The sequence below is a fragment of the Cetorhinus maximus genome, chromosome 13 (assembly GCF_964194155.1).
Source record: "Cetorhinus maximus chromosome 13, sCetMax3.hap1.1, whole genome shotgun sequence".
Lineage (NCBI taxonomy): Eukaryota > Metazoa > Chordata > Chondrichthyes > Lamniformes > Cetorhinidae > Cetorhinus > Cetorhinus maximus.
In genome coordinates, this window is record NC_135891.1 from 107,795,960 (window position 1) to 107,868,048 (window position 72,089).

The window sequence follows — 72,089 nt, forward strand, 5'->3', positions numbered from 1 at the left end:
TTCCTCCTCATCTCTGTCTTGAATGGGTGATCCCTTGCTTTGAGATTATGCCCTGGGGTCCTAGATTGTCCCAGAAGGGGAAACAGCCTCTCAGCATCTACCCTGTCAAGCCCCCTAAGAATGTTTCAACAAGGCCGCCTCTCATTCTTCTAAACTCCAGTGAGTACAGGCCCAACCTACTCAACCTCTCCTCATAAGAAAATCCCTCCATCCCCAGGATTAACCTAGTGAACCTTCTCTGGACTGCCTCCAATGCCAGTATATCTTTCCTTAGATAAGGGGAACCAGTTCGCCATATTCTAGGTGTGGTCTAGAAGGGAGGGGGCCCATTGAGAGCCAACTGCTGCCAATCTTCCACCCTGTCTCCCCCCATGACCCCCACCCCATGATACCACAGCCCCCACGATCACCCACCTGTGACCTGGGTCCCTCAAACATCCTGGGCGTTAGGTGGGTGCATTGCCGGCAGCAGCCACCGCCTCACCAGTGGCACTGCCAAGCAATGAAGAGCTGCCAGCTTTTGATTGACAGGCAGCTCTCAGTGAGCAGTACTTCCAGCCCAGTATCCTTAATCCTGGGGAAGGCCTCAGCTGCTCAGTTAGTGCCTGATTGGCACTTAATGTGGCGGGACTTCCCTAAAAGAGGCGATGTGGGGCTTTCGCCAGCTCTCCAGCCGGCGGGATAGGCCCCCGTCACCTACATTATATTCTACCCTCTGTGTCCAGCACTGCTACACCTTTCTGATGACATTCCTCAGGCTGGGACTCCCTACAAACATGGAGCAATTTTGAAGAATGCTGGTATAACAGCAGAACATTGAAGTTGTCGTGATATGATGTACATGTACCTGTAAGAGAGTGTATCTTAAACTGTTGTCAATCATTACCCATTTCTAAACAGGATGTGATGTGTAGTGCCATGACTCTGAGTTCTGTATACAGCAGCAGTTTGTAAAATTCAGACGCGTACACTCAGCCTCCCAGTTAACATTGTATGTTTATAGTCTTATCTTCAAATAAAGAACCTACATTAGCATTTTACCAATCCTTATCGCATGATTGGTACACTTGCATCAAATAGAAGAATGTAACATGGTGGCAGTGTGATGTTTGAAGATTTGACTGAGAAGTATACAAGCTTCAACCTTCTCACACGCAGCAGAAGAACTGGAGTAGAAGTGAAACAACTATCAAGAACTCACTGCATCTAAGTGATTCTGCAACTCTGTATGAATCCTACACACTGTATCTTCATTCTGGGATATTGCACCAAGCAGCAGGCACCAGGTGCCTGTAAGCTTGTTCAAATTTAGGAAAACTTAATTAGGATAGGTCTAACTGCTACAAAGTTTATGCAGGAACAGAGATTAATTAGCTGACTCTGGAGGATCTTGCTTTAAGCAGAACTCAGCAGAGAGAGGAATCCATTACTGCTGCTTGCTGTCCCTTTAAGAGATCAGGGAAAGTTAAACACTCTAGACTGGGCTAGGGAAGAACAGTCCATCCAGTAACAGCTCCTAACAGCTAGAAAGAGGCTGCAAAAAAGCTTTCTTCACCATTAAATTTCCCCTTTGAAGCAGGCAGTTCTGTTTCATGCCAAAAATCACTGTTTTGTGAGTGGAGCTTAAAGAAGCCCAGAAAACCAGAAACACAACTCAACAGTGCCACCATTCCACTTAAGCAACAATCTATGACCAGTTAAAGCAGTGGCAACTTCAGGGAGCAAAAGGTACATGTACATCATATCGCGACAACTTCAATGTTCTGCTGTTAAACCAGCATTCTTCAAAATTGCTCCCGGGGATGGAGGGATTTCCTGATAAGCTATCAAAAAAGCATGAACAGCTTTCCTGTTTCAGAACGTTCTCGTAACCCTGCAAAAAGAATGACCACAAAATTTCCAACACTCAATTGGAAGGCATTGGACTTTCTATCTGAGTTTACTTTGTTCTGACAATGCACAGAGCTATATGTTCTGGACATTATTATTTTTAAAACCAGATAAACAAGTTGCTTTTGGCAATGAAGGCCTAGACAGACTGAACATATCATATCTGTCAGGCAATGACCTTAAAAATCCAGATAAAATATGGCCACCACTTGACCTCACATGTGAAGCTCAACTTCCAAATTCCCCATCTGGAATTCATGTCTTTTAGGCTACAACCGACAGAGACTATTGATCAATTCATAAGTAAATGTAGGGACAAGGGGCACGATCGTAACTTTACAGCGTCAGAGTTAGCTGACAGATTAATCAAGCTCCTGCTAGCATCTACCCCTATAGAAGCATTCTGAAAAAACCTCTTGGACCAATCCAAAGGTTACAGTGTGGAAGCACTGCTGCAAAGCGGACACAAGAATGAAGCATTACTACTGGTTAGACAGAGTTTGCAGGCTATGCATAATTCATCCACTATTGGCACAATAGCCAACACAGGCATGACAAAGTAAGCAATGCAGGCAATTCATCAAGAAATTGCCCAGCTTTTAAAGCTATGTGCAAGGCATGTGGCCCTAGCGGATATTAGAAGTACCAATGCAGAAAGCAAAGGCTGGAGCAAGTGGTTCGATGTCACGAGGAGTCACATCTAGAGGTCAGCATTCAGGCACAGCATTCCAATCAAGCAAGATACCAGATATCGTCAAAATCAGATCCACAAAATGTCCAGCCAAACTACACAGTCAGATGATGAGGATGACCACAGCATCAATACACGAAGTGAGCAGACATTCAGAACGCTGAACATCGAAGAATGTATTGGCGCATTGGTACCAACAGAGGCCTTTGCCACCATCCAGGTTTATGCCCAGAGGGACAGCATAGCTTAAATGCAAAACTGGATATTGGTGCAGGTGCAAACATCCTTCCACTTCACACACTGAAACGTATGTAGCTACAAGTAAGGTTCAATTAACCATTGCCAAACTTACTGCGCACAATGGCTCAGAGATTCCATCCCTGAGATCAATTACACTCAAGTGTCACTACAAAAATTCACCCTGATCACACCAGATATTTTATATTGTGGACACCACAGGGTCCAGTGGTCACAGGCCTTACAGCATGCAGGTCCTGTCCTTGGTCAACACCCATGATATCATCAACACAGTGACGAGGACCACAAGAAGCACCTTTGGAAACCCCATGCTTACACTGGGAGAAGACCACCTAACTCTGCAACGCAGATCATCAGCTAATAGGCTAGTGCCACAGTCAGAACCAAATATGCATACCCATTCCAAACTTGCAAACTTCATCTTACTGCAGAACCAATGCAGAATGGCTATTCGGCAAACAAGTGCAGGCAAAGCTCCCCAGTCATCATTCCCAGGAGAACAGGATGCATTAATCAACAAAGAGGGAAAGATGGAAAATGCGCATTACCAGCATGCGGGTGATGAATTACCCAACCTGAACATCAGACAAAATGTTTGAGTAAAACACCCAACTGATGGCACAAGGAATTCAGCAGAAATGGTCAGCATATGCCCAGAACCAAGATCGTATCAAGTACGAGCACCAAATGGCATGACAGTGCGATGAAACAGATGCCAAATCAGAACAATACCACAACCAGATAACTGAGACATCCTATTGCGAATAGAACACAATCTAAGATGCAATACAAACAAAGCGCCCCTAACAAGCATTGTGAAAACATGCAGCAGCCTCAACAAGATCACTATAATGAAGTCAAGAAAGATAAGCAAACCTTCGATGCATTTCAGAGACTTGTAAATTTATTGCTTACTATCAGGGCATATTCATGCACAATATTACTTTATTTTGCTGTTATGTAAGTAGTTTGATTCTTTCAGGGTAAACCTCTGGTTTAGGAAAAAGGGGGATGTAATGATATGATGTACATGTACCTTTAAGAAGGCATATCTTGAACTGCTGTCAATCATTACCCACTTCTACTCAGTTCTGTTCTGATGATGCCACTTTCAAAAACAGTTCCTCTGACATGTCTTCCTCCTTCCTTAACCGAGGTTTTCCACCCACGGTCATTGACAGGGTCCTCAACCGTGTCTGGCCCATCTCCCGCGCATCCGCCCTCACACCTCCTCCCTCCCAGAAACATGATAGGGTCCCCCTTGTCCTCACTTATCACCCCACCAGCCTCCGCATTCAAAGGATCATCCTCCGCCATTTCTGCGAACTCCAGCATGATGCTACCACCAAACACATCTTCCCTTCACCCCCCTGGCGGCATTCCGCAGGGATCGTTCCCTCCGGGACACCCTGGTCCACTCCTCCATCACCCCCTACACCTCAACCCCCTCCCACGGCACCTTCCCATGCAACCACAGAAGGTGCAACATCTGCCCCTTTACTTCCCCTCTCCTCACCATCCAAGGGCCCAAACACTCCTTTCAAGTGAAGCAGCATTTCACTTGCACTTCCCTCAATTTAGTCTACTGCATTCGTTGCTCCCAATGCGGTTTCCTCTACATTGGAGAGACCAAACACAGACTGGGTGACTGCTTTGCAGAACACCTTTGGTCTGTCCGCAAGCATGACCCAGACCTCCCTGTCGCTTGCCATTTCAACACTCCACCCTGCTCTCATGCCCACATGTCCATCCTTGGCCTGCTGCATTGTTCTAGTGAAGCTCAACGCAAACTGGAGGAACAGCACCTCACCTTTCGACTAGGCACTTTACAGCCTTCCGGACTGAATATTGAGTTCAACAATTTTAGATCATGCGCTCTCTCCTCCATCCCCATCCCCTTTCCGATCCCCCCCTTTTTTTTCCAATAATTATCTAGATTTTTCTTTTCCCACCTATTTCCATTATTTTTAAATATATTTCCATCCATTGTTTTATCTCTACCTTTTAGCCTATTTTGATTCCTTCACCCCACCCCACCCCCACTAGGGCTATCTGTACCTTGCTTGTCCTGCTTTCTACCCTTAATTAGCACATTCCTTAGATAATATCACCACCTTCAACACCTCTTTGTCCTTTTGTCTGTGACATCTTTTGGCTATCTCCACCTATCACTGGCCCTCTATCCAGCTCTACCCTCCCTCCCAATTAAACCAGCTTATGTTTCACCTCCTTTCTATTTTTACTTAGTTCTGTTGAAGAGTCATACGGACTCGAAACGTTAACTGTGTTCCTCTCCGCAGATGCTGCCAGACCTGCTGAGTTTTTCCAGGTATTTTTATTTTTATTTCTAATCAGAATATGATGTGTAGTCTCATGACTCTGAACTCATTATACAGCGGCAACTTGTAGAAGTTAGACATGTATACTCAGCCTTACAGTTACAGTTAATATTGTATGTCCATAGTCTTATCTTAAAATAAAGAACCCACGTTATTGTTTTACCAACTGTTGTCATATAATTGGTATGTCTACATTGCATAGAGGAACATAACAAAAGTAATGTATCTATTGCAGCATACTTTGGTAAATTCAGTTTATGGCTCTGTACCAATAATAATAATAATAATGTCACAATATATATAGTACAGGGCTTCCTTGTACCAGTATCATTTTATAAATTTGACTTGGTGTTACCTCTGTGGCCTCTGTTTCAGGCTGGACCTAATTGTACACAACCTCACCATCCTATTTGACCCAAGCCGACCTTTCTATGCCATATTGTCTCCAGCCAGTATCACCCATTCCAGCCATTACCTCAGTCCATCTACCACTGAAACCCACATCCAGATTCGACTATTTCAATAATCACCTGCTCACAATCTCCCATCCACCACTCTGTGTAAACTGTAGTATAAAGGGTTAATGCTAAATATATAAATGGATAGTCCATATCATCAGTGATGTAAGATCACATGACAGCAGATTATGCTGAGAGATATTTCTGTGTAGAGCCTCATACTAAGCCTTGTACTGTACATAGCTAGTAGAATGTTTAATAAAAAGTAAAGTTTATCAACAGCCTTGCCTCCAGCAATCTCTATAAATCCAGACCATGGATAACCACATCTAAGACCCACAATGATGATAACAGATAGGGACAGTGGAAAACACGAAAGAAGAAGCACCCAGTAAAGAACCCAATAACTGGAAGAAGCAGCAAGAGAAATGACTGCAAGACATGGACAGCATGGGAAAATCACCAACAAGCCTCAAGTAAAGGCTAGAGTGAAGAAAAACCATGAAGAAAATCCTACCTTTGCCAGAGTACTTTGACTATGTGAAAGACCCGGATCAAGCCGAGAAATGCAAGAACTGGCATCATAGGTTTACCAGGTACGGAGCACCTTCAGGACTAGCAGAGAAGACTAGCAAGGAACAGGTCAGTACTCTTCTCTATGGCATTGGTAGTGCAAATGATGTAATAGTCAGATAGGGCATAAACAAAGAAACGGCAACATACGAAGAGATTATCAAACCAATTGATACTTGTTTTAGTCTTAGAAGGAACACCATTATAGAAAGGGTGAAGTTCAGTAGATGTAACCAAAGACTGGGCGAGCACATTGATTCCTTCATTAACAATTTATATTGACTAGCTGAGAATTGCGAATATGGAGCGCTAAAAGACAAATTAATTTAGGATAGCATTGTTGTAAGAGTCATAGAGGAGACTTTATCATATTTTCTCCAGTCAAGTTCCACCCCGACTTTTACAGAAAGTGAAACTAGAAGTTGAGTCAATGCTGCATCAGGGAGTCATTTCACCTGTAACCAAACCTACAAGCAGATGTTCAGGTATAGTTCCAGTACCGAAACCAAATGGCTCAATATGAATCTGTGTTGACCTCACACACTTAAACAAAGCAGTAGAAAGTGAGATCTACCCAATGGGGTCTGTGGATGAGAGTCTGGCAAAGCTAAAAAAACCCACAATTTTGACAAAATTGGATGCAAACTGGTTTCTGACAACTACCTTTGGATTGGGAAATCCAAACTACTGACAACGTTCATCACACCATTGGGAGATATTGCTTCAATTGACTACCTTTTGGAATTACCATGAGAGATTTTTCAGAGAATGATGACAGGCTTTTTACAGGGATTAGAAGGGGTCATCTGCCATATGAATGACATTCCGATCCTTGGGTCTGCCACACTGGAGCATGATGCAAGAGTGAGAGCAGAGTCGCAATGCTTGGAAGAAGCAGGACTAACTCTCAACAATAAATGTGAGATCTCACGACCAACTATTACATTTCTGAGACACACCGTTCACTCACCAGGCATCAGGGCTGATCCCCAAAAAAACCAAGGCGATCAAAGATTTTCCACCGCCCGCAAGCTTCAGTGCTTTATGGGAATGGTCAATCAAATAGGAAAGTTCCTATCTAATCTGGCACAGGTAAATGAATCACTACAACAATCGCTTAGGCTAGACCAAGCATGGTGTTGGGGAGAACATCAACAAATCTCAAATTGCAAAAGATAAAAGAGACTCTCATTTCAGCAGACATTTGGCACACGATGTCTGGAACTGCCCACGATAGCTCCTGTGGATTCATCAGTGACTGGATTAGGAGCAGTACTCTTTCAAATCCAGAAAGATGGAACGCACAGACCAGTATATTATGCAATCTACCCCATTAGGTAGAGTGACTGATGGGACAAAGATATGTTATAAGCAAAAAAGAGACCACATGGGCCTGTGAGAAGTTTGCTGACTATGTTTTAGGCCTAAGGTTTACCATTGAGATAGACTACAGCCATTGGTTACCTTACCAAATGCCAAAAAACTAGCAAAGATGCCACCAAGTGTCCAAAGATTTCAGTTGAGAATCATGAGATTTGATGCCACAACTGAATATGTCCAAGGGAAACAATGAACAACAGCAGACGCATTGTCACACATTCCTGGTGAAAAACTGGAGCAGGAGGACATCAATTTTGTTGAGGATATACGGTCATATACCTGATTGACTGCAAAATTTTTGCCAGCAACAACACAGAGGCTAAATGAGATTTGAAAGGCACAAAAAGCAGATGGAGAATATGCTAAAATTAAGGAATATTGCATAAATGGATGGACTGAATATGTTCCAAATAATCTCATGGAGGAGAATTTTCTCCCCGTTGGGGGCAGCTGAGCGGGAACAGACATGGGCGGGATGGGATTCGGCTGCACGCCTGCCGAACGATGCATGGTGACGTTGGGACGCACGTCCGAGGTCATCACGCGTCACTTTACGCGTTGGCGAGCGGGGCCTGCTCCTGCACGCTGACCCGAAGATTCTGGCCATGGTGAAACAATACTTCAAACAACAAAGACAACTCAGTGTCGTGGGTGACTTGCTGATTTATGATGAGAGTTTAGTCATGCCAATAGTCCTCAGGCTCAATATCCTTCAGAGAATACACCAGGGACACCTTAGCAATACAACGTGCTGTGCTAGAGTATGAAATTCCATTTGGTGGCCAGGGATCTGAAAATCATCAAGAGGAGATGATTTTGAGGTGCATCACCTGGGCAATCCATCGCCAGGAGCAAAGAGAACCACTAATTCTATCCTCATTTCCATCCAGATCGCAGGGATGCCTCGGAATGGACCTTTTTGAGCTCAAGGGGAAGACATTCCTCATAGTTGTTGACTATTATTGCAGATGGATCGAGGCTAAATGTCATCTTGGTACCACCTCAGAAGCAGTCGTTCAATTGCTAAAATAAATTTTTGTCACACAGGCATTGCAACCTGTACCCTATTTTATACCAAGTCCTGCTCATGCCTACATTTGCTACTTTAAATTTAAAATTCAAACCCCTTCGTGGTCTTGCATCTTTTTATCTCCATGACATCCCCAGCTGTATAATTCCCCTCCCTGAACTCTGTTTTACCGTGACTCTGGATTCTTGTGCATTCTCCCTTCCCATTAGCCAAACACGGGTGGCCATGGCATGTTTTCAGTTGCCTGCTGTTTGCAAGACCTCCTCAATGAGCCACTATCACACCCCAGCAGAAGGACACATATTACAACACCTACTAATTCTCTTAAAACCAATCAGCCTCTCCAACTTCTCCTATTTTAAGATGTCAACTCAAGGCCCCTCCTAATTAATTTAGCTCCGTATCCATTTTTTTTGATTATTCTTCTGTCAAGTGCTTTGGAATGGTTTTCTTTGTTAATGCTGCTGTAACTACAAGCTATTGCTGTTGTCACTGTCGAATTCCCAGTTGCACAATGTAGGCCATGTATTGATCATGCACATTGACAGATAGGAATGAGTTAACTTCTCCCCTCATTGATCTATATCTTAACTAAATAAAGATCCCAGTGTGAATGTTCTCTTGGGGTGGTGTTATGCCAAAGACCTCATTTATGAAATAGTCTGTACGGTAAAGCTGTGATGATCCTATTGTGCTGCAGCAGATGGAGCCTATTCTATGAAACTGCACTTATGTTGCAGTGAGAGCAATTTCACTAATATAATTTCTCTTTCATCTTTCTTAAAAAAACTCAATCCACATTTAAAAAGGGCACCATAGTGAACAATTACCTTATTGTGTATGACACTTTTATAATTAAGTTGACTTATAAATGAAATCTTACACAGCTTTCAAGGACAACAGCATAGCATCAGTATTGCAAAAAAAATGTCCTGCCAGTAAACTTGTGTTGGTGCTTTTAGAGGTTTATCAGTACCTGAAGACCCCTTTGTTCCTCTACCCCATTTAGACTCTCATTTCCCAAGGAGACTGTGACCTCCTTATTTTTCCTACCAAAATGCTTCACCTCAAACTTAATTGAGTTTAAAATTCAATTTGCCACTTACTCACCCATTCTGTAAGTTTGTTCATATCTTCTGGTATTTATTTTATCAGTCCATTGGTGTGTTTGTTTAAGATTTTCATGGTGAAAAGCAGAAGCCATGCTTCGCTTGTATTCAGATGGCAGTCTGTGTTTTACTCTCTATATAAATTCTTTGTGCTGTGTAATCAACAGTTAAAACTAACATTTTCAATTACAATGTAGACCAGTCATTTGGCCTGTGAAACCTGCTACAATGAAAGCTAAGCCTACATCCAGAACTGAAGAACTAGCTAAGCCAAAGGCAATTAATAAAGACTTTGACTCAACCCGATCAATTTACACTGAGGTAAATATGTGCAATTTTGCTTTAATTATTATTGTAAATTGCTACGATTGGTTTACACTGTTCATTTCCTTCAAACTAACAATATAAATGGGAAATGTCATACATTAAACTTATTTGTTTGCTTAAATCTTTCCACTCAGAATGCAGAAGAAAAACTATTGATCAACTATTGGCCATTGTTGCATATATCACCTCTGCTAAATTTGAAAAAGGATACTCTACTTTTATTTCACAGCTCAAGGTTCTAAATGATTAAAAATCTACAAGGAAGCCTACAAATTAGATTTTTTTAGACTCCCTTCTAGTTTACAATTGTTATTCACCACAGAAAATAAGTAAATCTACTTATTCAAAAATGCATGCCTGAATAACATTTTTAAAGAAATGCCTATAAATCCATAATTGAGTAAATAAAATTTCTTCAGAAATTCCCTGCTAAAGCCTTTATACTTGGGTATTTGTCTCTCTTTGTACCTCACCAAAAATCTGCAAGGAAGGCAGTCACACTGAGTTACTACACTTACAGGGAGCACAGATTGGCTAAAGATAATGGCCAAAATTTTTCCCTTGTCGGGCGGACTCAGCAAGAGCGGGTGGGGGCAATTGGGAAGCTGACCGCTGCCCGCGATCAGCTCTGCTCCGTGATTTCACACGGGCAAGCCAATTAAGGCCCACACCGCGTGGATCGCGAGCGGAGCGCAGAGCGCCACCTGTGCGGGCAGGTGGAGGAGGGAGAGCAGGCCTGGTGCACAATTTTATGCATGTGCGCAAAAAAGCGCTTCAATCTCCCTGAGGCACGGAGCTGCCTCAAGGAGGTTGAAGCGCTTTTTAAAAAAATTAAAAGTTTAAAAAAACATGTCCCCTCATGTGACTCTGAGCTGGGACATGTTTTTAATTCAAAAATAAAGTTTTTATTTAATGTTTATTTGCTTAAGGAAACCTCATCCCGCTCGTGGATGAGGTTTCCTAAAGAATGTAAAGGCCGCTTGGCCTTTTTGCCTGCCCGCCAACCGTAAGGTTGGACGGGCAGCGTAAATTTGATTTTAATGAGCTTGTTAATGGCCTTGATAGACCATTCAATTATTGGCGAGTGCGCAGTAGACTCCGGCGCCCGCCCGCTGAATGAAATATCGCGGAAGTGCACGATGACGTCAAGACGCACGTTGACATCATCGCGTGTCATATTACACTTGGGCATTTCGGGCATGCACCCGGATACCGAACATAAAATTCTGCCCCATAAGATAAGGCAATTTTAGCATAAAATCATAGACCAAAACAGCACAAAGGAAGCCATTCGACCCATTATATTTGTGCCAACTCTTTGAAAGAGTTATCACATTGGATCCATTCCCCTGCCTTTTCTATATAGCCCTGTAAATTGTGCCTGTTACGGTGCAACTTTAAGTAGTTATGGCTATCATCTATGTACATGACCAGATGGGAAATTATGTTAGATATCACATGATAAGTAGTCTGCAAGTGTGTAGTCACCCAAGTAAGATGTGTTGAATAGGGCTCTCCAACATCGTACATGTTTGATTTAATTTTCATGAATACAGAACCCACATTTGAGTTTCCCAATCCCTTTCAAGTGGTCGCAGTGTTTGTGTTTAATAGTAAGAAAAGAAAACATAATAGTACCTCTTCAAGTTATTTATCCAATTCTATTTTGAAAGTTATTATTGAATCTGCTTTCACCACCCTTTCAGGCAGTGCTTTTCAGATCATCATAACTAGTCCTGTAAAAGAATATTCTTCTAATCTCACTTCTGGTTCTTTTGCCAATTACTTTAAATTTGTGTCCTCTGGTTACTAACCATTCGACCACTGGAAACTATTGCTTTTTATGTGCTCTGCCAGAACCCTTCATAGTTTTGAACACCTCTATCAAATCTTATTTTAATCCTCACTGCTCTAAGGAGAACAACTTCAGCTTGTCAAGTCTCTCCAAGTAACTGAAGTGCCACATCTCGAGTATCAAAGAAACTAAATATTATGACACAACAGTCGGCTCTTCCCAATTTGCACCTCGGAACATGGATAACCACTGGGTGTATGACATTGTTGAATTCACTGTTGCAAGTCAAATAATCATGGTGAGATCCCATTGGAATATCATACGCAACTTTAGGCACCATACTGAGAAAACAACTTTGTTGACTTGGAGAGGATAAAGGAAAAGAAATAAGAGTGATTCCAAAATTCATGATTTAAATTCGAAGGGGAAACTCACAGAAATAAACGTTTACATTAGGGAAAAAAGATTGATGGGAGATGCAATCCCATCTTTAATAGAAATGTATAAGCAGATGCAAACACTGAATGCAACTTGTATTGTGATCATAACAGAGTACGAGTACTTGCGACAAGTGTCCAGGACAAAATGATATTGGAAGGCATTTATTTCCCATGGACTTGTGTTGAGGTTTACTCCCCTATTAAAGTAGTTAATTAGTTGACACCCTTAAAAAAAAAAGAATGGGATGAATATCTAATTTGAAATGTGGCACAGATTTGCAAGGGTGGATGTGTGGAACGCGAAAGGTTCTGAGTCGCTAGGGCTAAGGAAATGTTCTGATATTCAATCCCAGCAGCCAAATAAGGGAATAAACTGTAATTAGGATGTACAACTGGCTAACCGTCTGGTTCAAAATAGATTGGAATCTGAGGTGTAATGAGGATAAAACTGGCACAGGAATCTGGGGGAAGAAAGACCAGTGGCATTTGAAAATTTCAGACCTCGGCCTAGGCCAAGGGCTGGCAGAAGTTCTATCTGCTCAAATAATTGGGTGGAAGAGGGGCCCTCCAAGGTTTGCTGATTAAGGCCATGACCGCTGACGCTTTTTGGACTCTCAATTTTTGCTTTGCAAAAGATGGAGAGAATTTGAAGACCCTTTCCTCGGAAATAAGTCATTCAGTAAAATTCTTGAGCGTGCAGGCTGAACATGATAGATGGAAAAGAGTAGATTCTAAATGAACTTTTCTCATTTCATGCTTCCTGATGTTCTTATTTGTTAATGTTTACCCACCGAGAGGAAAGAATTACTCTGTTAGTATGTGTAGTGAGTGACATTGGAATAAATGTGTGTTTGAAGCATTCCAGCTGCCAATCCAGCCAATGGGAACGCATTATCAGGGATTCGGATGGACCACCCAACTGCGTCCCCTCTCCCCACAACAACTTTTCATCCCAGGAAAACAGAAGACAAAAAATGACCCCATCACAAGTGTGTACATGAAGGTGTTCCCTGATTGGTATTTTGAGTGTGAACATAAATGCTTTTAGAAAAAATGCTTACAACTTTGTCACGAATCTCTCTTGAATCCATTTGAAGTGTCACTGGAAGTAGCAACCAGAGCCATTTGCCTCCCACATAATGAATCAAGACAAGAAGTTAATTTCGGGAGTTGGTTTTTGCTAACAATATTTATTTCTGTTAAGTGAGTATCTTTTCTCTTTTAGCCGCCCTGATACTTGTAGACATGATGATACCAGTGGACAGTTATTTTGTCCCATTGATGTTATAAGCTCTTCGGTGTGATTTATAACACTGTGTCATGTGTTTACAAGCACTCACAAAGGGCAGAAATTTTTGCTTGGTGGGCGGGTGTGCGCTCGACTCGCTCGAGCATGAAATGATGAGCGTTGATGTCAGCCGAGCGTGGTGACGTCAATGCGCAGTTGCGCGATAGTTCGGCCGGCGGGTGCGCGCCAGAGTCGGCAGTGCGCCCGCCGACAATTAAAAGGCGTGTTAAGGACATTAACTAATCAATTAAGCTACATTTTTTCGCTGACCGTCCAACCTAACAGTTGGCGGGCAGGCGAAAAGGCCAAGCGGCTTTTGTATTTTTTTGGAAACTTCATCCACGGGTGGGATGAGGTTTCCAAAAGCAAATAAAAATAAAATAAAAGTTTTACAATTGAATTAATAACATGTCCCAGCTCATGTGACACAGAGTCACATGAGGGGACATGTTGTATCACATTTTCATTTTATAAATTTGTTTTTATATATCTCTTCATCTCCCTGAGGCAGCTCTGTGCCTCAGGGAGATCATGAAGCGCTCACTCGCATGCAAGTGTATTGCACATAGGACCTGATAGTTGTTTGCATTTTAAAAAATGACATGCATCCTACATTATCATGCAGCATAGTTGGGCATTAAAAGCTTGTACTTCCAGATCTGTGGCATCTTATTGAAAATTTCTATGCAAACGGGATGTTTGTTAGCTGTAATTTGCTATATTGCTCCATATTGCTAAATGACCTTTCTTGTAACATCTGCAGCCTCTGAAAGAGCGATGTTAATCACACTGAGGGAAAACATGATTAACAACAAATTTAAACCATAAGATGTAACACATGATTTGCTTGAATTGTTAACTAATTTCATGGTTACTTTCCAGGGCAAGTCAAAGACTGCGAAGAGGTAAGATGCATATGGATATAGAAATATAAGAATATTTTAAAATGTAGTCTCCAGATACTTCTTCAATGTTCCCAGAATAAGTAAAGTTGCAGGTTCAGTTAAAGTGAAATATATTGGAATAAGATGCTAATTTACAATCCAGTCTTCAATTTGTGAGGCAAATGCACTTCAGTTTGCTGGGTCCTATACTTCGGACACAAGACTTTAATAGGAGCCAAATGGAGCAGGGAAAGATGGGTTCCAAGAAAAACTAAGATCCCCTGAAAGGTAATATGGCCTGGGAAGAGACATACCATCCAACCAAAGAACTGGACGTAATACAGACACTGGTGTGAAACCTTTCCTCATATGGGCAAGACGGAGCTCAAATAATCCAATCTGTTATGAAACTGCAGGAATAATTTCTGCACAGTAGTTTTGTAAAGTTCCAATTATGCAAAAATCATTTCGAGTTTGAAGTCCAAATCCAGTGAAGTGCACTGATGCATTGTATAACAATAGCTTATTTTTGTAATACCATTATTGTTTGCATGCTGAAGGAGCGAATGAGTCAATGTTAAAATGACCAGATGCCATGTGCCAGGATTCTCCCCTTCAGAGCTGGATTGCAGCAAGGCAGGTGATCTACCCACCAGTCCAGTCCAGCTCAGCCCAACTCTAAACTACCTTGTCTGTACGGTGGGCTCCTGGGGGGATTTGGGCCATGAAGAGGGCACCTACCAGAAGGAGGGCAGAACATCCTGATGATGCTATAATGAGGTCACCAACTGACCACCACAAAATTACTACCAATGGGCCTTAAAAGGACAGAAGCGCCCCAAAGATTGGATCAAGGTTCCAACTGAAAGACTGAGCTGAGACCAGCGCTTTCAGCAGATAAGTTTTTGGAGCCAGTGAGGGAGACTAGGCTGCTTTCTCCCTACAAGACGTCCTCAAGTCATTTATCATTGCTTTCCAGAGTTTATCACTACCTACCATGTAAGTGGGGCGGGCAGGAGCAAAGGCCTTGGAACCTTTCCCCCCATCACCACCCCACTCCTCCATTTATATTCAAATGCCAGTGAAGACAGTTCCAGCAGGCATGGCAAAGCTTGATCAGCCTTACCACCCCAGTGTTTCCTCATTCCCTGCCACGATATTTGCCAAATTTGCATGGCTCCAAATATTTTGAAAAGTTAAGACTACAAATAAAAAATGTTCCTATATTGTCTGTATTGTCTACCTTAGTGCAGTTATGGTACAGATATTAACAGAGCACAGCAGAGAAAGAGAAAAATTAGTGTGGATGAGGTCTACCATCAGTTTATCTACCTGCCTGGGACATCCCTGCCCTATTAGGACCACCTTCCTTGCTACCCAAATAGAAATGGTGGCAGGAAGGCGGGTGTGAGCCCCAGATTCTCAGAAGATTTCCATTCTCTCTCTCTCACTAACTACCAGTTCCCAGGGTTGCCACAGAGAAGATGGCAAAGGTTGTGATAATTAACAAAATTTATTGTCTATGTTGAACAGATAATGTTACCAATTGACAATATTTTCTTACATTGTTATTCTTCACTAAAACCTGTATCCTGTTTTAACAATCAATATCCTAGAGGCAAAGGATCAAGGAGAAAAAAAGAACGCATCACTTATGGTATGTTAGCAAAGTGAAACTGGGGAGGATGGTAATGTGGGTGGACGGTTAATGGGGTGTTGCATGATACCCTGCACACTCGAAAGCTAAATGATACAATGAATGTTAAACTTATGTTATTGTTTAAAGTGTATAAAAATAGGTCCCTCATGAGATGATGCTTGTTAGTAATTCAGTGGGGTAAATTCAGCAACCATATACTTTCCTCAGGGGAGTATGAACATACGAACTAGGAGCAGCTAGGAGTAGGCCATTCGGCCCCTTGATCCTGCTCTGCCATTCAATAAGATCATGACTGATCTGATTGTAACGTTGACTGCACAAAGGGAGAGATGGCATTTCAGTGCCAATTCTTCAGCTTCATTCTTGCAGCAATCCCTGCTGTGAGCTATATTGGTGAATTCACCCTTATTTTACTGTGCCTGAGCAGGAGGGAAGTAAACATGTAGAGGTAAATGATTGAGTAAATAAACAGCAAGAACTACAGTGATTATCGTAGTTGGTTTTTCCCCTATTATGTATATTCATCATGTGCGTTAGATACTCTTCTGCCTTTCCATTTCGAGGTAAGGTATTGCACTTTGTTTTCATGAGGCCCCATGTACTTTAGGCAAGCACAAATGCTTTTAAGTGATGCACAAATGCTTTTGACCATTTGGTCTTCAATCTCAGAGGATGCTGCTTCAATTCGACACAGGATCCAATCATTCGACATTAAATACATGAAGAAAACAGCATCAGTGCCAATCTGTAGTGCAACTGTTAAATACAATGACAGCATGCCCCGTCTCATAATGTAACCATCACTGACTAACAGGCTATTTTACCAGAGCTCTCAAACCAAAATATGCCTCTTCAGCAGCATTTCAGGTTTTCTAAACAGGGGCAGATTAATGATAGATTTGAACAAGGTGATGGTTAAGTCACTGTTAAAGTACTCTTTGCACCTTTAAGTACCCCATTCTGGGAAGGATAATAAAATCATAGGGAACATACAGCTTTAATTCAACCAGATGATGCCAGCAATGAGAAACTGAAGTTATGAAGAATGAGCTGAGATTATGGGATTGTTTCCACTGCAGTAATAGACACAACATCAGAGAAAAATTATTAGTTTTTTTTAATTATAAAGGGCATGGGAGTGAGACTAGCTGAGTTGCTTTTGCAGAGTACCATCATGGGCACGATGGGCCAAATGGCCTCTTTCTGTGCCATAGCTGTTCTATAATTCTATAAAGGATTTCAATGAGGTGAATAATAAAAAGTTATTTCATCTGGTTGGGGAACCAGTGGCAAGAGGACATCCGTTTAAAATTGGCACTAAGAGAACAAGTAGAAAGCTGAGGAGAAACTTCAGAGGGTTTCTAGAGTTTTACCACAGGGAATAGTTGAGTCAGAAATGAATTCATTTTTGTAAGGAGAAGTTGATTTAAATATTTGAAGCAGAGGAATTTACAGGACAGACCAGGGCGCTGATTAGCTTTAGATTGCTCATACAATGAACTTAACTGTGCTGCTATGGTTTTATAAAGGCTTTTGTTTGGTGATCTGTAGCTACCTCAGTCAGATTCGAAGGAGGTGCAGACAATTTCAATAACTAGAAATGCACCAGGCTTTGGTTCCTTCCAGCTGCATCTTGAAAAAGAGAAAGACTTAACAGGAACCTGAGCATCAGGCTTCAATAAAAGACCCCCAAAGAACAAAAGGAAGATGCTACCCTCTCCTCTCCAGCTCCCTCAATGCTTTACCCAAGTGGCCTTTCTTCGTATTGAGCACAGGCAATGGGTTGGATTTTGTGATCAGTGGTGAGGAAACAGCAATGGTGCTCACTGCTGGGCCTCAAAGGAAGCTGCCCATAAAGATCTCTGTGGCATGGTCTTTCCCTTTCCTGATGACCCTTTAAACCTGGCATGTCAAGGGGATCTCCAGGCATGTAGCCATAGTGATGTCAGCAAGCAGAGTAAGCAGCCAGTCACATTGAAATATTCACACAGACAGCAAACTAGGAAGTTAAAGCACTGAGTTCCTTTATTTTTAATTTAAATATTTCATATAGTGAAATAAATGCCTATGATTGGATTAAGACAGAAGCAAAAATATCATAAACTTTAAAAATACATTATTTTAAAATATGAAGATTTTTTTATATCATGATGAAGAAACTTGATATACCACAAATATAAAATCAGCCTTTCAGGCCAGTGAGGGTATTAAGCAGTAACTATGAAGTTAATTCTCTGTTAGAAATCCAGGGCAGAATATTGTCATTGATGTGCGGGGGCGGGCCCGACATGCTGATGAGTAAAATGATGTGAGATGACGCCGGGCGTGCGTCCCGATGTCATCGTGCATCATTTCGATATTGCATTCGGCAGGCGTGCGCTGGAGGCGGCTGCGCACCCGCAGAACTGTCAATGGCCTATTAAGGCCTTTAAGAAAGCAATTGACGTCATTAGTGATGCTGGGCGTCCAACCTTAAGGCTGGCGGGCAGGCGAAGAACCCAAGTGGCCTTCGCATTTTCCAGGAAACTTCATCCGTAGGCGGGATGAGGTTTCCTGAAGGTTTCATAAAATTAATAAATACATTTTGTACACTTCACAAACATGCCCCAGCTCGTTTGACACTGTCACATGAGGCACGGAGCTGCCTCAGGGAGATTGTTGTGCTCTAAAGAGCACAGGCCCCGACCCTCCCTCCTCCCTCTGCCTGCACAGGTAGCACTGAGCACTACTGACCATGCGTTATGCTGGGCGGGCCTTAATTGGCCCACCCCCGTAAAATTGGGGTGCGCAGCCAATCGTGGGCAACGATCGCCTCTGCACCCACCCCCGCCCGCTCCTGCCCAGCCCACCTGCCATAGATAAGATTCTACCCCCAGTTACGCCTCATTCAACAAGTTGTAGCTTTTCCAACAGTTTTCACAATAAGACTGACAGTGTAAGAGTGCAATTTCTCATCAATTCATAGTTTTCCTATTGATTGCAGTCTGGGAATGCCTCAACAACACACTCCCTGGAGAAGCATAGAATCATTGACTGCATGTTGCTGTCAGTTGCAATGGAGTAATGATGGCAAATACTGAAGCCTTGCTGTCCTTTGCAAAATCCAGGCCAGTAAGTGTTGGCAGACTGTACACCTGTTAGGACCATTGCAGTTGAACCTGATCTGTTACCACCTGAAATCTACACAAGCATTTTTCAGCAGGGTTCCCTGGCAAAGGACGCCAACAAAGAGATCTGAAATAGGCACATTATTACCTGTGGCATTGGAATGAGCCAGGAAAGAAAAAGCTTGAGAGGTTAAAATTAATCTTGGGCTAGAGTGTAAAATGGGCCATGGGGAAGTGAGAGCAGGTTTTACACTCCGTCCAATTTTATTTTCCATGAAAAAGATGCTACCCACGATCTGTTTGACCCCATGCTTTTTTTTAAATGATGTTGAGTTAGTTAGCAGGGTAGGGGTGATCATTTGCTGTTTTCACTTACACGAGCAATTTTGTATCCTTCAGCTGAAACACCAAGATACATTTATCTCAGTGAGCCCAAAAAGCTGCCTGAAGGTTATCTGAGAAACAGGTAAATACATTTAGTTATTTCGTTGGAAACAATAATTCCTAGCACAGATCAATTCTGCATTTACTGCTGCTGAAAAATCTTTAACAGCGCTCCTGTCCAGTACTACTGGCGTCTTAACATTACCTTAAGAGTGACAACTGATGCAAAGTCCCTATTTGTGCCTTCGACCTATCCTTTTGATCGGGGTCAGGGGTGAGGTCAAGGATCACGGAGGTCGGGGAGGCAACCCAGAAGAACGGAGCTGTGGATTGGGGGAGTCAGGAAGAGGGATTGTAGGGATTTGAGCTTGGTCCCAGGAGATGGGAGATGGTGAGTTGGGGCTGACAATGGGACAGATTGGAAATAAGGGCTGGTATCAGCGGCATTGTTAGGTAGGGGGTGGGGACGGCAACAGCAATGATTGGAGAGGGCTGGCCATGATTGGGTTCTTCAAAATGGGGGCCAGAAGGCATTCAGATAAGTCAATTACCTTCTTGGTCCTAGCAAGTGCTAGCTGCCTCAGAGTAACCAATTTCAGTGAGGAAACCTCTAATTTGCATATGTTGATGGAATGCTGTTAGGACCAGGGTTTAGAATCACCCAAACCTCACAGTGCTGAAGTCAGCGGGTGGAGAAGGAAGGGACTGTGTCACTCATTTAGCACCCCACCTGGCCAATTTGCATTCCTGGTTAAAATTGGGCATTTCAGTTCAAGGGACAGAATGTAGGTCGTCATATATGGAGAAATGCAAAGAAAGATCAGAGGAACAGTGACAAAAACATCACTGATAAAACAGAAGAACAGGAAAGGTTGTGAAGCCTGAAGTGGGAGAAGAATTGGCTATCAGTTGATAAGCTTTCTCTTGCATCCTGTCAAAGAATGCAAAAGAGAAGCTGCACAACAGCCTCCCTGGGTATGAGAAAATATATACTTTTTTGATTGCTCGAGAAACAGCCTGAGTGGTAAAGCTGTCGAAATCCTCAAGGAAATCCTTGTGCAACAGCAGATGGAATCTGTGAAGATGGAACCACACTCAACTGCAGTGATAACTCCCTGCCCCCAACTCGAGAAATTTCATTGGCATAAATTCTCTTCAAAATGTCCTGAAGAAAGATCAATCCAACATGCTTATAAATTAACAGAACACATATGAGCCATACAGACACTCAAAGAAGAAGATGCAGCTTAGGTGTTCAGGCGATCTTATTAATAGGTGCCACGGTCATCTCAACAGTTAGCTGCCAACTACATCAATGGTATTATTGCATATGTCATGTTTATGAATAAGGGCCTGGAGTTGGCTCGGTGTCTAGTATGTGGCTCAGAGTATTACCAACAGCCCTGACTCAATTCCCATTCTTGGTGAGGTAGGCTTGGGATCTGCCTCCTCGCCCTGCCCCTGAGAGTGGAAGGCAATAGCAAACCACGACTGAAAAGAAGTTGCCAAGGAAACAGGAATGAAGCATCAGCAGGCAATGAGCCAAGGACCTGCCTTCAGGCAGAGCACACATGAATGAATGTTTATAAATAAAATTCTCTTATTCTACACAAATAGCAACTTTAATCTAAGATGGCTACTTGTAGAATAACTGAATAAAAATTTGATAAAGTCATAGGAACAGGATTAGGCCATTCAGCCCATCTGAGCTATTCAATACGATCATAGCTCATCATCCACATCATTGCCTTTTTCCCACACTGTCCTCTCATCCCATTATGTCACTGGTATTTAGAAATTTGTCAATCTCTACTTTAAACATACACAATGATTGAGCTCCCACAGCCCTCTGGGGTAGAGAATTCCAAAGATTCACCACCCTCTGAGTAAAAAGATTTCTCCTAATCTCAGGCCTAAGTGGCTTCCCCCTTATTTTGAAATTGTGTCCCCTGATTCGAGATTCCAAAACCAGGGGAAACATTTTACTATATCTACCCTGCATATTCCTTTAAATAGTTTGTAGGTTTCAATGGCCAGAATATTGCTGTCGGGGATGGATAACCAGGGAAAGAGTAGGGCCCATTAGGGACCAAGGGGGCAATCTATGGGTGGAGCCAGAGGACATCGGCAGAGTGTTTAAAGAATACTTTACATCCATCTTTACCCAAGAGAATGAGGATGAAGGTATGGAACTCGTGGAGAGAGACTGCGAGGTTCTTGAGCAAATTGATATAGGGAGTGACAAGGTATTGGCGGTATTGGCAGGCTTAAAAGTGGGCAAATCTTCAGGTCTAGATGATTTGTGTCCCAGACTGCTGAGGGAGGCAAGGGAGGAGATCGCAGGGGCTCTGACCCAAATTTTTAATTCCTCTCTGGCCACGGGAGAGGTGCCAGAGGACTGGAGAACAGCTAATGTGGTTCCGCTATTTAAGAAGGGTTGTAGAGATAAGCCAGGGAACTACAGACCAGTGAGTCTCATGTCATTGGCAGGGAAACTATTGGAGAAAATTCTGAAGGAGAGAATCTATCTCCACTTGGAGAGGCAAGGTTTGATCAGGGATAGTCAGCATGGCTTTGTCAGAGGGAGGTCATGCCTAACAAATTTGATTGAATTTTTTGAGAAAGTGACCAGGTGTGTAGATGAGGGTAGTGCAGTTGATGTAGTTTATATGGATTTCAGCAAAGCCTTTGACAAGGTCCCACATGGGAGACTTATAAAGAAGCAAATGCACATGGGATACAGGGTAATTTGATAAGGTGGATTCAAAATTGGCTTAGTTGTAGGAGACAGAGGGTGATGACAGAAGGCTGCTTTAGTGACTGGAAGCCAGTGTCCAGTGGCGTACCACAGGGATCTGTGCTGGGTTCCCTATTATTCATCATTTATATAAATGACATAGATGACTATGTGGGGGGTAGGATTAGTAAGTTTACGGATGACACAAAGATTGGCCAGGTGGTTAACAGTGAGGCTGAGTGTCTTGGGTTACAGGAAGATATAGGTGGGATGGTCAAATGGGCAGATAAGTGGCAGATGGAATTTAACCCTGAAAAGTCTGAGGTGATACACTTTGGGAGGAATAATTTGACAAGGAAGTATTCAATGAACGGCATGACACTTGGAAGTTCTGAGGAACAAAGGGGCCTTGACGTGTGTGTCCATAGATCTCTGAAGGCGGAGGGGCATGTTAGTCGGGTGGTGAAAAAGGCATATGGGACACTTGCCTTTATCAATCGAGGCAGAGATTACAAAAGTAGGGAGGTCATGTTGGAGTTGTATAGAACCTCGGTGAGGCCACAGCTGGAGTACTGTGTGCAGTTCTGGTCGCCACATTATAGGAAGGATGTGATTGCACTGGAGGGGGTGCAGAGGAGATTCACCAGGATGTTGCCTGGGATGAAACACTTAAGTTATGAAGAGAGGTTGGATAGACTTGGGTTGTTTTCGTTGGTGCAGAGAAGACTGAGGGGCGACCTGATCGAGGTGTACAAGATTATGAGGGGCATGGACAGGGTGGATAGGGAGCAGCTGTTCCCCTTAGTTGAAGAGTCAGTCACTAGAGGACACAAGTTCAAGGTGAGGGGCAGGAGGTTTAGGGGGAATGTGAGGAAAAACTTTTTTACCCAGAGGGTGGTGACGATCTGGAATGCGCTGCGTGGGAGGGGGGTGGAGGTGGGTTGCCTCACATCCTTTAAAAAGTACCTGGATGAGCACTTGGCATGACATAACATTCAAGGCTATGGGCCATGTACTGGTAAATGGGATTAGTTAGGTAGGTCAGGTGTTTCTCACGTGTCAGTGCAGACTCGATGGGCCGAAGGGCCTCTTCTGCACTGTGTGATTCTGTGATTTTATGTCCCAGCTCATGTGACACTGTCACATGAGGGGACATGTCTAAATAATTTTTCTCTTTATTTATTAAAAAGTTTCATAATGTACTTAATCTCCCTGAAGCAGCTCCGTGCAGATTGAGCAAATGCGCCAAAGAGTGCAGGCCCCAACTCTCCCTCCTCCCTACGCCCACAAAGGTAAAATGGCGGCGCACAGCCAACCGCAGGCACAGATCGGCTCTGCGCCCGCTCCCGCCCAGCCCGCCTGACATAGGTAAGATTCAGCCCAATGAGATCACCTCTCATTCTTCGAAACTCTAGAGAACACAGGCCCTGTTTCCCGAATCTGACTTCATAGGACAGTCCCACCATCCCAGGAACAAGTCTGGTGAACCTTCGTTGCACTCCCTCTTTGGCAATATTATCTTTGCAAAGGTATGGGGACCAGATCTGCACACAGTACTCCAGCAGCAGTCTTACCGAGGCCCTACACAATTGAAGCAAGACTTTGCTGCTCCTGCACCCAAATACTCTAATTAGACTTCATAATTGCTTGCTGCGCCTGCATGTTAGCCTTCAGTGACTTATTGGCGAGGACACCCAGGTCCCTTTGTACATCTACACTTTCTAATTTCTTACCATTGAAGAAATACTCCGCACATCTGTTCTTCCTAGCAAAGTGGGTAATCTCACATTTTTCCACATTGTATTCCATCTGCCAAGTCCTTGTCCACTCACTAAGTCTGCCCAGATCCTCTTGAAGCCACTTTGCATCTTCCTAACAACATACATTCCCACCTAGTTTTGTGTTGTCTGTGAACTTGGAAATATTACATTTGGTGCCCACATCCAAATCATTGATATACATTGTGAACAGTCGGGGCCCTTTTTGCAGTACCCCACTAGTCACAACCTGTCAACACAAGAATGACCCATTTATTGTTACTCTCTGTTTTCTGCCTGTTAACCAATCCTTAATCCATGTCAGTATATTGCCTCCTATTCCAAGTGCTTTAATTTTGCTAACCAACCTCCTGTGGGGGACTTCATCAAAAGCCTTCCGAAAATCCAAGTATACTATGTCCACCAATTCCCCTTTATCAATTCTGTTAGTAACATCCTCAACGAAACTCCAACAGGTTCATCAAGCATGATTTCCCATACGTAAATCCATGTTGCCTGCCCAATCAGATCATTAATATCCAAGCATCTATTTATCACATTCTTTAAAATAGATTCTAGCGTTTTCTGTACTATTGATGTAAGGCTAGCAGATTTGAAGTCCTTCGTTTTCTCTCTCCCTCCCTTCTTAAATAGTAGGGTGACATTTGCTATCTTCCAACCTGCAGGAACCATTCCAGAATCTGTAGGGCTGGATTTTACCGTCAGCGAGCGGGAGCGGGGCCCGCTTGCCGACGCGTAAAATGACACACGGTGACACCGGGCAGAACTCCCGACGTCACTGCGCCCCATTTAAATTTTCAGGAAGGCGGGGGGCGCAGCAAAATCAGCTGCGCACCCGTCATCTGTCAATGGCCAATTGAGGCCATTGACGGAGCAATTAAAGTAATTAATGGACCTGCCCATCCAACCTTAAGGTTGTCGGGCAGGCCAGGAGCCCCAGTGGGAACTAGAAAATCCATGAAACCTCATCCACAGGCGGGATGAAGTTTCATGTAGGGTTTTTAAAATTTTAATAAAGTTTTTTTGGAAATTGTGAACATGTTCCAACTCATGTGAAATTGTCACATGAGGGGACATGTTAGGGAAATTTTATTTATCTTATTTTGAGCTTTTTCACATTTAGAGCCGATCTCCTTGAGGCTGCAGGGACCTCAGGGAGATGAGTGCGCTCTTTTGTGCGCATGTGCGAAAGAGCGCACTCTCGATTTTAGGAATCCCTCCCACTTGCACAGGAAGCGCATAGGGCTTCCGTGTGGATGCCATGCTGGGCGGGCCTTAATTGGCCCACCCACATAAAATTGTGCCACACCTCCGATGGCCAGCACGTGCCCACCCATCAACATCCCCCCCATCGGGGGAAAAATTCAGCCCGTAGAATTTTAGAAGATGATTATCAATGCATCCACTATCTTCATAGCTACCTCCTTCACCACTCTGGTATGTAGAATATCAGGACCCAAGGACTTATTAACCTTCAAACCCATTAATTTCTCCAATGCAACCTTATTACTAATACTAATTTCCTTCAATTCCTCATTATCCCTAGTTCCTTGGATCGCTAATTCTGGGAGATTTCTTGTGTCTTCCTCAGTGAAGACAGACACAAAGTAATCATTTACCTTCTCTGCCATTTCTCTATTCCCCATTATAAATTCTCCTGACTCTTCCTGTAATGGATCCACATTTGTCTTAGCCATATTTTTCCTTTTATGTACCATAGAAGCTTTTACAGTCTGTTTTTAAGTTTTTTGCTAGCTTACATTCATATTCTATTCTCCCTTTCTTTATCCTTTTCTTGGTCTTCCTTTGCTGTATTCTAAAATCCTCCCAATCCTCAGGTTTACAACTATTTCTGACAGCTTTATCGGCCTTTTCTTTTAATCTTATACCATCCTTAACTTCCTCTGTTAGTCACAGTTGACTCATTTTTTGGGTTTTTGTGCCTTGAAGGAATATATAATTGCTGTAAACTATGTAATAATTCTTTAAAGACTATCAATTGCCAATGTGCCGTCATACCTTTAGTGTATTTTCCCAATCCACCTCAGCCAATTTGTCCCTCATACCTTAATAATTTCCTTTGTTCAAATTCAACACCCTGGCTTCAGGTTGAACTACCTCACTTTCAAACATAATGTAAAATTCTATCTATCATACCAGTTCTGTTGAAGGGTCATGTTGGACTCGAAACGTCAACTCTTTTCTTCTCCACCGATGCTGCCAGACCTGCTGAGTTTTTCCAGGTAATTCTGTTTTTGTTTTGGATTTCCAGCATCCGCAGTAGCTTTTTGTTTTTATTTCTATCATATTATGGTCATTCATCCCTAAAGGTTCTTTTACAACAAGATTATTAATTAACCCTTTCTCGTCACATAACACTAGATCTAAAATAGCCTGTTCTCTAGTCGGTTTCTCAACATACTGCTCTAGAAAAGCATCCTTAACGTACTCCAGAAGCTCATCCTCCACAGAATTAGTGCTTATTAGATTTACCAAGTGTATATGCAGATTGAAGTCATCCAAGATTACTGTATTACCCATGCTACATGCTTCTCTAAACAAAAACAGAATTACCTGGAAAAACTCAGCAGGTCTGGCAGCATCGGCGGAGAAGAAAAGAGTTGACGTTTCGAGTCCTCATGACCCTTCAGCAGAACTCTGTCCAGGTCCCACCTGCCCCAGAACTGGTCCCAATGCCTCAGAAATCTGATGCCCTCCCTCCTACATGAATTCTCCAGCCACATGTTCAATCAATCAGCCCTCTTATTCCTATGCTCACTAGTACATGCCACTGGGAGTAATCCTGAGATCACTGTTCTTGAGGTCTTGCTTTGTAATTCCTTTCCTCACTCCCTAAAATCTGTTTTCAGGACCTCATCCCTCTTCCTACCTATGTCATTGGTACCAATGTGGACCACAACCTCTGACTGTTCACCCTCCCCCAAAAGGATGTCCTGCAGTCGCTCCATGACATCCTTAATAGTGACAGCTTTAATCATCAAATATAATTGATGATTAAACCTTGCTTGATTACTGAGAAGTAAGGCTTATGTCTAGAAACCAACAACAGAACATTGCTTTTTTAATAAATTAATCTTTGTTCTGTACATAACAGCAACATTGGCAATGTATGCCTATATTTTGTGTGTGACTGTGTGTGCAGGTGAATGTGGCCACACATTAGTTTTTTGGTCATCAAAGGTTTCCTTGGTGTGCTGAGATTGCATTGTGACTGAGATAATCAAGATTTGAATACGTTATAGTCAGACGCTAACATGAGTGTTTATGATATAGACCGTCACCCACCTGGCCAGTGAGCCGTAAAACAATGAGAGCGAGACCCAGTTCCAGGATCTATGAACTAGCCAAGCCAAAGCAACTCCACAAGAAATGGCAACCAAGCAGATCAGCTTATTCTGAGGTAGGTTTGCACAACTTGACTCAATTCTCTGTTTATTATATATTAGCCCCAAAATTATGCTGTAGAAAACTAATATATAAATGTTGACGTGTTTATCTGAAATTCCTCACTCCATTATTTTAGCTGAAGTGTTGATCTGTTTAGGATTTTTGTTAATATAATAAAGAATTTGTTACAAGACCATAACATGGCTTGGTATTTTCCAGAATATCGTTTCTTAATCATACTATAAAATATGTCTATTAAATTTGGAAAGGATTCAGTGCTCTTTGCATAGTGGGTGTGTTACAGTTCACCCAAGGGACTGGAGTTCACGGTCACCCGCTGGGCGTGTATTCAGCGAGGGGAGCGTGTAAAATATGACAGGTCACTAGCCCACCATCTTCCCGCCCACCCCCGACCCAGTCCCCATAATACAGTCATTGGGAGAGTGCCGAAATTGGCAGCCCACCTGCCATTTTTAAATAAACATTTAACAGGCAATTGAGCTTGTTACCAAGCCAATTTACCCGAATGTTACGCTGCCCATGCCATGAAACAGTTGGCATGGCAGGTGGGCTGGAGTGGGTAGGCTTTTCTTTAAGCAAACTACTTAAAAGGCAAGATAGAAGCAGGCTATGGGGGGGTGCCCTTTGTCAGTCAGGCACCACCCCCCAACAAATTGGTCCCCCACCTTTGTTCTACTCCACCTGGCCTCCAAAACCCAACCTCCCCCCCCTTACCCCCCAACCTTCCCCTGTCCAATACCCCCCGGTTTACCTCTCTCTGGGATCCATGTCAACTTCATCCCAGGGCCTAGTTTCAGTCCCAGCAGCGTTTACTACTGAGGAGTGGAAGTCCCACTCTCACCTTGTTCATGCCACCAGTACTGTTTTATTGCTGTGGGGTGGCCTTGTTGAGTGTCGCTCGGAGCGGCGCCATCCCCCCGCCTCGTAAAATTCAGCGAGTTGCTGTGGCAACATGCACCTTTACATACATGTTCTGGTCTGCAACTATAGATAGTGATGGTAGAGGCTCCAATTGTCTTTCCGTCACATGATACTCAACTTGTTTGCTTGTGTTATGAGTGCATCTTCCTTGGTCATCAAGTCCTGGGGTGAGACTTGAACCCAGCGTGTCTGACTTGGAGACAGGGGCACTACCCACTGCACCACAAGACCTCCTCCAATGTGTTGTATCAGCCTGCAAAATATTTAAAATACCATAAGGGCATTTAGATTATGTGTAACCTGATTGGAATTAGAATCTGATGTGAATTTTAGATAACTATTCAAAAAGCATGTCCAAGAGGAAAGTATGATACTAAGATTACTATGCATTTGGAGCTAAGTAAGTCAATTTTCTCAATAGAATCTCAGCTGAATCATTTCAAACTTGGGTATGAGCCTCTGGACGCTTGGTCATTCATCAGAAATTCTGAGGGTAGATTGGTGAGACATAGATCATGATGCATATTGTGGTTTGAACCTAAAATCACTTTTGTTTTTACAAACCCTATGACTACTTGCAGTTAATATAACCCAAATGAAGAAAGGTGTAGGATCGGCAAAATTATGGATTAGATTCAACTTGCATTCACACTATAACTTTACCATTGGCGCAAAGTCTGAATCCTGCGCTAGGGGCTAGCCAGACTCAGGAGTGAAAAGGTGTAGATCTTTCTGGTGACACTTTGCTTCACAGTTAGATCACATTTTGACCCCTGACTTGCACTGCACCAACAGTATGTCTCTAGGGAGCTGTGGGGGCAGGTGTGGGACTTTCGTCACAATCTTTTTTTAAATTATTCATTCATGGGATGTGGCATCGCTGGCTAGGCCAGCATTTATTTCCCATCCCGAGTCGCCCTTGAGAAGGTGGTGGTCAGTTGCCTTCTTGAACCGCTGCAGTCCATGTGGTGTAGGTACACCCACAGTGCTGTTAGGGAGGGAGTTCTATGATTTTGACCCAGCAACAGTGTGAAGCAACCACGATATATTTCCAAGTCAGGATGGTGAGTGGCCTGGAGGGGAACTTCCAGGTGGTGGTGTTCCTATGTGTCTGCTGCCCTTGTCCTTCTAGATAGTAGTGGTCATGTGTTTGGAAGGTGCTGTTTAAGGAGCCTTGGTGAGTTCCTGGAGTGCATCTTGTAGATGGTACACACTGCTGATACTGTGCGCCGCTGGTAGAGGGAGTGTATGTCACTCTCTCGCTATAATTTTAGTGAAAAATTGGTGGACATCCCAGAGAAATACTGCAACTGGCCACCTACTCCATTTCTCTGCAATTTCCGCCAAAATTGCAGCAGGAGATCGGGGACCCTCTGGGGAAATTCTACCTCCACATTTTTAAGTGCTGGTGCAAAGCACATCTGTGCACATGAAAAGTTCAATCCTAATCAGGAGTTCAGAGTAGTTTTCCATCTAGACATGTTGCTAAGCTGCATTTATCACTGTTCTGCTATAATGGGATGAGAACCATTCTCTCAACGTAAGAACATAAGAAATAGGAACAGGAAGAGGCCATTCAGCCCTTCAAACCTGTTCCATCACTCAGTAGAATCATGGCTGATCTTTTACCTCAACACCGCCTTCCTGCACTATCCCCATATCTGTTCTATTCCAGAAAGTCAAGTGATGAAGGATAGAACTGGAGCCAATCTTTGCACACATTATAAGCTTTTACTTACAAAGGTACACATTACAAACATGCATTTCCAATCTCAACCACCACTGTTTCAGTCTGTTCCTATTTTTGAGAGAACAAGTGAATCCCCAGTTAATGCCCCACCGCCTCCATACAATTAAACACAATTAATATACAACTAACAATCTCTTAATCCTATTAGCACTCAAAAAATTATCGATCTGTCTTTGAAATAATCATAAATTGAGCATCCGCAGCATCCTAGGGTAGAGAATTCCAAAGATCCATCATCCTTTGAGTGAAAGAATTTCTCCTTATCTCCACCCTAAATAGTCAACCACTTATTCTGAAAATGTGATCCCTGGTTCTAGACACCCCAGCCAGGGGAAACATCCTCCCATCATCTGCCCTACCATCAAGGCCTTCAAGAATTTTAAATGCTTCAATGAGATTACTTCTCGTTCTTCTGAACTCTAAGAAATATGGGCCTAGTCTGCACAATTTCTCCTTATCCCAGGAATTAGTCTAGTGAACCTTCATAGCACTTTCTCCAAGGCAAATATATCCTTTTTTAGGTACGGAGGCCAAACTGTACACAATACTCCAGATGTGGCCTCGCCAAGGAGTTATATAATTTTTCACTCTTAAAACTCCAGATGCTGAGAAGAAACTTCAATATTCCCTCCTGCTTGTACGTTGGTATATTCCTTGTGCTTCACAAGAAATGATCAGTTAAATATCGAACAAAATCTCACCATTTGTTGACAGAATGTTTATAATCTATGAACTCTTGGTGATGCACTTTGGAGTCCCTTATATTCATGTCCAATGATATGCAGCTGATACTATTCTTTTAGCATCTGTACTAAGTAAACAAAAGATTGATGCCAAGAAGAAGTCTTAATAGTTCAGTCCATGAACGTTTCACCTCAATTAACTATTGAATCTGGAATATTAAAACTAAGGAGCCTATTTAGACTCCCATGACCAGCCTTTCAAGAGTTCAGTGTTATCCAATTTTCAAGGTTGAGAAAACGCTGATGAAGGAATAGTGATGGTGTGCTTGCCAGATCTCATATATGTGATGGAGGTGAAATTACTCAATGTGTAGGCAGTGTGCTAAATGGGAATTTTTGGAATTTAAACATTGGCCTTTCTTAATGCATTGACAGGGTGCCTAACTTTACTGTATGTAACACAGATGCTTCAGGATGAGGTTAAAATAAATTGCGTAACCAAATAGATAATCAAAAAACTGCCCAAAACGTACTGCTTAATCAGCTAAAGAGCAACTTACAAGTTACAAGTGGCATACTGTGGTCCATTCCATGTGTGGAGTGCGCAACTATTGTGAGAAATGGAGGGAAATCACAGAAAGATTTATGGATTAAGATCCGCAGATCATGGTAGATGATATGAATACACCCGACAATACCTAGAGGATGAAGCAAACAGTGTATGTAATCAAAAATGAAATCTGCGCATCAGGAGCGTCTGGGAGGCTATTTGGATTGTGTCAGGCTAGAAGAAAGACACTGAAACTTAAAGCCCCTTCAGATATTACAGCCTCCATCTGTGCTCCATACAGGATGGATCGGATTTTCGCGGAGTCATGGAGACTCCGCTGACCTTTAAAAATGGTGGGTGGGACCCAGATCTGGAAGTCCTGTCCCCATTTTCGGCAGATCCCATTTTTGCTGATAGGGGAAAAGGGGTGGGTCGTGAAATACACAGGCGTGAATTACAAATTAGCTGGGCCATCTAAACTCAGCACACAGGACAAGCAGACCCGATTTTTGCTCCAGGAATGGTCCTCAACCAGCAGTGTGTGTTCCATGACTTAATAGCGGAGTCGTAAATGTTCATGAAGCACAGATAAGGTATGTAGAACTGTCAAGCTGTCAAGTTATTTAAATTCCCTGCTCTTTAAAAATGAAAAAAATGTGCCTTTGTCTGTGAATTTTTTTAAAAATCTGTTCTAGCAGTTGCAATAGCTATTCGTTGACATAACCCTAAGTTCTATCATTATAGCATTATTAATGTTTGACTGCTTTCCACAACCTATCATTATCTCAAAAAGGGGAAGGGGTGCTGTAATTTCATAGTTTGATTAACAGCTTAAAGAGGTTATTAAAGGATTAGCTGCCCTTGGTGCGGGGTTATGAATACAATTGTTTGTTTTTATAAAACATGAAGTACTTGAGGGGATTTAAATGTATTAAATAGGCTTTCGTGAATGGGGCTTTTTAAAATAGTGAACTCTGTAATAAATATTTAGAATTTTATTTTATTTCATCTCAGCCTGGCTCCTGAGGTCTGCCTATGGCAGATACTAGGTAAGTTGGCATGGAGGGTGTAAGGGCAAAGGGTGGTTAGTGGGGACATGGGTTGGCATGAGTTGGCACTAAATAGGGGCTATAAGGGGCCATGGGGATGAGTGAGGGGTCATGAGTTGGCTATAAGGCGCCATGGAAATGGGGGGTGGCATGGGTTGGCATGGAGGATTATGACGGAGCCGTTGGGGGAGCGGGTGGGGGTGGTGAGGGCCAGAGGGCCTAATATTTATTGGAATAACTGTTACAAAGTCTCAGAGAACCGAGATGGGCATTTCAACCAGCCTGCCTCTGCACGCGGCAGCCCCTGTGGCTGCCTCTCATCTGTGTCGGAGGGTTCAATTCCATCCCATCCCCGGAGCGAAAATCGCACCATTCAAGATACTTTTTTCCAATGTGGGCGTGCTGAGCCTGGAAATTTCCCAGCTCAAGCTCCCTGTCTCGGGAGCGAAAATCCGGCCCGAGGTCTGTTGATTCTCTATTTTGTTAAAGGGAGGGAAAGCCTGCAATAATTTGCACTTTCCCTTAAATTGGTGCTTAACAAGTTTATATTTTAAAAAACCCTGATAACACCAGGCCTATGTGTTAATGTTCATTAATCCAGTTAGTCACAGGTAAAATGAACAAAAATGCGTTATCAATGCTAACCAACCAAATTACTTCACATTAGCACATGCTTAACTCAGAGTAATTTCACCCCATAGATATTCTGTACAAAGTGTTCTAGTGACCTCTATTGGCAGAATATCAATACTGCTCTAACCTCTTTCTTTTGTAATATTGACAGCCTGTCCATTAAGGATGGCTTGAAGCATTTCTGTGAGGTCCTGAATGGAAATCTAAAGAACTATGAACACCAATAGCATGCCTGCTAAGAACATAAATGACGGATGAACACCATTAGTGGAAATAGAGTTCAAGACATTGGCAATGGGGCAAAAAATAAGTGTTCCTGTGGTGAAAATTATGTTGGAAGCAAGTGCAAACAAGATGTTACTGTTGTAGACCAGTGAAGGAGTTAATAAGAATTAATGGTGTAAAATAAAGCATATTCGTTCTTGAGGTCATTTGGTCCGACTAAATGCAAGTCTCTTCCTTCCAAAGAATTGTGCGGGAATAAAATACTAAAAAAAATCTGTAAAAGCCGATCATTTCAAGTAAACTTGGAGCAAGAAAGCAATTATACATTTAAAGATTAACAATCAAGACACAAGCATTTTCTCATCAGTTATCGAGATATGTGCTTTTGGAGCAATCTGAGAAAATGAAGAAATGCAGCAGGATGTAACAAACAGAAAGAAGGTTATCAGAAAGTAAAAGAAGAGCAAAGGAATAGAACAACTGTTGAGTTAAATGGAGAGAACAGAATCCCATTATTAAAAATAAAGGAGAGACAGTGCAAAGCAGGGGCTCCCTATGAAGGGCCACTAAAAAAAACCACGCCCATGGCCAATCAGCAAGTTTAAGAAGTGGGAATTTTGCAGAGGGGAGGGAATGAAAAGGATACCCGTAACAAAATAATAACCAAAGGTGAGCTTAATCTACACCAACCCTCATCCCTGCATCCTAGAAAAAGAAAGGGTACTGTACTTGCACGAACATTATCAAGCTGAGATGGAAAGAATGTTTGATCCATTCAGGTTGAGATTCATTCCATCTCCATCCAGGCAGAAGATTAATCTTATTCACAGTTTCACTCATCCTTCTTATCTTTTTACACCTGGCAGATGTAAAAGTGCAGTAAGTTTGATACTTAAATAAGTGCGTGACTAGCTTTCCACCACACATGCCCAACATACTCCTCCCCACCACCCACCTTCGTAAAGAAATAGCTACCATTGAAAACGCTTACTTACAGTTTTTCGAAAGGAAGAGGGTTCTGAAAATGTTTGAACTATTAACAAATCTTAATAGACATAAGGAAGTCTCTGGGAGGATGCACATAAGCCCCTTGCAGACTGACATTGTATTGAAAGATTACAGCATATGAATGAATGCTGAATTTAGCTTGCTTTGAAAAACTTACACACAGATTCTTGATTTTCAGTGGAGGATGCGCAGACTCTTTGTTAAGTTCATGTGTAGTCCCTTTCTATAACATTCATGTAAGCAAGTTAATATGTCAGGTTATGTGAAAGAGGCATCGCCTTTGTCTAACTACACCAGCTTGAGAAAGATTTCAGAATCTTTGCTAGATGTGTTAGATACAGAATTTACCAAGGCTCCTGCGACAGCACCTTCCAAACCCACGACCACAACCATCTGGAAGAACAAGGGCAGCAGATAAATGGGAACACAAACACCTTGAAGTTCCCCTCTAAGTCACTCACCATCCCGACTTGGAAATATATCGCTGTTCCTTCACTGTCGCTGGGTCAAAATCCTGGAACTCCCTTCCTAACAGCACTATGGGTGTATCTAAACCACATGGACTGCAGCGGTTCAAGAAGGCAGCTCACCACCACCTGCTCAAGGGCAAGTAGGGATGGGCAATAAATGCTGGCCCAGCCAGCGAAGCCCACATCTCATGAATGAGCTAAAAAAAGACCTTCTGCCTCTTGAGCACAAATTAGTCAGACCCTGCACCTTTCTCTAAATTCTGTACGGAGATTTATACAGTATGAGGTCAATAGTTAAAAGAAAAGCACCATAGAGATAATTTTGATGTTATGGCTTGTCCTTCCGACCATTGAGAGAATAAAAGGGAGGAAAGAAAATAATTCTTAAAGCCAGCAAGAAATTGTGAACACATTCATCTTGAAAGATTCTCTGCAGAAATTTTAGGGTGAAACTCACCTTGGGCAGTAACACAGACTGGGTGATAGAGAATCAGCAGTCCATTTTACAGTCCAGTAGAAAAAAATGTAAGTCAATAGAATCAACCTCATTATGGCCTACATAACCTTAAATAAAATCGAGTTTAAGCTAAAGGTGGTTTCATACCCCTGTAGATACTTGAAATGATTTTCCTCCCTCCTCCTCCCACCCACCCGAAATTGCTAGCATACATTTCTGTCAGCGATTATCCTGTAATTGGCTCCTTCAGAAGGGGGTGAGATTTTTTAGTATCCTCACAGAAAAAGAGAGGTGCTGATAATAAAGCATTATAGAACCATATAGTGGAGTACAGGGAAAATCTCATCATTTACCATCGGGGCCATTTTTACATGGAATGGTGGAAGGCTTTCAATGGCTGGGGGCTGGGTTTATCTTCTGGGGAAGTAGAGGGCCTGAACTTGGACCTACCAAATAAAAAATGGGCCAATAACCTTTCTCTTCCGATATGTTATTTGAGATTTAAATGCATGGGCTGGGATTCCCTGCTCTCCTGCCAAAAACGTTTTGATGAAACTGGGGCAAGTAGGAGGTGAAAATGGGTTGTGATGTGATCCTAAGGGACAGGCCAATCCTGACACCCTTCCTGATTTTATACAGGCTGCGGCAACGTACAATCCGCCCCCCCATATATTATAAGCATATGTAAACGAGGGGATGACATCCGTTGACATATTTTGTGTTGTTTAGCGACATTGGACACTGGGGATGCCTGTTGGTCAATGTTGCCATGGCAGTAGAGGGAGATTATTGAATTTCCAAAGAACAGAAAGCCTGGCCAATGAATAGCAGCGCAATCAATGGCATAGGCAGTTCAGTGGCTGCCAGTACCATTACAACACCTTCTGAAAACCCCAAAAGACCCTCATATTTATTACCTTAAGGTTAGAAGATTGGCTAGGGTTATGGTCATACTTTGGGTTGGGCAGAATTCACATCACACTGGGAGATGCACCCCTGTTCCCTGGACGGACGTCTAGTCTTTGGGTATGTGGCTTAGATTTTTTGCATGTCCTTATCTGATGTCTACATGCACAACAGGAGTCATTTGATTGTGATGAGGAGTAGGCACCCGGGCAAATTCCTCTTTTCCTCCACCCAAAGATACTGAAGCTGGTTTTATTGTCCTTACCACTCAGCTGACATGTTCTACATCAGAGCTGGGGATCTTCCTGGTCTAGTATAGCTCAGTATCATTACTGAGTATAGTCTTTACCCACGGAACCATTTATGATCACGTACCTTAGTTCCTCTTTTTGTAGCAGCCCACACAAGACTCTTGTTTTCGATGTACATTCTGCAAACTGGTATTTTAGAGATTTTTGATTTATATTTCCAGTATTACTGATGAATGACCAAAATAATAACAAAAAACTGATCCCTAAGTTTAAAGCAGTTATTTCCACAGGGTTTACAAGAGCAATGATGATTGACGGGTTTAATAATTTTATTGAAATCAGCTGACGGGCCGAGGTCATAGACTCCAGAGAGTTTGCTGTGATGTGTAGTATTAAAATACAAATATCACCAATGTAATGAAATCAAAATGGGTCTGGGAATGAAAATGAATAGCTTGCTTCGCACCTTCCTGCCACGATCATTAAGTATATCAGGAGAGGGAGGTAGTATAATGCAGTTCAATTAAGTGTGTGTCTATCTGTTCACATGCCTATACTATTTCATAATTTGATAGCCATGATTTCCCAAGCTTTTAATTATTCAGGAGCCGAGTTCATTTCAGCACCACGGGTGAATTGCAGTAACATTGCTAGGCAAGAGTTGAGAAATTGGTGAATAATGGGAGCTGGCTAGGGAGTTCTAAGTTTGTAATTCAGTTGAAGGGTTTTGATAACATTTAGAACCATGACATCAGATCTCAAAGGACTGAAGAACATCATCGACCACAGAGCCCAAACTGCAGCCTGAGCTTCCTCTTCGGAGGTTACAGCATTTGTTATTTTCCAATTATAAAGACCGAAACATTCTTTAAATAAATGTCTTCCGCACCTTCTCATTTCAGCTGAGGGGTAAGCTGCTCGGTTGCTTTAAAGCATTTAAACTGCCAGTTTAGCACTGATTGAAGTACTGCAAGACTGTACACCCTCCCACTCTCGTTCATTGGCCTGGATTTCAAGGTCCCCCACCGGCGGGCTTTTAGGCGGGGTAGGGGGTGAAATGGAAGGATTGGGTTCCCGCCCACCCGCCCCCGACTTCGCAGCGATTTTACACTGGGGCAGGCAAGGCATCAGGGAGACCGACCGTCCTTGCCCCAATTGAGGCCCGTAAGTGGCCAATGTTTCCCGCCCAGCCTCAATTTCCAGACTAGTGGGAGATTTCCCAAGGGCGAGGGAAGCCCGAAAATTATTGAGTTTAGGTCTCAGGCAAGAAGGGGGTGCCCCTTCATCAAAAGCACCCCTAACATCAGGCCTTAAGGTCCAATGGTCGCTGGACCACCCTCCCACTCCGGCCTCTCCCACAACAACCCAATCACCCACTTTCCACACCCCCCCCACCCAGGCCTTGCCCACCCTCCCCGCCCTGGGACCCCAGAAACTTACCTTGCCGTCCAGTCCCGTAGCTTAGGCTCAGGCATCTTCAAGCACTTCCTCTTCTGTCCACTGCAGCTCCTGTCGTTGCAGGGACTGGAGAGCTGCCAGCCAATCAGATTGACTGACAGCCCTCTAAGGCGAGACTTCCTTCCGAATGAGGGTAGAAGTCCTGCCTACAGCCAATTGATGCTCATTCGAGTGTGAAATGACTGCAGGTCAGGTAGAGCTGGCGGGAATGTATTCCCTGCCGACTCTTCGGATGGCAGGAAGGGAAACCCTGCCATCCGAAATATTCAGGCCATTATTTCCCTGGCATTGAGAACTCCTTCAGCCTTTCCTTCTTCACACAATATTCAGACTGTAAAACCACTAGTTGGTGGCCCTAACCATTTTTGATTTACCTTGTTCTCCCTTTTACTTGTTTCAACCTTGATGACCATTTACATGATGGGCCTTGACTATTCACCTCACTATCTCAATAAAACATTAGGCGCCAGTCAGGGATTAGTGGTAGCATTCTCACTTCTGAGTAAGAAGATTGTGGGTTCAAATCCCACTCCAGAGATTTGAGCACAAAATCTAGTCTAGAGTAATAAGGAAGTGCTACAATGTCAAAGGTATTGTCTTTTGGATGAGGTCCCATCTGCCTTAAGGTAGATGTAAAAGATCCCATGGCATTTTTTTGAAGAAGAGCATGAGAGTTCGCACAATGTTCAGGCCAATGTTCCTTCTAACGTACACAGGCATGTAGCCACACAGCAAGCCAAAAGTTCCCATGCAAGCCATGCACAAGTTAGTCCCTATAAGTTACAGTGCATGCGCAGTCGCACTAAAAAATGATCAGCGCTTCAACAACTCAGCCATGCATTATAAGAAAAAAAACAGGGGAACATTGATCCTGGCCAATTTTTATCCCTCAGCCGCCATTAGAGCAGATTATCTGATCATTATTATTGTGCGTAAAATGGCTGCCGCAATTCCTGCACTGCAACGGTGACTACACTGTAAAGGTATTGTATTGGCTGTAAAGCACTTTGGGATATCCTGAGGTCATGAAATGCATCGTCTTAATGCAAGTCTTTGCACAGGATTTTCCGGCCTCGACACCAGCAGGCATCGCCACGGGTGGGATGGGAAAATTTGGGCAGCGGCTCTCCAACGATGCCTGCCAGTGTTGGGGCTGGAAAATCGCGCCCTTTGTTTTCCTTATTCAGCTTACCAAAATAATCGACAAAAGCTAGATTTCTGCAATAATTTCCTGGGACTGCAAAGTATATATGTACTTATGAAAATGGCTTCTACTGAATGCAGAGAGACTGAGGTTGTTGAAGACTACAAGATAATTACAGGTTTTCTTTTACTCATTCATGGGATGTGGGCATCGCTGGCTAGGCCAGCATTTATTGCCCATCCATAATCGCCCTTGAGAAGGTGGTGGGTGAGCTGCCTTCTTGAACTGGCGCAGTCCATGTGGTGTCGATGAGGCAGGTCATTTGACCCTGCCAACTTCAAGCTTGACTCCACATTCCAAAACATGATGCACAAGCTTTCCAGAAGTGTTCACAGGGCAACAAGCATGTGGTGGCGTTAAGTTAGAGGCGCTAAATAAATGCAAATTATGTACCATCATTAGCGTCACATTCTGAGATTTTTCATTCTAGCCTTATTTTATTTCGCAATTTTTGGATCAGATCACTGAAGATGTTCTATATGCTGTAAGTTCAACTCGAACGGACCAGCTCGCTCAACATAAAATCCACATTGATCCGCCTGTCCGAAAATCCTATCTGTGGGACTACCCCTACTGGGACCATGAGATAAGCGAAGAAGCAAAAACTGTGTCTCCAACCGAAAGGATCATAGAATTAGCAAGTAAGAAATTACTGAAGTTAAGCGTGTGAGCAAATGCAAAAGGACATCATCTGGAATGCTAATCGGAATGCTTAAAAGAGAAAATGGAACTTATCAGTTAGAAGGAAAAAAATACTCACTTTCAAATTTCTATTATATACAAGTCAATTGTACAATCCACCTACACAAAGATTAGATAGTAAAAAATTATGAGGCTGTTAGCGCAAACAGTAGTTTTGAGAAGCATTGACTTGGGCCAATGGTAGAACTGAAGTGTTCTGTTGAAGGGTCATGTTGGACTCGAAACGTCAACTCTTTTCTTCTCCACCGATACTGCCAGACCTGCTGAGTTTTCCCAGGTAATTCTGTTTTTGTTGTGGTAGAATTGAAGTGTTGCACCTTACAAGGTCAGAGTTGATGTGAGAGAGCATGCAGCAGAACCTCTGACAATTTGAGGGCTGGTATGTTTTGCCACAAGTGGCTATTGAGGTGGAGACCAGGAGGCAAAAAAATCCTCAGCCCCATAATGTTTGTATAATGCTGTAGGGAAAGGGGCCAGTTGCCTCAGTTTCAGCTCACACAGGAGTATCCGGGCTAGGCTGGGGTCAAGGAATTCACTTGCCAATACTGGGTAACCACCTACCACCTGCATCTTGGGCATTTACTGAGGGGATAAGATGCAGAAAATGTGGCCAGCAGAATCAGGCTCCATTGGTTTGTTTGCATTCTGGCAAATCAGCTTCATTTATTGGACCACCTCTGAACAAACCTGGACTCGAAACGTTAACTGTATTCCTCTCCGCAGATGCTGTCAGACTTGCTGAGTTTTTCCAGGCATTTTTGTTTTTGTTTTGGATTTCCAGCATCCGCCGTTTTTTGCTTTTTAACCTGTATGTGGGTGCACTTCGACATCTACACTGCTAGATAGTAGCGAGATCAGTCCAAGGGACTTCCAGGATCGGAATTTTCTGCCATTAGCCTCCATCCCCTCATGGGTCAGGAGTCAGTTTGGGGTGGAATGAAATTCCCCTCTGAATTTGGGAGGTAAGCGGGGCTCTGAGTGTAGACTAGGCATGATGAAGCCCTACTGACATACTGGTCTTCTGCACCCAACTTGGACCTAACACCTAAGGTTTTATAGCCATTGCAATGCAATTTAAAAGCAAATTGAATGTTCAATTGAAAATAAAAAATAAAAGAGGTTAGAGGGCAAGGGTGGAGAAGCTAGATCATTGAATATATTCAAAGCTGGGTTAGACAGATTTTTGATTTATAAGAGGGTCAAGGGTTATGGTGAGGCTGGTGGGAAATGGAGATCAGCCATGATCTGATTGAACGGAGGAGCAGGCATGAGGTGCTGAATGGCCTACTCCTGCTCCTATTTCTTACGAATTTAAATTAGAGTAGGTAGCTTGAATTGAAGAATTAGAACTGATAAAGATACAATAGGCTTCCTAGTATGCTTCTCAGTCATTTAAAAAGTACTTTGTGTTACCCTGAAAATTTCACTGATGATTGATTTTCGATCCCTTTTCTCAACTTTTGTTTTGAGTGCGACACAGATCTGGATGAGTGATGAAGTGTGATATTTTGCAATGGGCATTTCACAAAAGTTTTATATGCTTTCTAGTCAATCTTGTGTGGAATTATTCCTACTGAGCACAAGGAGTCTTCCTCTTACCTGTCTGCCAAGTTCCTGTCTTTATCTGATTTTTCATTCTTCACTCTCTATCTCCTTGTCTGCTTATGGTTCCTTCCCTATCTTTCCCATTCTGCCTTGTGTATCTCTCTGAGATTTTGCTTCTGCTCATTTCGCTCTTTTTTTCTTTTCTGATCTCTCTCTCCATTCTTCCGTTTCTCTGTCTCTTCCCTTTTTCTTTCATTTTCCATTTCTCTGGGTGCTGCTCTACTCCTGGGACCATGTTGGCACAGTGAGGATATTGTAAAGCAGACGACACTGTGACACACAAGGCCACAGAGCAACCTCACTTTTGGTGGACTGCATATAATGGTAAGTATAGTTTTACAGCTTAAACCCCATCGTAAAACTAACACTTAAAAGTGGCTGAGGTGTAACTGAAGCAAACGGATGATGAAATTAATGGTATTCTATTCAAGAATCACATTTGCAGCCCGAAGGCTGAATTGCTGTGTAACTTATATCAAAAAATTCATATATAGACTAAGTAATCAGATTAAAAACGTGCAAATATGTAACAATCATGTGTAACAAAAATAGACCAACAAAGACAAAAATAGCCTCTTTTTATGTGACTCCTGAGGCCCTGTATCTATGCCCCGAGCTGCATCTGTCCCCCATTCTCTGAGGAGGAGTGTCCACAGTTACCACAGCCTCTCTCCTCCTGCTTACTCATGATGTACTGATCACCCAAACCACCCTATCTAATCGCACATGACGGCTCATCGAGGTGACTGTATCTAAGCTGGTGGAAGGTACACTTGTGGTGGTGATTGTTCTGAGGTCCCTTCTGGTAGTGTTTGCCCCAAGAGAAACAGGATTCTGTTCTTACCCCTCGATATTTGAACCTGTGGGAGACACAAGAAAAGATCATGAGACAAGCCTCGGAGAGTAGAAGTTCTGAGCCTTCCCAAAAGCAGCTGAGTCTTTGACACCCTGTCGGATGGCTCAGATTGCACTGCACCCCCTTAATCTACACTTTGCAGTTTCTATTCATCCTCTCCACCAGGGATACCCGTGTCACCTACCATGGCTCGCTCGTGGTCAGCCACCCTGGTAATCTACATTGCTCCCTCCTACATAGTGGTGACAATATTAGGATTGGAACCCCTCCTCCGGTCAATGTCATTTCTCGGGTATTGCGTGCTCGCTTCCCCTGAAAGGACAGCGAAATGGGAGATGGGGCATTGCTGACCTCTATGGCCAATGCCAATTTTTCGTTGATAAGCTGCATTTATCAGTGCTGGCAAGTCCTCAGCATCATATGGCTCTGAGCCTTGTTGAGGGGTCAGTAAGTACCCTGGCACATATTCCTCCCATGTTCAGGAGCAATGTGTTCCCTGAGGCTCCTCAGCTAGAGTGTCTGTTGGAGGTTGACTACCCAGAGGCCTTTCATGAGAGTCTGGCATTGAACTTACCTTGCCAGAGCGAATAGGTCTTTAAGACTTTTCCTGCATTGCACCCAGTTCCTCCTGACCACACTCCCATCTGCTACCATTCTCAGACACCTCTATCCAGGCCTGCTTGGTTTGAGAGGGTAGCCTTCTCCTGCAGAAAGAAGACCCCCCTCATCTCCATGACTACCTGAAGGAAGACCTCCAGATCTGCATCTGCAAAGTGAAGGGCAGCCCTGTCCTGGGTTCTATCCTCTGGGCTCTACAGGGTAATGCATACAAACAAGGATTGCATTTCAAACCATGTGCATTAAGTGAGTTTAGCAACTGAAATATCTATTTTAATGGATGCAAGAAGACAACAAGACTAGACTTATACTGAGCCAATCAGCTGTGTAGTTTTTTTTAACATTTCTTCAATGCTTATACCATAATGTAATTAACACTTTATATTTCCTAGAGCCTAAAGGAGATTATGCTGGCTATGTTCCCAGTAGACCACTGAGGCCACCTTTATCAGAAACTGCAATGAACTACACTGCCACAGAAAGAATTGAAGAACTTGCTAAACCAAAGGTCTACACTACAGTAGCCAAGTCTGAGAACCCCTTTGAAATTTCAGAGGCTGCTAAAAACGCTGTTGCAACTCCAAGACTTGAAGAACTTGCTGTTCCACTCCCTAGAAAAGTGACCCTCAAGAAAGTTGGATAAAGTCATCCTGTCTAAGTGTTTCTCATACTTCTTAATATAGTACTTCGTACTTTCACTGTTGGATATCTCAGTGCCCTTGGGTTGATTAGTGAGCTAGCTTCATGTTAGTGCATGTAATGAGGGGAAGAAAATGCACACGAGCCAAGTTTCAGTTACTCAAAGTTTAATCCTTCAAATCGGGTGAAGTGCTGACAAATCAAGTGAACCAGATTCACCGAGATGAGGCTTATCAAGTGTAGAACTCTTGAGCGCCAACCTTCCCAGGTCAAATCAGAAGTCCCATTACAATTCATCACATTTTATACCTTTCTGAGCAACAAATCAATAACTGTAGAAAACCAATGGGTAAAGTTGTACTATTGATCGCCCTGGGTGAGATGGCTTCATCTCATAATGCTGTTCTTTCACTTTCTGAGAATATCTTTCCTTCCTCCTTTGAGGTCTCCATTAGGCTTTTGCCCAGCAGCATGTTATACCAAATTTTAACCCTTTCCTATTGAACTCACAGATGCTTATAGATTTTGCATCCCATGAGCAGCAAGTTGCATTTCTTGCTCCGGATCAACTATTGCTCAAACTCATCTGTTAGTATGCATGGGGCAGGATGTTGCCTGGACGGGAAGGGAGGCGAGAAACTGAAGTCAGGACAGTTTAAGGCTCCCGAACTTGCACCCCCAAGGGGGATATAGTCGCTGGCCCATGAGTTTCATAGGACTGCCTCTTTAAATAGCCTGGGGATGGGCTTGGTGGCCAATTAGCATCTGCAATGGTGTTGGGGGCTGGGGGAGGTGGGGGGAACAGAAGCAAGACTGTTCATGTGCAGGCCCAATTTAAGCAGACCATGGCAGCCATTGCTGTGGCTGCCATTTCACTGCTGTACCCTCTGCTTGCAAGATCATGGATTCAGAGAAACTTGGAATGTCCAGAATCAAATGGCCTGGAAGCTGGAGCAGGGCAGCCCCTCGATCACTGATGCGAACATGTGGGTCCTTCTGGAGACCACAAGCAAGAGGAGGGAGGTCCTCTTTCTTGAGGGTGGCCACCCACCCAGACAAAGCAGGCCTGGATAGAAATAGCTGACACAGTCGGCAGAAGGAGTATGGTGCACAGAAATTGGATCCAGTGTCAGAAGAAGTTTAATGGCTTGATACACTCTGGCAAAAGGTGAGTGCAACCTTTAACACTCACAACAAGCCTTTGCTTATTCATCCTCCAGCAGACACATCAGCTGAGGAGCCTCAGGGCACACACCGCCCCTGAACATGGAAGGAGTGTGTGCCCACGGCACTTACTGAGCCCTCAAAATGGCTCAGGGCCATAGTGCTGCTGAGGCCCTGCCAGCATTGATACATGCAGTGTCTACTGCAACAGCTGGCATTGGCCATAGGGGACAGCAATGTCTTCCTTCTCTCTCTCTCTCTGTCTCCTTGTCCTTACAGGAGAATGGGCTCATCATGCCCCAAAAGGGCTCAGACTGGAGGCGGTGTATATTCTAAGTTTTTGTTGTGTGTATTTCAGAATGTTTTCTGGTGCAGTAATACAGCTGAAAATGCATTTAACACAAAAAATAAGAGTGTGTGCTCCTCCACCTGAGAGTAACCTGATTTTAAATAACTGAAAATGACTTTAGAAAGCTATTCAGGCCCATTTACTAGTTTCACTGGTGTACACTAGATCCTTAGTAAATTAAATAGTTTATAATATGTAAAGGTTGCCTATAATAGCTTCTGTGCCTAAGAAAACCAGCTCAATTTAAAGACCCCTCTTGTGCACAAACAGATGCAGTCAATGGAAACTCGCCATATTCATTACTTCGGTCTGCACGCGGCCAATTTGATGGGTGTGGCCTGCTTCAGGAGAAACAATTTTTAAACCAACATTAAAGATCATCGAAACACAATTTACACTTGAAGTAGCTTACGTTCTGGTTTCACAATCTTCTGCACTGGTTCGACTGATTTCACGCAGATTGTGCTGATAAACCCTACAAACTACCAGAGAGGCTACCCCCTAGATCTTATATACAATTGGGTTGACAAATGAGTCAGGAAATTTCGTATTGACAGATTTGGAATATGACATACACTGGGGGGAATATATGTGACAAATGTGCGTAGTAATGAATGGACCAGAGGGTCCAATCTTCCTCTATATGCACCTACTCGGTACCCAACAGGCAACCTTTGGTGTGCTGTGCTTGTCATCACAGAGGATCATGTAATTTCCCTGCTCCAACCAAGGTGTACTTCAGGTGGAGGCCTTCTTTGTGATGGACCTTGCACCTGAAAATCAGAGAGGGAGCAGGGGTCCAGCTGCAAGCCTTTCCAGGCCACCAACCAATGGGGCCTTCAGATTATCTGGATGAAGAGGGAGGGGGAATTTACACAGATATTCATACCTGCCAGCGAAATCTTCAGGTTTCAGGGTGGTGAACAAAGCAGCGAGCGGGGTGGTGAGTGGGGCAGTAAACAAAGCTGCGAGCAGGGTGGTGAGTAGGGCAGTAAACAAAGCAGCGAGCGGGGTGGTGAGTGGGGCAGTAAACAAAGCAGCGAGCGGGGTGGTGAGTGGGGCAGTAAACAAAGCAGCGAGCGGGGTGGTGAGTGGGGCCGTAAACAAAGCAGCGAGCGGGGTGGTGAGTGGGGCAGTAAACAAAGCAGCGAGCAGGGTGGTGAGTGGGGCAGTAAACAAAGCAGCGAGCGGGGTGGTGAGTGGGGCAGTAAACAAAGCAGCAAGCGGGGTGGTGAGTGGGGCAGTAAACAAAGCAGCGAGCCGGGTGGTGAGTGGGGCAGTAAACAAAGCTGCGAGCAGGGTGGCAAGCATTCAACAGGTGCACAATAATGATGTAAGCGGCATTGCACATGTGGTACTGGTGGAGTGAGTGCCAACTTCCTGTTCCAGGTGCACAATAATGACATCAGCTGCACCAACTTCCTGTCTCAGTGCTTTGGCAGGTGATACAGTGTACATTAAAATGGGAAATCCCAGAGCAGTACACTAATGACAGTGACTTAACATAATGGTCAGCCCCCACCCCCACTTAACTGCCTGACCTGCTGAGCATTTCCAGCATTGTTCATCTCTATTTTAGATTTCCAGCATCCGCGGTGTTTTGCTTTTGTAAAAGGACAATTACATTTTTGTGTGAATTGATGCCAATGCTGAAGGATAGCCAGAAAATGGCTTGACGTCATTTCTGACTAACTACTGACTTGGTTTCTATGGTGAGACGACATTGCATACAATTTGGGTGTTACTTTGCTGCAGTGAATCCTTTTAACCAATTCTTACTCAAAAGAAATAACACGTCTTCCACACTGAAACTGTCAAACTGAAGAGTGAAAGAATGATAATGCATGTCTAACAGCGTAATCAGACCTTTGATTTTCTAAGTCAGAAGGACTCTACATGTCATGCGTTGACATGTCAAGACATTCAAGATAAAAGGCAGGTTTAAAGAATGATCGTTTATATCTATTGTAATCTTCCTCTATTTGGATATAAACACCTTTTGCTCCAATTATTTGTTTCTTTTTTTCTGGTCTTCCAATTTCATGTAATGAGTGACAGGGAGAATTGACTCCCAAACCTCTTCTAATACCACACTGAGCTCTTAAACGCTAATGTGCAAGAGTGAGCTGGTGATGACCTTCCACTGATTTTGCCTGGCCCCCACTTAATTCAAGTGAGGCGATTATCAATGTGAACCCAGAGGAAATCTTGCATTTACGTCATATCTTGTCATGACTCTGATAAATGTCACAAAGGGCTTCACATGCAATGAATTAATCTGAAGTACAGTGACTATTATTATGTATGCAATACGTCAAACATTGTGCAACAGCAAGATCCCACAAACGACAATGAAATTAAAGATGGTTTTTTATGGTGTTGACTTAGGGAGTTTCCAATCCTTCCTCAAATCAGCAGAGTAGGTGGGCGCACCTTTAGTTTCATGTCTCACCTAAAGGACAAAATGCAACAACTGCAAGACTGCACTAGATTGTCATCCTGGAGAATGACCCAATATCCTGCCACGCAACTGGATAGTGCATGGTAGCTCAAGAAGCTACACTCAATTGTTTCCTTGGCAGTCACACTTTACACAGGAAAATAAACTGGTAAATAATATTGTACACTCCTTAAATCTGAACGTCCTATAATGTCACTAATTAGCAAGGGAATTTCCAAAGCTTTTTTTTTTCTTTAGCCAGCTTTCTCCTTAATTCCAATCTTACCTTCTACCTCCCTTCTGTCTATGCTGCAAACAGCATAGAATGATGTAATTTACCATCACCCCCTTAGATGCTACCAATACATGTTTTTGCTCAATTTGCCACCAATAAACATATTTGAGAAATGCAGGAAAGAACTCCTGTTAACATCAGTTTAACATTCTTCCCATAGATGACCCGACTGCCGGTAACAAACTTAGCCACCCACTGGGGAGACTCAGCTCTTGGGGTGGAATTTTCCCAGCCTGTTGACGGTGGGCATGATAGACGGCGAGCACGGAAAATGTGGTGTCACCTGCTTCACGACAGCGTGAAGGCAGGCCGCGATCATCCACTCAGCCCACCGACGGCGGGCTGCGTTTCTGTGGGGAGCTAGTTGTAACACATCAGCATAGAATTAAAAGGCCACTCCCGCCAGGCTGTTGGAACCCCACCTTATCGTCCGTCCACGTTGGCGGGAAAGCACGCCAACGTGTTTCACACCAGCACGCAGGCGACATGCACTTGGTGGCCTTCACCTTGGGGGAACTGAGGTGAGTGAACAGCAGCATCCTCCACAGCTCGCCTGCTGTTTACAGGCCTCAGGGGCACCAGCGGGGGTTGGGTGTGCAGTGTGGGCAAGTGCTGGCCAGCCTCAGGGGTGACCGTTGTCAGTGGTGGGGGGGTCAAGGACTGCCCTGGCGCTGCATCCCCTGCACAGGCAATCGAGGTGGGGAGCAGAGTAAGCGAGGGAATTGGCCATGCATTAAGGACACCTGTATAAACTGACCATGCCTCTGCAACTGAGACAGATCAGGCGCAGCCACAGGGTTATGACTGGGGTCGGGCTCCTAACCGGCACACCCATGCAAGCAACACGGAAGCACCAAAGGGCCACCAAACGCTCCATAACTTACTGCCCGCCCTCCCGACCCCCCAACCCCTGGCACAGACTTTGAGTCTGCCACCACTTTACTGGACCTGGAGCGATTGGACTGCACACGTTGTATAATCTCCTCGCCAATGCTAACCATGTAACAGTCACTGCTGGAGGTGCTCACAGCCCCTTGCAATCTCAGCATCCCGGTTTGGACCAGTGTGCCCCATGTCGCAGGTTGACAGGGCAGCCATGCAGCGCACTCATCTCTGGCCATCTGAAGGGTGACCAGCACTCTCCGGGAAGGGTTAAGGGGCAGTCACACAGGGCCAGGAAAAGTGCCAAGTGCAGCCATGATAACCACGTCTCTCTTTCATGCTGCAGGAGGACCACGTCAGGATCATGGATCCTGGTGACCTAGCTGTCTGCCTGATGGCCCAGAGAGACCATAGAATACTGAGGAGAGAGTGTCTGAGGCTTCTGGCTACGCAAAGGCAGGAGCAGCAATCTCATGAAGAAGGGCAGCAGGGGCTCCTGCACACACTGCCCAAGAGTGACAGTGAGCCGTGGCTGGTTGGCGCTTAGTGACACCCAGGGCCTGTAGATGTCGCCTGCCATTCCTGCAGATAACTGAGAACCAGTGTCACTGACGACTGCGCATGTCTAGGGACTAGGTGGCTCACATCTGCCCCTTACTGCGTGACTTGGCGACAAGGGGACATGGAGGGCATTGACTGCCAGTGGCTGTGAAAGTGACTGCGGTGCTCAATTTCTATGCCAGTGGCTCCTTTCAGGGCTCCACAGGTGACCTCTGTGGGATTTCACAATCCGCCACCCACAAATGCATCCATGAGGTCACGGATGCCATCTTCTCCATGACACACAACTTTGTGCATTTCGTCCAGGACCGGGACAGCCAGGATGCAAGGGCCATCGGATTAGCCCTGATCTCGGGTTCCCACAGGTGTAGGGTGCGATTGACTGCACTCATGTGGCACTCAGATCTCCGTCGCTACACTCAGTGCACTTCATCAACCACAAGGGCTTCCACTCACTGAATATGCAGCTGATATGCGACCACCAGAAATGCTTCTGCAAGTGTGTGCAAGGTTCCCAGGGACTGTGCACAATGCCTACATCCTAAGTCGCTCACAGATCTAAACAGTCTTCCAGGGTCCACAGAAGCTGCAGGGATGGCTCCGTGGGGACAAGGGCTACCCACAGAGGCCGTGGTCGATGACACCCGTGCTGCGGCCTCAGACTGCAGCAGAGCGATGGTATAACAAGGCTCATGCTGCAGATCGCAGCTTGGTGGAGCAGATTATCGGGATGCTGAAGATGTAGTTCCGGTGCCTGGACCGGTCTGGTGGAGCCCTGCAATACAGTCCACAGAGGGTGTCACACATCATTGTCATCTGTTGCACCCTTTACAACCTGGCACTCCAACGGGGAGACAAGCTGGTTGAGAAGGAGATGGAGGAGTTCGAGGTCTCCTCGGATGAGGAGGACAGCGACGGGGATGAGGGTGAGGGGGTCCTCGGTGGTGACAATGACAGGGTTGAGGCTCTCACACTGCTAAATGAAGCAGGCACGCTCGGGAAGCCCTCATAGCTGCCAGATTTGTGGAGGATGATAATGCCATGCAGTGAGGTGTCCCCATAGATCCTCACATCGGAGTTGTGAACATTTGACTCCAGTCTGGCTTATGGCAGCACCAATAGCCTCTGTCAGAATGTTCCTGTCATGGAGATGTAGTGAACACCCAAATAGTCACTCGATCGCAGGAGGATGATGACAACATGCAGTGAGGACACTCCGTGGATCTTCACATAGCCTCTGAGAATGTCTGACTCCTGTCTGCCGAGGGCAGCTCGCTTGTGCTCAATGATCAGGGCCATCTCAGAGTCGCAGCCATGAAACTTTAGATGCATCTTATGCTGTGTCCACCTTCAGCACGAGGTGTCAGCTGTGGCTCAGTTCATAGCACCCTCGCATTTGAATCAGAGGGTTGTGGGTTCATGTCCCACTCCCGGAAACCAAGAACTGTGATTGTACTCGAAAGAGTTGCAATCTGTGACTGTTGATAACTCGAAAGAGTTGAAATGTAGGTTCAAGCTCTATTCTATTGGTACACTTGTTTAAGAGGTGTCAGCTGTGGCTCAGTTCATAGCACCCTCGCCTTTGAATCAGAGGGTCGTGGGTTCATGTCCCACTCCCGGAAACCAAGAACTGTGATTGTACTCAAAAGAGTTGCAATCTGTGACTGTTGATAACTCGAAAGAGTTTCAGCACCTCAGCCCTTCAGGAGCTGGTGCACAGCATCACTGGTCACAGATGCTGGTGTGATGGGGGCCAGCCCCACCTTAAAGGTGCTGAGAGCACACAGAGAGAATGAGAGAACTCTGTGGTGCCTGCCCACTACATTCTGGCAGCAATGACCAGCACCCCTGAGGTGCAGGCATCAGTAATATTTCCAGGGAGTGTGAGGCTGGACCATCACTGTGGTCTGAAGGCAGCACAGAGCACAGGGAAGAGGCTCTGGACTGAGACACCTGCCTTTATCTTGTGCAGAAAGGTTTCACATCTGAGTGACACGAACACTGTTCATCAGAACAAGGAGCCATAGGCAGTGTGACATTCTTAGGAGTTTATTGACAATAGTGAACAGCATGTACAAATGATCAACACCCATGGCCAGGCTGTGCAATTACTTTTGCCTAACTTTCTTAACCTTGCCGCTATGTCTTGGTGCTCCCCGGACATCCACAGCAGAGGTGGAGGCAGCCTGCTGACTGTGATGCCCTGTCTGTGATGACTTTGGCGGGCATCCTCTGGAGGGCCGAGATTTGGAGGGCCCCAGCCTGCGTTCGGGGTCCTGCTGTGTGGCAGTGGCACCCTCCTCGGCCTGTGAAGCTGGAGCTGCTGAGGTCACAGGAAGAGGGGATTCAGATGGGCCGGTCACTCCCAGAGTCACCTGTGTGGATGGCCCCAGAGTGTGCACCTGCTGATCCTCCTCCCTATGGGTGCCCAAGGACCCCTGGCTGACTCTGTGAGTGGAAGGGGTAGCTGGAGTGAGATCGAGCTTCCCAGCACCCCTCTTGCGTACACACTGTTGGGGGCCAAGTATGGCATCAACAATGAAGTTAAGCCTGCGCAGCAGTGCAGGAGTGACGTCCTGGACCAAGGTCTCCATGGTGGCTGCCACTCTGCCAGTGTTGACCTTGGTGCATTGCAATGCCGGCGCTACCATCTCAGACTGAAGACGGATGGACTCCTCCATGGTGCCTTGCAATCTGAGGAGTGCAGCAGACATCCCTTCCTGATGTTCCCGAGCTTGTCTTCGCAGCTCCAGCAACTGTGATGTAACCGAGTCCAGAGGCTCGTCATCTGACTCAGACTCAGCAAATTTCTGGCCTCCAACAGTCCTCCGAGTGCCGGGGACCTGGGAAGTCCCTGCCTCCGCTTGCTGTGGATCAGAGTGTGCACTGTGTTCAACCAGATTGTGATCCCAAGGCTACTCTAAAGCTAGGTCCCACCGAGGTGTGTGTCTCTGCGCTTTCCCACCGAGGTGTGTGTCTCTGCGCTGGTGGAAGGTATGGGTGACAGGACTTCAGGGAGGGTGCCTTCAGATTCCTCTTCAGACAGTTCTTCAGGGCTTGATTGGAGGCCCTGGGTCAGATGTGCCTGCGAAAGCAAGGGGAGATAATTAGTGCATGGCAGTGGCCTGTGAAAGAGGACACATCATTCATGGCATTGTTGTCTGATGGATGTTGCACTACTGGATCCTCACTTGATACAGCAGCGCCGACCTCACCGTCAGCGCAGAACTGGTCCAAGTTATTACCGGCCAGTAGGATGGCTCTGTTTTCGAATTATCAGAACTTTGATCTCCAGCATCCCTCCACCTGTCTGTGACCTTTCCCTCCTGTTGTTTGCCAGTTTGTCCTGCATTGCTAGAGATGGGGGAGAGTGTCTCAGGACGCCTGCCAGGCCAGATGATAAGAATGCCTGGGTGGTCCCATGGACAGGATGAGGACAATGACAGTTTGTGTGAGAGAGTGAATGGTGATGTCCCTTGCACTGGCAGTGAGTGAGGGCCCTGTGGATGTGTAATGGGTTTGTGAGTGTGTGAATTGGGAGTGATGAAAAGAGTGACTCACCCTGATGGAACAGAGGAGATCATTCATCCTTTTGTGGCAGTGGGTGGCTGTCCTCCTCTGCAGGGCCTTTGTGCTGACCACCACTGGCACTGCCTCCCAAGCCGGGTTGGTGACTTTGCTGCCCATCCTGCGGCTAGAGCAGTGGTAGAGCACATCCTGGCGAGCCTCCACGGCATCCAGCAGTCGCTCGAGGGACCCGTCATTGAAGCAGGGGGGCTGCAATCTTTCTTCCTTTGTCGGCCATGTCTCCCGGGCAGCAGTGGTGAGCTGGTGGCGATGAGCGCTTTGCTGACGGCTGCCTTTTAAAGATGGCGGCCGGCGTGATGCAACAGCAGGAGGATGACTGAGAACCTGCTCGCCATGGAAATGGCGTGTTTTACGGGAGTGAATAAATAATGAGGCGGGCTTGGGATGATACAGCATGAAATCCTGCCATTTTTGTCGATGGGTAGGACTCCATTTTACCCGCCCACTACCGCACTTAGTGCAATTCTGGGAAATTCCGCCCTTGATTTGAGGTCCGAATTTTTGCAACGACGGAAAGGCTCCACACCTGAACAAAATGGCGCCTAAGCCCCGATTCCAGAAGTCCCGGCCTCAAACCTAGCACCCACCATTTTCACCGGGGTGAGGGGTGGGGGTGGAGCACAATGGGGGCAAGTTGTAGTTTGCACACCTGTGGTTTCTGGAAGCAACTGCACATGTAAAAGTGCAATTGTCAGTAGTGGGATGTCAAAAACATGACGCATTTGAGAAAAAGGTCTGAAGCTGCCAGAGTTATTTGGAGAGGTGGGGTACCCTTTCGGAGGGGTCCAGGTACCCGGCTGGAAGAGATCAGGTGCCCTTTGGGAGAGGTCAGATGTCCTTTGGGACTGTTACGCGTAGACATGAATGTGCATAAAAAGTGGGTAAAACAAGTGGAGCTGTCAATCTGTCATGGCATTTAAATCCCCAAGTTCTTTAACTTTTGGGGAAAAAAATACTGCAGTTAAAAGATATCAGTGCTTACAATTTCACAGCCCGTCTGTTGACATAAACCTGAGGGTTATTATTTTAAAACTAATGCTGCATGACTGACTCTACAACCTATCATTATCACAGATGGGGGCAGGTAAGTTCGCTTTTTGATTGGCAACTCCAAGTACTTAAAAAGTTTTTGATGTGGAGCTATGATACAAATGTTTATTTTCATAGGGATTAAGTCCTTGAAAGAATTTAAATGTACTGAATATTTTTTATGAATGAGAGTGGATTTTTTTCTTTTAACTAGTGAAGTCATCAATAGACACTTAGAACTTTATTTTGTTTCTTCATACCATGGCTCCTGAGGTCTACACATGGTGGATACTGTGTGAGCTGGCATGGAGGGTGTAATGTCAAAGGGTGGTGGGCACGGGTTGGCATGAGTTGGTACTAAGTTGGCATAAGGACTATAAAGGACCATGGGAATGAGTAGGGGGGGGTGGGCATGCGTTAGGGTTAGGGTTGACATGGATGGGACATGGGGAGTGTGTGATGGGTGAGGGCTATAGGGCTGTTATTGGTTTTTTTTTTTGCAGCTGGAACAAAGTCCCAGGGCAGTGAGGTGGGTCTTTCAAACAGCCCACACCTGCACCTCGCAGCCCCTGTGGCTGCCTCTGGACTTTTTCGGGGGTGGCAGGCCCGACTCCCATTAACACTCGTGACTTTCTCGTGACATGATCAATATTTTTCCGATGTGAAGGTTTCTTTTCACATTTGTATTGATGCCTTCAGTGTATAAATTATGCCTTCAAGTTGTTAAGTATGGTCCTATCTTTGCTTAAAATTAGGATTTGGTTATGAATTCAAGCTCCAAATGATATTTTGCATGTTTTAGTATTTCCTTTTTCCCACTATTGATGGGATTAATGGATTATTCTCAAGTGCTTCAGAAGTAACGGAAGACAAACACACGGAAGCTGCCCACTCAATTGCTCAAATTTCATGTTTCAATTTTACAATAAACTATAAAGGGCAAACTTAGACCATGCATTATGGCAAAATAACATTGCTGTACTGCATGGATGGTTGAAGATGGAAGTCACTACCAATATGACCTTTCCGTGTTGCTGAGATAATCTAAGGTATATTGTTAAGGTCAACACTAATGAAATGTAATATTTCATCACCCATGAAGGCAGCAAAGCGTGAAACAGAGCCAACATATCAATGCTCTAGTTCAGAAAAAAGTTGTTTTTTTCATGAAAGCAAAATGTACATTACTTCAGCCTCAATGAAGAACCAGGTATTCTAGGGTTTAAAAAGGAATGCTATTGGTTTAAAAATATAATCAGCTTAGTGCTCCATTTACAGCATTCACTCTAACAAGGATAAACACTTGAGAAAGGAAACTGTTATTTCCCACCTTCTGGTCTCTGAAAAGAGTTGACTCCTTTCTGGGTATCATTGTACGGACTTCAGTGAGCCTCTGGTACCTTCCATATGTGTTCACTATTCAGGTGTGAGGCTTGCCGTTGAAGGTTAGGTCTTCCACTGAGGTTTGCCAGATTTACAGGAATATCCAATTGGGAAAATGGGCAGAGATCCATTATAGCACATGTCCACCCATTTTGCATTCTGCTGAATTTCTCTTGGACAGGGCAAGCCAGTATATGTAATGTCCACCGTAAACAACTGGGAACTTTATTTAAATGTTAACTTGAATGTAGGGATATCCTAAACATCATTTCCCAACATCAAGGCATGCAAGGCATTAAATGGCCCAAATCGTCTGACGTGGGGAGAGGCCTCTGACTCAACTTACGCCTCAGGACCTTGAGGAAGTCCCGACGTATGCACGTCGAAACTTCTGATTGCCTGTTTTACCCTGCCCAGATTTCCCTGTGATTCCAATGACAGCGCGATCGGATGGCCAGAACCATGGAGACTTGGGCTGTTGTATTATACTTACCCTCATTTTTACACGGATTTATTTAGGGCTTTTCAAAGCAGGTATAAAACCAGCATAACTCTCAGTAAATCAGCTGGAGTGTCAAAGCATTCCAGAATCCACAGCAATGTTCACCACACCCCCTCACCCAGCCCCATCCCAGCAACGCTGCCCCCATCACCCGATAATGTTCACACCCACCCCCCCACCCCGAACAGTGCTCACCCCCTCACCCCCACCGGACAGTGTTCACCCCCACCAGACAGTGCTCACCCCCTCACCCCCACCGGACAGTGCTCACCCCCTCACCCCCACCGGACAGTGCTCACCCCCTCATCCCCACCGGACAGCGCTCACCCCCACCGGACAGTGCTCACCCCCTCATCCCCACCGGACAGTGCTCACTCCCTCACCCCCACAGGACAGTGCTCACCCCCACCGGACAGTGCTCACCCCCTCACCCCCACCGGACAGTGCTCACCCCCTCACCCCCACCGGACAGTGCTCACCCCCTCACCCCCACCGGACAGTGCTCACCCCCTCATCCCCACCGGACAGCGCTCACCCCCACCGGACAGTGCTCACCCCCTCATCCCCGCCGGACAGTGCTCACTCCCTCACCCCCACAGGACAGTGCTCACCCCCACCGGACAATGCTCACCCCCTCACCCCCACCGGACAGTGCTCAACCCCTCACCCCCACCGGACAGTGCTCACCCCCTCACCCCCACCGGACAGTGCTCACCCCCTCACCCCCCCCGGACAGTGCTCACCCCCTCACCCCCACCGGACAGTGCTCACCCCCTCACCCCCGCCGGACAGTGCTCACCCCCTCACCCCCACCAGACAGTGCTCACCCCCTCACCCCCACCGGACAGTGCTCACCTCCTCACCCACTCCGGACAGTGCTCACCCCCACCGGACAGTGCTCACCCCCTCACCCCCACTGGACAGTGCTCACCCCCTCACCCTCCTGGGACAGTGTTCACCCCATCACCCCCACCGGACAGTGCTCACCCCCTCACCCCCACCGGACAGTGTTCACCCCCTCACCCCCACCGGACAGTGCTCACCCCCTCACCCCCGCCGGACAGTGCTCACCTCCACCGGACAGTGTTCACCCCCTCACCCCCACCGGACAGTGCTCACCCCACCGGACAGTGCTCACCCCCTCACTCCCACCGGACAGTGCTCACCCCCTCACCCCCACCGGACAGTGTTCACCCCCTCACCCCCACCGGACAGTGCTCACCCCCTCACCCCCACCGGACAGTGTTCACCCCCTCACCCCCACCGGACAGTGCTCACCCCCGCACCCCCACCAGACAGTGCTCACCCCCCCCACCCCCACCGGACAGTGCTCACCCCCTCACCCCCTCCGGACAGTGCTCACCCCTCACCCCCACGGGACAGTGCTCAACCCCTCACCCCCACCGGACAGTGCCCACCCCCTCACCCCCACCGGACAGTGCTCACCCCCTCACCCCCACCAGGCAGCGCTCACCGCCTCACCCCCACGGGACAGTGCTCAACCCCTCACCCCCACCGGACAGTGCCCATCCCCTCACCCCCACCGGACATTGCTCACCCCCTCACCCCCACCGGACAGTGCTCACCCCCTCACCCCCTCCGGACAGTGCTCACCCCCACCGGACTGTGCTCACCCCCTCACCCCGACCGGACAGTGCTCACCCCCTCACCCCCACCGGACAGTGCTCACCCCCACCAGACAACGCTCACCCTGGCCACCTCCCCCATCCCCACCCCCGCATCTCCTTTCCTGAATCAACTTCTGGAATCCCTAGCTCCTGTCTGGCCAATGTTGGAAACATCAGCATTGTGGGGGTGTGGGGCGGAGTGAGGTGAACACTGTCAAGAATATTCAGGAATGTACTTTGAGTAGCTTGAAGCAATGCTAGACCCCAGTTTAGCTTGGAGTGGATTGATCACATGGGGCAAGCTGTCCTCATTTAGAGAAAGTTGAATATAAGGCTTATTAAAGCATAGTGATGCACCCAGAACCATGCAATAGTCGAGGGAAAAGTTAGCAGGTTGCACTTAATTACTCACGGCTCGTTCAATATCCCATTGTGGGTTTTGGGATCAGCATTCAACAAACTGAAGATGATTTCATATCCAAGATTGGATTTAAAGTCCCCCCAACTACACCTCCCCCCTCCACCCTGCCTACCCTGGCGATGCCCTGACTCCCCCCACCCCCACACACTAGCCTACCCTCCCGACCCCTGACTACCCTCAACACCCCCCAACTACCCTCCAGCCCCCACTACACTCCCACATCCGACTCCTCTCCCAAGCCCATGGACAACCCCCCAACTGACCCCCACTCCCAACTACCCTCCTGACCCTCCCGACTATCCTCACCTCCCCAACTACCGTCCACAACCCCCGAGTAACCCCCATACCCCCAACTACCCTCCTGACCACCAGATTAACCCCTCCCCCCAACCCTGACTACTTTCTTGACCCCTGCCCCCAACTACCCTCCAGAACCCCCTATCACCGGACACCCACTCCCCCTGACTAGCTGACCCCCCACCATCCTAACCCCTCACCCACTTACCTTAAACACTTACCTCCTCCCTGGCTTCTCAAAGTGGCTAGGGCCTTTAAACTTAACCAGCTTACAGTGGCTAGTGCCATAAAAAGGGGCATGTGGCTTCACTCCCACGGATGCTGCTGCCCTGCACCGGAAGGACTCGAGATCCAGCTACGCTGCACATTTTTCACTAGGCCTGGGACGGAAGATCAGTTGAGAAATGTGCAGCTCCTGACTTGGGTAAGTAAAAAGGAGCGGAGAGGCCATCCGACGGTGATTGCCACTCCCCGGACGTTCTAGCCCGATTTGAACTATGTGCTGTAAGGTATCTGTCCTTACCAATTTACCCAATTTACCCAATTTACCAGGATCACCAGCAAAGGAGTTCCGCTATCTGTAAAAAGAAACATTTAAATATTTGGAACATATTCATAAAATGGAAAACAAAACATATGTTGTCAAATCATTTCGTGCAGTTCCCAGCTATCACTAGTAATGATCGCAGCAGGAACCTAGGGTTCTGCAGTTGTGGAATTACTTGCAACATTAAGTTACATTAACGGGATTTACATGAACGGAATTTAAATATTGACATACTTGAAGATGAGGGGCTAAAAACTGTTCATGTGTGATTCTAAATCATGCTACAAAGCTCTCAGCGAATAAACTCTGGTGTTTAGAAGAATGAAAGACGATCTCACTGAGACGTACAAGATTCTGAGGGAGCATGATAGGGTGAACACTGAGAAATTGTTCTCCGCCAGCCAGGGAACCTAAAACACAGGGGCACAGCCTCAGGATAAGGGGCCAATTGTTTAGGACTGAGCAGAGGAGAAATTACTTCACTCAAAGGGTTGTGGTATCTTTGGAATTCTCTACCCCGGAGGGATGTGGATGCTCCATCGTTGAACACATTTAAGGCTGGGATAGACAGATTTTTGGTCTCTTAGGGAATCGAGGAATATGAGGAACAGGCAGGAAAGTGCTCTTGAAGCCCAAGATCAGCCATGATTGTATTGAATGGTGGAGCAGGCTCAGTGGGCCCTATGGTCTACTCCTGCTCCTATTTCTTGTGTTTCTGTGTCGATATTCTCCATTGCAACCTCTATGATGCTGTCAAGCAAATGTTTCCGTAAATACATAAAGGAAAGGAGTGGCAAAGAATAGAGATAGGCTTCTTAAAAAGTGAATTAGGTACAGCAACAGCAGATGATCAGTACATGGCAGAATTGCTAAATGAACAGTTTTGTTTTGGTTTTCACAGTAGAGGAGGAGGATGTAGTACCTGAGGTTTAGGAAAGACTAGCGATTAGTGAAGGGGGAGAATCTTACATTCAGTGGTATAAACAGAAAAATTGCCATATATAACATGATGGGATTAAAGGCACACAAATCTCCAAATCGAGGGGGCTTCCTCACAAGATATTAAAAGGGCAAGGAAATTGGGGCTGCATTAGTTATAATCTTCCAAATCTAATCTTCCAAAACATTATAAGGCAGCAAATATTACACTTCATATGAAGAAGGAGGAAAGGACAAGCTAAGTTGTATGAGGAGAGATTGGGCCGACTAGGCCTGTATTTACTGGAATTTAGAAGAATGAGAGGAGATCTCATTGAAACATATCAAATTCAGACAGGGATGGTCAGACCGGATGCAGGGAGGATATTTCTTCTGGTTGGGGGATCTAGAACAAGGAGTCACAGTCTCAGGATATGGGGTAGACCATTTAGGGCTGCGATGAGCAGAAATTTCTTCACTCAGAGGGTGGTGAACCTGTGGAATTCTCTACCACAGAAGGCCATGGAGGTCAAGTCACTGAATGTATTTAAGAAGGAAATAGATAGATTTCTGGACTCTAAAGGTGTCAAGGGGTATGTGGAGAGCACAGGAGTACAGCGTTGAGATAGAGGATCAGCCATGATCATATTGAATGGTGGAGCAGGTTCGAAGGGCCGAATGACCTACTCCTGCTCCTATTTTCTATGTTTCTATGTAACTTTTGGTTTCAGAGTTTAACACCTGTTATGGAAATTAAAAGAGGGAGATGTATAACTGACATCTGATCTGTTATCAATCTGTACACTATTGCTTAACATCCATTTTACCCCATGGTCATCTTGATTATCTGAACCAAAACACAGGCAAGTAGACTTCTCATTGGTCTAAAAATGAATGCCTTAAAAATAATTATTACTAATGCTTTGCTTTTCTTCATTTACTGGGCTTTCTGTTAACTAATGCTTTTTTTTCCCCAGCTGAATTTGTGATATAAAGGATAGACTCCCATAAAAGCTAGTTAGTATCGTGTTATCCAATTCAGTTAAAAGGATTGATAACTGATTATAAAACAGAATGAGAGTCATGGGGATCAATGCAAACATGGGATATGAAATACCTACATTATCTGTCCATGAGAGTGTCAACTGTGGATACAACAGCTCAAGGTCAAAAAGCTGCACTGATGGCCTAAAGTTTCTCATTTGATTGTCATTAAGGACAAAGAAAAGTTTATACTCCTCCTGAACGAACTACTTCTGCTTACTCACCCACCTCAGGGGATTAAATAAATTAGAAAAATCCACAACAGCATAAACTGTCCACAGAAAAAGTGGGCATAAGAGACAAATGGTCTTTTACAGTATCTTTCCAAACTGTTCAGTTTATATAAAATATGTATGCTGTTCATTGTGTTTATGCATTTAGATGTATATAGTTGCGAATGGTAGTAAGTGTTGGAAAATTCTCTTCCCAGATTTGCACTAAGTGCAGTAGGACGTTTTACTTGCCAGCCACAATGGTCCAATTGTCCCAACCCCACCTCATTAATCATGCATTCCTGGGAAACTTGCCATTTCAATGGCGGGCGGGCTCCAATTCGCCCGTCATACCATCACCCCGCCACTTCATCACGCCAGGTGCCACATTTAAAGTGCAGCCGCGCACACACCTCTCAGTGCTTCCAGCCCAGGACTGCTGCAAAGAAGACATAGCCCCGAAAGGCAAGAAGACTGCAGCCCCCTGGTTTAGTGACGCGTCCCTCGAGCACCTTTTGGATGCCATGGAGGCCCGCTATGATATCCTCTATCCCCGCTCTAGCAGCAGGAAAGGCAGCAACATTACCACTCCAGCTTGGTAGGCAATGGCAGTGGTGATCAGTGCCAATGCTGGACAGAGGTGGTTGGCTATCCAATGTAGGCAGAGGATGAATGATCTTATCCATGCTGTCAGGGTATGGCAACCATCTCATCACTCCAAACTCATTCTAAAGTGAGGCGGTGCTGCCTGCGAAGCCTGGCACTGATGACTGCGAGCGCTGCCTGAAGCAAGGTAGGCAAACAAACCTCAAAGTCCCCGGTGAAGTGCAGCTCGCCAGGTGCATGTCGCGTATGTACCATTGTGAAATACGTCTGCGCCAAATACGCCTGGTGCCAGTGGACACGGAAAATTCCGCCCCAAATGTTATAACTTCCAACATTGTATACTGTATGGGCTGCAGATCACATCGCGCAATCCACAGTGCAGTGACTTACCTACCTATCTACCTACATGTCTACACGCTTGCCTGCCCACCTGCCTGCCTACCTACCTGCCAACCAATCTATCTACCTACCTACCAACTGATCTATCTATTTATTTATTTATTTATCTATCTTTTTCTTTCTTTCCTTCTCTTCTCTGTCTTTCTTCTCAGTCTTTCAGATATTGACTGACCTGTTATGGATTTTCTGATGGAAAATGGTCAGTTCACTGTCCGAACACAACTAAGGAGTATTGCATAGGCAGAAGTTGTGACTTCTATACCTGTTTCTTATATAGGCTATATTTAAAGGAACGGCTGCATTTGTCACTCAAAATTGTATTTTAACCCTGTTTAAGGTGATGGATGTAGGTAAATACTCATGAGCATGGATGTTTTGTTTTATGAAGGCATCAAAATATCTCTTTGTAAGCGTTCTCGGACAGAAGTACAAATAGATCATGTTCACACATGAATACGTTATACTTTTAAAATCTATGACTTAAAGATGTAAGGTCTGAAAGATATTTAATACAACTATGCCACTTGCAATTAAAAAAGCTTGGTTTTGTGAAGTATATGCATTTAAAATATCAAACACATGGTCAGAGATTGTGAAGTATTATTGAGGGTTTAGTGAATGAACTATACCAGCCAGAGATGGCAGAGGTGGTTCATCTCCGAAAGCAAGTTAAGTTCTATCTTTGACCATACTTCCTATTCTGTACTACCATTGCCCAATCTATTTTATAGGCTACAGTGTATGTATGTACAAGAACATAGTTGTAAATATGAAGGGCCTCTAAAACATCACTGTAACCAAGGCGATACTAGTTAAAAAAATGATCTGTTAAAAGTTAATTTGATGTAAGCAGATTCCTGCAGTTTGAGGATGAGATTTTGATGGTTGGGAAGAATGGCAGGAGATTAAGTGTTGTTTCGCGTATATTTATTATATTAATTGTATCTCCAAAGTAATCAAGTAGACAGTTCAGTATGACTCAATTACTCAACCCACTGAAACATCAGGGGAACATACCACTTCTAAAAGTGTTTCCTCCTCTGCCACTTGCTTGGGCCTCCTGTACTATTCCCACTGATATCCTGCTTTTATCTTTAGCAATATTGCTCTTAAATTGCCTATGTGATGATACATGAACACATTCCAGGTAACTGTTCCTCAGAGGTTCCCTCTCTTCCTGTGGAAAAGTATTTATTATGCTCAGTGCCTATTCGGAGCAGGACAATTAAAATGAATAAATCAACATATGGAGAAATTGAGCATGTTTCTGCATTTTACAATTTCACACAAATCCCCATTGGGGCACCAATCTACCAGCAGTGTAATTTACTTGAAGGAACTGAACTATGAGCTTAGGTCATTGACAATATAACATGTTAATGGCAACCGTCTTTTCTGTCTGCTTAGTTTCTGTTTTTTGCCAATTTTTCTTCTTCCACAGTCATTAATTCCTCATCGGGGGCGGGGAAGCTTTAACAGGAACAAAAACAAAAATACCTGGAAAAACTCAGCAGGTCTGACAGCATCTGCGGAGGGGGATACAGTTGACGTTTCGAGTCCATATGACCCTTCATCAGAACTAAAAAATATAGAAATGAGGTGAAATATAAGCTGGTAGAGGGGGGTGGGACAGGAGGAGCTCGATAGGGGGCCAGTGATAGGTGAAGGCCAAGAAGAGACTGCCAAAGATGTCATAGACAAAAGGACAAAGGTGTGTTGACAGTGGTGATACTATCTAAAGGATGTGCTAATGGGTCATTAAGGCTAGCAAGCAGCGCAAGCTAGTGGCAGATGGCCCTAGTGGGGGTGGGGTGGGGGGAAGGGATCGAAATGGGCTAAAAGGTGGAGATGAAACAATAGATCGAAATAAATTTAAAATTAGGTGGGAAAAGAAAAATATATTTGTAAAAAAGCTATAAATTATTGGAAAAAAGGGGATCGGAAAGGGGGTGGGGATGGAGGAGAGAGTTCATGATCTGAAATTGTTGAACTCAATATTCAGTCTGGAAGGCTGTAAAGTGCCTAGTCGGAAGATGAGGTGCTGTTCCTCCAGTTTGCGTTGAACTTCACTGGAACATTGCAGCAGGCCAAGGACGGACATGTGGGCATGAGAGCAGGGTGGTGTTGAAATGGCAAGCGACAGTGAGGTCTGGGTCATAGTTGCGGACAGACCGAAGGTGTCCCACAAAGCGGTCACCCAGTCTGCGTTTGGTCTCTCCAATGTAGAGGAAACCACATTGGGAGCAGCGAATGCAGTAGACTAAATTGAGGGAAGTGCAAGTGAAATGCTGCTTCACTTGAAAGAAGTGTTTGGGCCCTTGGACAGTGAGGAGGGAGGAAGTAAAGGGGCAGGTGTTGCACCTTCTGCGGTTGCATGGGAAGGTGCCGTGGGAGGGGGTTGAGGTTTAGGGGGTGATGGGGGAGTCGACCAGGGTGTCCCAGAGGGAACGATCCCTGTGGAAAGCTGCCAGGGGGGGTGAAGGGAAGATGTGTTTGGTGGTGGCATCATGCTGGAGTTGGCGGAAATGGCGGAGGATGATCCTTTGAATGCGGAAGCTGTTGGGGTGATAAGTGAGGACAAGGGGGACCCTATCATGTTTCTGGGAGGGAGAAGAAGGTGTGAGGGCGGATGCGCGGGTGATGGGCCAGACACGGTTGAGGGCCCTGTCAACCACCGTGGGTGGAAAACTTCGCTTTAACAGGCATCAGGCACCTTCCAGTACCTCATCCATTCTTTATGTATGAGTCCACACCCTGGTACGAATGTAATGCCCCACCAGAAGTGCGGGGGGTGGGGTGGGGGTGTTGTGGGGGGCGGTGGTGCGCAAAACACGTGATCGGGTGGGAAGTGGCGATCCCACCATCTTCCCACTTTCCTCCTATTAACTCGAGGGTGGGAAGGCTCAAGGACGGCCTTCCTGCCTGGAGGCCAATTGCGGCTCTTAAGTGGTCACTTAACGCCACCATCATATAAAACCTATTTAAGATTCTGCCTTAGGATAAATCAGGAAAGATCCCAGGCTCATTTTTAGAAGGAATGAGTTTTAAAACAAAATAAACAAATTTGAAAATTATGAATCAGGGTCCGAGGAGAGGGAAAGGGAGAGAGCCATTTAAAATTTTCTCTCCACAGATGCTGCCTGACCTGCTTGGACTTTTTCCAACATTTTTTGTTTCTATTTCATATTTCCAGCGTCTGCAGTATTTTGCTTATGTACTGGTCAATTATCCTTCCTTACTCCATAAGTTAATTGCAGTGTCACTACCAGTACTCTTGCTGACATCAGCTGACTTAGCACAGCCCAGTGATCAAGCCAGGGTCCTCTAGCTAGCTGCGTAACCAAGAGAGATAATAATGCTGACTTGGTACGTCCCCCATTCCAACATGGAGCCTCAGGATGTAAGGCAGTCATAAAATGGCCCGACAGACACATGCACAACACATTTTATAGCAAAGAGATATTGAGCTGTGAGAGCAGCACGAGATTTATAAAAATAGACCCATTGCCAGAAGTCCCATTTTTTCGTCTTGCTCACTCACTGGAGATGAGCTCACCCACAGAATATAGGAGCACATCTAATCAGCTGACTTGGCATGCTCAAGGTGCATTCCTGAAGTGTTATACAGCCTGGTTGCAATTTTTTTTTTTCAGTTAACATAGATATTTCATTGCAATTCGTTCTTCTGTTACTAGTTGTAACCAGGGAGTGCAAAATGTCTGCATTTTTAAATGCTTTTCTTTTGTCAACACTCTTCTACATTATTCTCTAAGTTACCTCTGCAATTGAAATAACACCAACATGATAAGGATGAGAGTTCTTTTGGAGTTTCCAATAGTGCTGCATGGTTTAAATCAGAGGTCAACATATACAAATGCAGCACTTGTGGTGTTGTATATCCATGCCCTCCGTACCCCAGGACCCGTGTTTACAGGCCTACACACTGTCTATGAGCTCCTCTTCTCAGAGCAATGGCCACATCGCTCTACCATCTCTTGTAGGCCCATTTGCAGCAAACTTGTACCACTGAACAGTGAGCTTTAAGATTTTATACTACACTGGACTTTTCCAAGTTACCATTAATAACATACACTAAGTTTATTGGTTCACTGTCCACTCATACATCAGGCAAATATCATTGCAAGAAGCAACGTGTTCCTCATTTTCTCCGTACAAAAGAGAACTCAACTTAACAAGTTGCAGAATGCCTCTCAGATTCCTTGGTCCCCAAAAGTACAGGGTTGACATTGGCACCAATGCACTAGAGTGTAACCACCACTTTCTAACATAAAAGTTCATTGCTGTCCTCTGGGGATAGTGCCCTGAAGTGCCAGAAAGTCACTACTCTTCACACCTACCTTAACCAGCTACACAGCTATGCTACCAGCCATTAAAGAAGTGTGTTGCTCCTGCTGTTCCACTATTTCATACCGCCATATTGGAGGCTGGATTCAATGTTCCTGATGTGGGTCCCACCCACTGGTTGGAGAACTGGCGGGAGATCCGCACCACTTCGGTCAGGGAGGTCCAACTGAGTTCAAGCACTTGTGTGGCCAGCGTTGAGCCTCCCTGGGGATTTAGGACCCTGATGGCAGAAATTCCACCCTCTGAGAGCTGCTAGCCAATCTGAGGTCAGAGGTTCTCCAGTATAGGTAGTGCCACTGGGAGCAGTGACGGTTGGCACTACAGTGAGGCCTTCACTAGAGATCATCGAGGGATCCTTGGAGAGAGGTGAGCGGGGTTGGGTTGGGGGTCATGGGGACGGGGTTGCTGGTGAGGGTGGGGGCTAGGGTTGGATGCAAGGGTAGGGCATCTCAACAGCCACCCCATTCATTCCCAATCCTGCGACCGTGCACTGAATGCCTTTGAAAGAGGGACCCTGCTGCGAGGCTGCCGGCAAAATGTCAACACGGTTTGCTGGGCAGCCTTCAGGAAGCACAGGAAACCCATGGGAGTTCAGGAGAATCCCTGACCCACCACAAAATCCTGGTGGGGCTCAGGGATAATGACCTTTAAATCGCTCATGAATGAACATAACCAGCCAGCGGGCGGATTCCCTGTATCAGCCCATTCCCACCACTGACTTAATGGGGGTCAGTTCTCCCACCGGCCATCTCCGCCCTAATTATGCGGCCCTCCCTCCACCTAGCCCACTCCCACCAGCTCCATTAAACCTAGCCCTGGGTCATCCTCTCTTTCTTTTTAATCTGCCATTTCTTTCAACATCTTCCCCTTCCCTTTGATAAAGGCTGAAAGTATATGCAAATCATTTGAAGCTTTATAAAGCCTAAAATATAATTTGCTCACACATGCAGCAACTCGCCTTTAAATGCATGCGTCTCTTTAAATGTGAACTGCTTGCCAGAATTTGTTTATCTCTCTTCAAGTCACGAATGCGGTTTCAATGGGCAGAATTTTAGCAGCCCACAGGTGGCAGGAACAGAGGTGAGGAGTCGTGGCTGGTAAAATAGTGCATCCATGTCATGGGGGCTCCATGTTGCACTCCCATCACTGGAGACATTTCCCAGTGAAGGGCAGTGATTCACTTTGGAGGTGGGCAGCCGATTTGCATTCAGTATTTAAAGGCCACTTTAAGGGCCACTTAATGGGGCCATTAGCGTTTTGTACCTGGCAACACAATCCCCCCACCGCCCCCATCCTGCCCGACTCATCTCCACCATGTGGGGAGGCTGCCAGCTTAAAGGCAGCCCAGAAAAACAATAGGAGCCTGAGGCTGCATGCCCCACATAACCGGCCATGGGGAAGGAAGGAAGCCCCCTCCACCCCAACGATCCCCCTATGGAGGGGGTTTGCCCTGCAATCTGTGGGGTCTTCCCCTTCGGCCATCATGAATTTTAATTTGTACTTAACTCTACGAGGGTGCCTCTATGTTGAGGCAACCCCCTGAGGTCTCCAACCTGCCCAGCAGTGCCCACATCTTCTGAGGGCTCTGCTGAAGCTTCAGAGCTGCTGGCCTGTGATTGGGTCAGCAGCATAAGGGGAACACTCGTTGTCCTTAGTTGGACAGCGGGTCTGCAGGCAGCCAATTAAGAGGACACCTGGGGTCAAATCACCAAGCTCGTCCTGCCACCGGTTAGTGCAGGCTTGTCGGGGTCCCAAAGCCCTCGGTAAAAGTCAACCCAATGTGTCACCCTGTCGAGAACTGAAAAGTAGTCATGAAATCCTGGAAGTTGGAGGAGAACATTCATACTGTCAGACACGTACCCAACCCGCAGAGCAACCTAAGTACAATAAGTGACAGCGCATCATGCAACTCGGTTTCCATTACAATTCAGGAGTACTTAATAGGCTGCAAGTGCTTTGGGACAGCCTGAGGTCATGAAAGACACTATAAATTTCCCCTAGATTGTGCAACAATGACTTGAAGGATGAACCCCCTGGCATATTTGAGTGTGGCAAGACATTCAATTGTTTGGTGCATCTCATACACGTGCTCTTCTGTGAAATGGCTATGCATGAGATGTGAGAGCTGTCATAGGTGAACTGTGAACATGGAACAGATTGACAAGCAACATGTAGTAGAATGCAGCCGTGGGTCAATTAGGTTCTACCAGTGCATAATTGGCTTGCCATATCAAATTCTTCAAAGTGTGCATCTTCTAACACGTTTGTTTCCAAGTCCTGCAGATAGTGAACACAATGTTGTGCATGATCATTGGAGAGTAATTGTATCACAGCATTAAATTTACGAATCACTAATCAGATATCTTCTATATTACCTCTCATAAATGTGATCCATTATCACATTGTCATACAAATGGTATAAATTAACATATATTGTGGAAATTAGTCCAACGTGTCTGATTTTCTTTTTCAAAATGCTATTTTTAACATAGGCCTTTCATCATCAGGTTGGTTTCTCACAGATGCATTTCATCTGCTTTCCATAAAGCATTGCACATTTTATTGCAATTTTATTACGCCAAATGAAATGTGAACACATAAACTTAATTTTAAACACATAAATTTAATTTTAACAGCTACAGAAGTAGTCAGCAATCTTAATAGATGAGCACAATGCACTACAGAGGAACGAATGAGAAACAGAGGGTGTCAATTTCACAACAGTATGACTGCCTGAGGAATAATTCATTAGTGCAGTAAAATTTATTTCATTAAAACCAGACGCAAGTTTTAATTTAACATTGATTGAGTCTGAATCTATTATTTTTGGCCATTACTCATAAACGTTAATCATTTTAACGAGTTAAAGTCATCATAGTGCTGCTGAATATTTCTAATTGTGTAGAGAGGCACCAGCATTGTTCCTGTACAAATGTTTAATCCACTTCGAGTATGAGCTTCCATGGTTTTTTTTTCTCACACCGGGTGTTAATGCATTCAAATTGGCTGGGTTAATTGTTGCTGTAAAAATGCATAGAAGTTTAAGTTCATTAAGCTTTCTTACAGGAACAGCATCAGCTGGAAATATATCCTGTAGGACAAACAAAATTCTTGAATAGCTAAGCAAGACATCAACAACTTGCATTTATTTAGCACCTTTAAGATAGTAAAATGTCCCAAGATGCTTCTTTGATGCATCAGCAAACAAAATTAGCATGGAGTCAGTTAAAGAGATATTAGGACAGGTGGTAAAAAGCCTTGTCAAAGATGTAGGTCTGAAGGAGGATCTTAAAGGAGGAAAGAGTGTTCAGGAGGCCGGAGAGGCTTAGGAAGGGAATTCCAGGCCTTCCGGCTCTGGTAGCTGCCACCAATGGTGGAGCAATTAAAATCAAGGGTGCACAAAATGCCAGAATTGGAGAAGTGCAGAAATCTCAGAGGGTTGTAGAGTTGAGTGAGGTTAAAGAAATTGAGAGGAATGAGGCCGTGGTGGAATCAGAAAACAACAATGAGAATTTTAAAATTGAGTTGTTGCTGGAACGGGAGCCAATATATATGTGAGCACTTGGGTGATGGGGGAATGGGACCTTTGAGAGGCCCTAGATTGGACCTCCAGTTGGTGCTGATTGGAACCAGGAGAAGGTAGGATTGCTATAATTGGCCTCAGTGCCCCTTTTCTTAATGGTGGGAGAAATTATCTCTTGATTGTTTTTCAGTAACTCTGTCAGAAGCACACATCCATGATCATCATAAGACCAGGGTTTCTCTGTCTCTCCCAAGGCAGAGTAACGTGTCAATAATGGAAAAGCAAAATCAACAACTTGCATTTACATCGTGTGTTTTATGTAGAAAAATGCCCCAAAGTGCTTCCCAGGAGTATTATCAAAAATTTGACACCACATCACATAAAGCTCCTTAACCACAATAAAAATGCTGGCCTAACAGGCGATACCTACATCCCTCGAAAGAATAAAAAAAACTACTCAGGGATGGATGTAAGTATAAAGTGATCCTCGCAGGTCAACGAAGATTACAAGTCCTAACTACCACTTCACTTGCTGACACACTCACTAGAACACCCAAACCTAGCAAGACATGTGGAAGGTTTGGCCTTCTGCATGCACCAAGGAAATGCCCAGCTTTCTAGTAATTCTGCAAGGCATGTGGCAGAAAGGGCCATTGGCAGTGGCAGTACACTAGAGCAAAGGCTGATACAGCTACAAAGAGCCGTGCACAGGTCCAAGCAGATGGTACACAATGGGTACCTTCAAGCAATAAGAATGACAATCTGATATCCCATCAGAAGCATAAACCTGAGGTGACTAACAGACTAGAAAATGACAGTGATGTGCATGATGAGATGAAGAGCGATGAACACATATTTCACAACGTCAATGTCAGGGAAAGCATAACTACTGTCACACAATCCGAGGTGTTTGCCATGATTAAAATTATCTGTCCGATGAAAGTTAGTAACTATTTGTTTTTGGCCAAGATTGTCACAGGGGCAAGAGCCAACATCCTATCTCTATCGATTCTAAAAGACATGTATCCACAGATGTGGAAGGCATAGCAAAACCTACTACTGCACAACTTTAAGTTTACGGCTGTTCACTAATTCCATGTGCAGTATCTATAGTCCTGGAGAACAAGTACAACCAATCCTCCTCAGTGTCACAGATGTTCTACATCATGGAGACTAAAGGTCCAGCAATTCAGGTCTACCAGCTTGCCATGGCATTGCACTAGTCACAATCCATGAAATCAGTCAGACTTCATACCCCAGAAACCACTCCTATCACTTCAGTTCATGACCTAACATCGAAATATCCAGAATGTTTCGACAAAATTTCGCTGTTTCAAGGGAGCTGCAACATTACGCTTGCTGGAGAATGCAAGTCCTTCAACTGATCTGGTACATTATGCGCAACACAAATGCCAGCAACTATAAGAAGAAACAGTGAAAGATTCCACACAACAAAAACTGTGGAAAACTGTCATTGAAGGATGGCCTGATTCAGGTCAGCATGATCGTGAACACGTGAGACCACCTTGGCCTCACCAGGACCATCTAGGCATCTCCCAAGGAGTAATTTTTAAAGGCAGGCAGGTGACCATACTGGAATCTTTGTGACCTAATATTTTTTAACAACTTCATCACTCAGATATGGGCATAGATCAGAAATGAAGACTCACAAGAGAGATAGTCTATTGGCCGGTTATAAAGAATGACATTGAAGTCGCCGTCTAGAAGTGCGTCAAGGGCATATGCCAAGTCAGTACAAAGAACCACTTATTCCACATGACGTTCCTACCCATCCTTGGCCCAAAATCTGACATCTTTCATGACCATGACACTGACTTCATCATCATTGTCGACTACTTTACCAAGTATCCCTTTATTTGTCAATTACACAATACATCAAGCACCAACTGTTGTGCACACTCCAAGTGCTATGTTCAGTTTATTTGGTGTGCCTGGAGCGATCGTTACGGATAATGACCCACAACTTATTTCAGAATATGTGTGAGAAGTGCAATATCGATCACATTATTTCTTCTCCTCATTACCCTCGGTCTAACGGCCTAGCTGAATTTATGATTCGCACGGAGAAATCCCTAATTTTCAAATGTAGACAGACCAAGCAAGGTCCACACATTGCATTGTCACATCTGAGAGTGACACCTTTAAGTGCAACTATCCCATCACCAGCAGGGCTCATGTTCGGCAGACCAGTCCATACCAATTTACCCACTCTCACCCATTCTACTCTCTCAGAAACTAGACAGCAACTTTTAAAATTGCAAGAGGAGATGACCAATGTGCATGATAAAAACCCAGGTACAGAATTGCCAGGTTTAGAGTTGGAACAACAAGTTCACATCCAGGATCCCACAGAAGGTACCAGCCGAGGTGACA

The 72,089-nt window shown here is 44.9% G+C and overlaps 1 protein-coding gene across 1 annotated transcript; it reads left to right on the top strand.

The window, feature by feature from the left end:
- Nucleotides 1-9,931: 9,931 nt before the first annotated feature.
- Nucleotides 9,932-39,864, top strand: spmap2 (sperm microtubule associated protein 2). Its single transcript, XM_078556347.1, has 6 exons — nucleotides 9,932-10,049; nucleotides 14,461-14,483; nucleotides 16,079-16,119; nucleotides 19,629-19,695; nucleotides 27,423-27,549; nucleotides 39,583-39,864. Exons 1-6 carry the CDS (start codon nucleotides 9,957-9,959, stop codon nucleotides 39,790-39,792), a joined length of 561 nt encoding a protein of 186 aa, XP_078412473.1. The 5' UTR covers nucleotides 9,932-9,956; the 3' UTR covers nucleotides 39,793-39,864.
- Nucleotides 39,865-72,089: the final 32,225 nt, after the last annotated feature.

What these genes read in the sequence shown, in the direction of transcription:
- spmap2 (XM_078556347.1), top strand. Translation starts at nt 9,957, where the DNA reads ATGAAAGCTAAGCCTACATCCAGAACTGAAGAACTAGCTAAGCCAAAG. An exon ending in CCCGATCAATTTACACTGAG is followed by an intron (nt 10,050 to 14,460) that starts GTAAATATGTGC and finishes GTTACTTTCCAG; the next exon opens with GGCAAGTCAAAGACTGCGAA. An exon ending in AAAAGAACGCATCACTTATG is followed by an intron (nt 16,120 to 19,628) that starts GTATGTTAGCAA and finishes TGTATCCTTCAG; the next exon opens with CTGAAACACCAAGATACATT.